Source organism: Dryobates pubescens, chromosome 4, assembly GCF_014839835.1.
Source record: "Dryobates pubescens isolate bDryPub1 chromosome 4, bDryPub1.pri, whole genome shotgun sequence".
NCBI classification, from domain to species: Eukaryota; Metazoa; Chordata; class Aves; order Piciformes; family Picidae; genus Dryobates; species Dryobates pubescens.
In genome coordinates this window covers 35,159,790-35,231,878 of record NC_071615.1, presented here as the reverse complement: position 1 = coordinate 35,231,878, position 72,089 = coordinate 35,159,790, and the positions used below count along the sequence as shown (strand labels likewise).

General features: G+C 44.8%; 1 protein-coding gene across 1 annotated transcript; it reads right to left on the bottom strand.

Moving 5' to 3' along the window:
* Positions 1-33,650: 33,650 nt before the first annotated feature.
* SDHAF3 (succinate dehydrogenase complex assembly factor 3) lies at positions 33,651-65,929 on the bottom strand. The gene is made up of 2 exons (XM_054161386.1): positions 65,721-65,929; positions 33,651-34,013 (listed from the first exon to the last, which is right to left on the bottom strand). The coding sequence occupies exons 1-2, from the start codon at positions 65,892-65,894 to the stop codon at positions 33,807-33,809; spliced, it is 381 nt and encodes a 126-aa protein (XP_054017361.1). The 5' UTR covers positions 65,895-65,929; the 3' UTR covers positions 33,651-33,806.
* Positions 65,930-72,089: the final 6,160 nt, after the last annotated feature.

Below are 72,089 nucleotides of genomic sequence, written 5' to 3'. Positions count from 1 at the left end.
CTGAGTAAGACATGGCTGTCTTGGGGTGTGCACAGGGCTGTGTGTCTGGACACCTGAAGGATACAATCCCATGGATCTGTACAAGTTAGGGGCTAACCTTCTGGACAGAAACTCTGGGAAAAAGAACCTGGAAGTTGTGGTGAACAACAGGTTGACCATGAGGCAGCAATGAGGCCAACGGCATCCTGAGATGCCAGCAGAGAGGTTCTCTTTCCCCTCTACTCTGCCCTGGTGAGGCCTCATCTGGAATATTGTGTCCAGTTTTGGGCTCCCCGGTTCAAGAAGGACAAGTAACTACTGGAGAGAGCCCAGCAGAAAGCCACTAAGGTGACAATGTCACTGGTTGTCTGGTGGACTTCTAATAGCTGAACATCACACTTTGAGCCTAGCAGTCATACCAATTTTCCACCCAATTAATCACCTGTTTATCCGGGTCTTACTTCACCAATTTGGCTTTGCTTATATTATGGGAAACTGTGTGGAAGGTGTTTTAGGAGTTAAGATATACAACATCCATGATTCTCTTCATCCAGAGCCAAGAGGGCAACCAGGTAGGTCAGGGATGATTTCTCCTTAATAAATCAATGCTTGACAGCCAAATTACCTTGTTGCCTGAGCTGCGCCTGGACTCACCTCTCAAGGACCTGAGGTTAAGCTAAGTGGCCTGCAGATCTCCTCCTGGTCTTGAAAACTGAAGAAACATTTGCCTTTTTCTCACCATCAGAACCTTTCCCTGATGATCATGACCTTTCAAAGATGACATAGAAAGGTTTCATGTCCAATTTACCAGCTCTTTCAGCATTCCTGGATGATTCCATGGGCTTATGAATATCTAATTTGTTTGAGCATTCCCTAACTTAATTTTATTCTACTGTGGATGATGTTTCCCTTCCCCAGGCCCTGCTACTTATGTAGATAATCTGATGAGGAATGAATTTTACAGTATCACAGTATCACTAAGGTTGGAAGAGACCTCAAAGATCATCGAGTCCAACCTGACACCACAGACCTCATGACTAGACCATGGCACCAAGTGCCACATCCAATCCCCTCTTGAACACCTCCAGGGACGGTGACTCCACCACCTCCCTGGGCAGCACATTCCAATGACGAATGACTCTCTCCATGAAGAACTTTCTCCTCACCTCAAGCCTAAACTTCCCCTGGCACAGCTTGAGACTGTGTCCCCTTGTTCTGCTGCTGGTTGCTAGAGAGAAGAGACCAACCCCTTCCTGGCTACAACCACCTTTCAGGCAGTTGTAGCTTCTTTTGCCACAGGTGCTCCAAATTACTGTAGTTAAAGCTTTGGCATTGCTTCCACACCCCAGCATTCTAAGGTTACTTTTGTAAATGGTTGGGGGTTACAGTCAGCCTTTGTTGAGTTTATGCTCTTTGTAGCTTTTGTCCACCCGCTGCATAAGCAGAGGATGTCATGTAGCTGTAATTATTATAATCTTTTACTTCCATTCAGTTTCTTGATCTTCAGAGAATTTGCATGAATGAATGGATAAATTCCATTGAAATGGCAGCTTCTAGACTGAAAGGGTTCTTCAACACTGGAATAGGCTGCCCAGGGAGGTGGTTGAATTCCTGTCCCTGAAGGTGTTGCAAAGAGACAGAGATGTGGTGCCGAGGGACATGGTTTAGCCCCAGACTTGGCAGAATAAGAGAATGGTTGGACTCAATGATTTTAATGGTCTTTTCCAACCAAAATATTTCTATGATTCTATGACTCTGTGATCTTGTCCAGACAGAAATCTATTTGACTTCCAAGGTACCCAGATCAAAGAGATCTGTGATCCTGCTTTTGGCAGAGAGGTTGGACTCAATGATCCCTGGAGGTCCCTTCCAAACCCCTGTGATTCTGTGTCTCCACTGAGAAGCAGCAAAACAAAACAACAACAGCCAAAAGGTATAAGAAAAATAAAGGAGTAAAAGTGGTTCTACCAGGATGCCCTGAAACTGTTGTCTAGAAAACCAAAGCATCTTAGCCCATCACATTTCATTTTAATGTGAACAAAGAAAACTGAGCTTGATGCCAAGAACGTATTTGTATATTCCTCTGTCACTTGGAAGACTGTTCCTCTGCTGTGCATATCAGGGAGGATCCATTGTGTCCAGCAAGCCTCCTTCAGGCAGCATGTCTCTAGTGCACATGAATAATGGAAAAGAAATAAACTCCAATTTATGCAGTTTTCTATGAAGTACAAAGCTTGGAGCCAACATGCCCAAATAGCCTGAAATTGCATCTCTTCTGGCCAGGGCTGTACTCAAGGTGCTCAGCACCTTGCCATTCACTAGTGGAGCATGCTGCAGGACCTAGCATCCTGCAGGACCTGCTCCAAAGGGTTTAATGACAATGGCTGAGAAATAGAATAAGAGGGAGGCATGAAAAGCAGATGCAGACAGAAGGGTGCCTTTGAAGTCCTGGAATGCCTTATCACAGAATCAGAGAATGGTAGGGGTTGTAAGAGACCTCTAGAGATCATGGAGTCCAACCCCCCTGCCAGTGCAGCTTACACTGGAACACGTCCAGGCAGGTTTTGCAGGACACCAGAAAAAGAGACTCCACAACCTCTTCAGGCACTCTGCTCCAGCACTCCAGCATCCTCATAGTAAAGAATTTTTTCCTGAAGTTCAGGTGAAACCTCCTGTGTTCTACTTTTTACCCCTTGCCCTTTGTTATATCTTCTCCTTAGTACCAAGTGACAGGATGCGAGGAAATGCTCTCAAGCTGCACAAGGTCAGGTTTGGGTTGGATACTAGGAAAAACTTCTTTTTGGAAGAGTGGTGAGGCATTGGAACAGGCAGCCCAGGGAGGTGGTGGAGTCACCATCCCTGGAGGTGTTCAAAAACATTTAGACATGGCACTTTGGACATAGTTTAGAGGGCATGGTCTTGATGAGCTTAGAGATATTTTCCAACCTTATCAGTTCTGTGAGTCTATCATAGGTTCTCTCAATACACACTCTAACTAACAGATTTATAGCCTGAGGCTGCATTTGCCACACTTTTTAAGTCAGAAGATGATGGAGATAGGGTTAAAAAAAATAAATACAAGAAATGCTGAAGACACCAGGTTTGTAAAACCTGCAATGAGAAATTTACAGATGAGACAAAATGTATTTAAGACACTTCACTAACTCTGTCCCTTAAGATCTCAGTAGCTACAGAACCAAGGAGGTCAGAAGGTAACCAGCAATCATGGAAGCAATTCTGGCTACTGAGTGTTCCTCACTTTTTATTTCCCAAAACTTTATTCTCTGCAGACAGTTTTCCCACCAATATCCCATCAAGACATCCTGCTGTGTTAAATGTGTCTCAGCCTGAGACTCACGCTTTGGTGCTAGGTAGTGAGGTAAAACCATTACTTCGCTGACTCAAAAAGTCTTTCGTCGTTCAGAAGGGTTGCCCCCCCTCCCCTTTGACAATGTCAGAATTTGCTTCACAGCAGGAGAGGTCTTGAAAATAATTGAAGTTCCTGACATTGCTTGAGTATAAGCAAGATAACAGGCACTTAAGACATGGAACTGTTAATACCTGACCCTTTTCATGAGGATTTTCACCTATAAAGCCCCAAAATTACCGTTGAGATGAGGGAACAAGTGTTCTTTAAAAAAATCTTCTTTCTTAATGGGTAATAGCCTATATTCTTTCAAATATAATAGCTCTGTTACCTAAGAGCTACCTGATTCCTGCACATTGGAACCCAGCAGGGTCTACATGACAGAGTAAAAAAAGCTGTCACAAGCAACTGCCTCTGAGCAAAGAGAGGAGCGTGTTGTGGGAACTACCATAGTAGTATCAGTCAGGGTTGGAAGGGACCACAAGGATCATCTAGCTCCAACCCCCCTGCCATGGGCAGGAACACCCCACACTAGATCAGGCTGGCCAGAGCCTCATCCAGCCTGGTCTTAAACACCTCCAGGGACGGGGCCTCAGCCACCTCCCTGGACAGTCCATTCCAGGGCTTCACCACTCTCATGGTGGAGAACTTCCTCCTCACGTCCAGCCTGAATCTCCCCACCTCCAGCTTCATTCCATACCTTCCTTTGTTTCAAGTGCCTATTTTCCCACTTGATATTAGTTAAGAAGAAAAATACTCCAAAAATTGTATGGACACAGAATAAACCTGAGCAAAATCTTAGAATCAAAGGTCATCTAGTCCAAGCCCCTGCAGTGAGCAGGAACATCCTCAACTAGATCAGGTTGTTCAGAACCCTGTGGAGCCTGACCTTGAGTATCTTCAGGGGTGGGGTCCCAACCACCTCCCTGTTCCAGTGCTCAACCAGTACTTGTTCCTAACATACAACCTAACTCTCCTCTTCTCTAATTTCAAACCATTGTCCCTTGACCTATCACTGCAGGCCTTTGGAAACAGTCCCTGTGCAGCCCTCTTGTAGCCCCCTTCAGGCACTGGCAGGCTGCTATTAGGTCTCCCTGGAGCCTTCTCTTCTCCAGGCTGAACAACCCCAGCTCCCTCAGCCTGTCCTTGTAGCAGAGGTGCTCCAGCACCCTGATCATTTTCATGGACCCTCTCCATCAGGCCCATGTCCTTCCTGTGTGAAGGGCTCCAGAGCTGGACACAGTGCTCCAGGTGAGGTCTTACCAGAGAACAGCCCATGGAAGGGGGGTTGGAACTAGTTGATCTTTAAGGTCCCATCCAACCCAAACCATTCTATCATTCCATGAAAGTACCTTTTTGGAAAAGGGATGTGTGCATAGATTCAGTGACCCAACAACCACCCCTCCACAGTCTTAAGCAAAGCACATTTTGCAAAATAAGCCAAGATTTTTGCTGTAGAAATCAGAGTCTTGCCCTTTTTTCTGATTTTTTTTTTTTTCACTTTGAGCTTATCTATGACTTTTAACTCTGATATTTTGATCATGGAAGCACATGGGGCAGATGTCAAAGAGAAAATAAGAACACATTGAACCCCTGAGGGTTGGGGGTTTTTTTTTCTGCTAGGGTAAGCAGCAGATACATTACCACGGCGTTGCTAACAGCTGGTACAATTTAAACCACTCTCCATCTTCTGTATACTCAGCCAGTGCCAACCTAAAAGGTATCTCTCCTGCCAACAGCACTGAGCAGAGTCAGCACAGGGTAACACAATCTCCTGCTAGAAAGAAACAGACTCTTTAGAGAAATACCCAGTCCAAAGGACTCTCTAGGCACCAGCAAAATTGCAATTATATTTGGATCCAGCTTTCCATTTTGCTCAAAATGTCTTTTTGTGGATTTACTCCTGCAGAAATCTGATGTTCCCTTGATAAGGACTGTTTGTGCAGAGCATGCATACTCTTATTGTTACCATGCTTTTGTTGACAGAAGAGCTTCAATCTTTTTGAAAGACAGCCCTCTGAGCGTGCTCTTGTCTTCACTTTTGTCTTAGCAGTTCCACATCCCTAGCATAAAAAATTACACAGAGAGAACATCAGCTACAGCTGCTGCAGATGACCCCAGCCTTGTGTATCTGTATGGAAAAGAGAGATAGACAAAGATATTTATAAGTGTACATGACCAGAGTTCTTTGGGGCCTCTATTTTCTATCTACCAGATTCACTTGGTACATTTCAGGCATTGGGATAAGTTGCTCAGGGAGGTGGTGGAGTCACCATCCCTGGAGGTGCTAAAAAAACAAACAAGTAGATGTGGCATTTTGGGACATGGTTTAGAGGACATGGTGGTGTTAGGTTGAGAGCTGGACTTGACCTTAGAGGTATTTTTCAACCTTAATGATTCTGTGATTTGTAGACATGGCTCTTTGGGACATGGTATATATGTCATGGTGTTAGATTGGATATTAAGGAAAACAGATTGGTGAGGCATTGGAACAGGCTGCCCAGGGAGGTGGTGCAGTCACCATCCCTGGGGGTGTTCAAGAAACCTGTGGACAGGGCACTTTGGGACATGGTTTAGTGGCCATGGTGGTGTTGGGTTGGTGGTTGGACTTGATATTAGAGGTCTTTTTCAACCTTAATGATTCTATGATTTGTAGACAAGGCACTTTAGGAGATGGTTTATGTGGCATGGTGATGTTAGATTGGATGTTAGGGAAAATTTCTTTACTGCAAGAGTGACCAGGAATTGGAAGAGGCTACCCAGGGAGGTAGTGGAGTCACCATCCCTGGGGGTGTTCAAGAAATGTGTGGACATGGCACTTTGGGACATGGTTTAGTGGTGTTGGGTTGATGGTTGGACTTGATCTTAGAGGTCTTTTCCAACCTTTATGATTCTGTGATTACCAGCACAATAAATTAAACATAAAAGCCAAGAACAATTTCCCCAAATAAAATCCTTTTTGCTTCATTTTTTTTTTGTCTTGACTGTTTGGTAATATCAGCTATTTTTGTAGGAGTTTAAAAATACTGATTCTTGTTAACAGCCATAAATAGGTAAAGAGAGCAGAACAATTGCCTGACAGCCCAGGTGACTTAAAATAAATATCAATTATGAAAACAGCTATATCCAGATATCGGTGCACGTACCACATAATAGGTATTCTATATATACACATACATGACGTGGCTTTTGCTGACACACTGACAGCATGATTGGGAGTAGCAAGAGAAAGTTCATAGAATCATTAAGATTGGAAAAGACCTCTACGATCATCTAGTCCAACCCTGTGAGCCTGGGCAGGTCCCTGTCAAAGAGCAGAGGGGCTCCTGAGGGGCAGGTGACACTCAGCAGAGGAGGACTGCACTCTGCATCACCTTTGTGCACCGTGGGGGATGTGCACCAGTGTATCCCCCTTGGTGGAACTGCTGGTAAAAGGCTGGAGCGCTTCTCCTATGAGGACAGACTGAGGGAGTTGGGGCTGTTCAGTCTGGAGAAGAGAAGACTCCAAGGAGACCTTATTGTGACCTTCCAGTATCTGAAAAGGGCCTACAAGAAAGCTGGTGAGGGACTTTTTAGGGTGTCAGGTAGTGATAAGACTAGGGGGAATGGAACAAAAATAGAAAAGGGTAGATTCAGATTGGATGTTAGGAAAAGTTCTTCACCAAGAGGGTGGTAAGGCACTGGAACAGGTTGCCCAGGGAGGTGGTAGAAGCCTCATCCCTGGAGGTTTTTAAAACCAGGCTGGATATGGCTCTGAGCAACCTGATGTAGTGTGAAGTGTCACTGCCCATGGCAGGGGGTGGGGTTGGAACTGGGTGATCCTTGAGGTCCCTTCCAACCCTAACAATTCTATGATACTATGATTCTATGTTGCTTGTAATATATTTAGATCATAGAGTGTTTTAAGTTGCAAAGGACCTTTAAAGGTCATCTAATTCCGTCACCCTTCAGTGAGTAGAAGCTCAAGCACATCAGGTTGCTCAAAGCCCCAGCCAACCTGGAGGTTTACAAGGATGGGGCTATCTCTATGAGCATCCTGGGCCAGTGCTTCCACCACCATCAGTGTAACAAAATTCCTGCTTTTCTTTAGTCTGAATCTCCCTTCTTTTAGTTTAAAATCATCACCCCTGGTCCCATCACAACAGGTCCTGCTAAAAATATGTGACCCCATCTTTCTCACAGGCTCTCTTTAAGTAGTGAAAATCTGCAACAAGGTCTCCCTGGAGCCTTCTCTTCTCCAGGCTGAACAACCCAAACTCTCTCAGCCTGTCCTCACAGCAGAGCTGTTCCAGCCCTCTGATCATTTTTGTGGCCTTCTCTGGACCTGCTCTAACAGGTTAATGTCCTTCTTGTGCTGACAACTTAAAGATGTCTTGTGGCCCTGGCCTGTTTATAGTTTCATGCCGGTCCTTCAGGTCTGGGGGCTGTAATTACAAAAAAATTAAAGAAGGGGAAAAAAACCCAAAGCCTACCATTTTCCTGGGAAAACAAGCCTCTGCTTTTCTAATGCTCATTAGGCTCATTTGTGAAGCAAAACATCCCCAGGAGGACAATTCTGCGCTCATAAAATAAACATTTTCCACGCATGTGGTTAAGGACCCTCATAAAATATGCAAGCAGGCATTGCTGTTGTGAACGTGCCCAGCTTCCTGGCATGAAAGCTCTTGCAGAGAATGGAGTGCAACCGTGGAAAGAGACGTGAGGGAGATAATAAAACCTGTAAGAATTCAAGACAGAGATTGGCAGGGAATCTGACATGCGGTTCCTCTTCTGTTGGTATCGATTTCCACTGGGAACCCAGCTCTGAGGAGAGAGGTTGTTTGCTCCAATCTCTAAGTCAGAGGAGAGCAAATCTCAGCTGATCATTATTTCACAGTTCTCTTTCTTCTGAGTCGCTGTAGAAATCAGAATATAAATAATTTATGCTTTCAATTTTGTTCCCACAAGTTCTGCAGATTTTGGGGGAGTCTTCCCTTCAAGCACATTAAATTCCTGTGTTTCAGGATGACTTGCCCTCTTGTCTTCAAGAGCTGCAGCTTGTTTTTTGCACAAGAACAGAGCTGAGGCAGTCAGGAGTCAGCCCTGCTGGCATTTGAGAGAAATCGATGGCGCTTGTCAGAATTGCCTTGCAGGAGTATCAGTGAGAGCAGCTCTTGTCTCCACAGGCTCTAAAGTGCTCCTCTCAGTCATCTCAAGGCACAATTCTCCTGATTTAAAGAATCAGGGATTTTTTTGTTGTTGTTGGAAAAGACCCCTTAAGATCAAGTCCAACTATCAACCTAAGACTACCATGGCCAATAGACTATGTCCCAAAGTGCCATGGCCACACACTTCTTGAACACCTCCAGGTGCCTCCACCACCTCCCTGGACAGCCTGGTCCAATGCCCGACCACTCTTGCAGCAAAGAAATTTATCCTGATCTGCAACCTAAACCTCCCCTGGCACAATTTCAGTCCCTTTCCTCTCATTCTATTACTTGATTCTAGGGAGAAGAGACCAACCCCCACCTCACTCCAACCTCCTTTCAGGTAGTTGTAGAGAGCAATTATACCCTTGGCACTTGGTACTCTCCTTCAGAGAGCTGTGGCACACCACTTTACTAGACAAATCTCATTTATTGTGATCTCAAAAGTGATAAAAGTGAAGAGAATCACTGTCTTTTTTTCCCCCCTTCTCTCCATGTACACTCTCTGCCTGATGTGAAACTGAAACAACAGGGTGATACTAAATAATAGATACATCATATTTAAGCTGGATGAATAATTGATTTTTATGTCTTGTAAAAGGCAGCCTCCTCCTCCCTGTCTCTACAAAGCTTATCCAGGCTGAAAAAAAACCAGTTTGTTCAACCTCAAATTGAATTTATTTTCCTTTTTTTGTGTGTGTGTCATTTTTTTCCCCTTTTCTGTCCTTTCTTTTTTTCCCTTTCTTTTTCTTTTTTTTTTTTTACATTTTTCCCCTTTTTTTCTTTTTAATTTTTTCCCCTTTTTTCTGTTTTCTTTTTACCTTTTATTTTCTTCCTTTTTTTTTTTTTTTTCTTAATTTTGAGGTGGAATTTTTTTAATTAAGTCAAACAACTTAGGTGAAAAAGAAATAATCAAGCTGCCTTATCTGAAAATGATTAAATATATTCTCTGGCTTTTAGCAGAGCATTCTTTTATCAATTTTTTTAAATCATTATTTACCTGCTGCTTGTATTTTAATGCCTGCCCTGGGGTTGTTCAGCCTGGAGAAGAGAAGGCTCCAGGGAGAGCTAATAGCAGCCTGCCAGTACCTGAAGGGGGCTCCAAGAAGGCTGTTTCCAAACGTCTGAAGTGATAGGACAAGGGGCAATGGCTTCCTTTATGAAGGATGTCCTTTTGTGCTCATCATCCAAGTGGTCTAAGACAGCAGCAAGGCTGCAGAAGGAGAATGCTGCTTGGAAGACTCTCAGCTGGGACCCCAGCCAGAAAAGCTTTTTCTTTTCCAGTGATGGCTTCCTTAAACAAAAAGCTAATATCATCATTTTTAAAATACAAAATGCTTTGTCCTTTCCTGCCTTTTCTTATTTTTTCTTTCTTTTTATTCTTTTCCCCCTCCCTGGATCACTCAAGGTCTGGAACAGCAGCAAGGTTGCAGAAGGAGAATGCCACTTCCAAGAATTTCAGCTGGGACTTCAGCCAGATAAGCTTTTTCTTTTCCAGTGTCTGCTTCCTTAAGCAGAAAGTGGAAAACTATTTCTTTAAAACATAATACAACATTATTTGCTTTTTTTCTGCCTTTTAAAAATATTTCTTTCCATTCTTTCTCTCTGATCCTTTTCCTATATTCATCTTCACTTCCTTTCCAAACCCAAATGTGCATGGCTTTTTAGCCCTATTCTCTTGTTAATTCTCATGTAGAAGGAGATGATGCAGCTGCCTCTTCAAGACCCTTGGGGCCAGGCTTTCTGCTCTGCGCTCTGAAACATCCCAGAGAGAGGCTTTGGATCAAGTGTTAAGATCAGTTCCATAAAACCTTCCCCAACAGGACTACCCTAGTCCAGTTGTACAGCAAAGCACACATCAGAGAAATCAGAGAACACCAGCTAAGGGTGCTGATGGACCACCTTAAAGCCAGATTTATTTGGACACATCATGATATGAATTTTAGTTACCTGAGCACAAGACTTTTTCTGCACTCTCTGCTGCCTCCAGCCCTGCTGCACACCACTCATGTCATCGACCATACTTTGTGGAAAAGCCATTTGTACTTTCCAGCTTGCAGCTTTCATCCTTCCCAACATAATGCTCCACTAGGCATGGAATCTGCCTTGCTGCTCAGCCCTGGAGAGGATGCTTGGGGAAGCACTCCAGCCACAATGAAGGACATTGAATTGTTGGAGTGGGTCCAGAGGAACCCACAATGATGATCAGAGGGCTGTTCCACCCCTGTGGGGTGGAGAACCTCCCCTATGGGGATAGGCTGAGGGAGTTGGGGCTGTTCAGCCTGAAGAAGAGAAGGCTCTGGGGAGGCCTTCCAGTGCCTGAAGAGGGCCTTCAGGAAAGCTAGGGAGGGACTTTTTACAAGGGCTTGCAGTGATAGGATGAGGGGGAATGGATTGAAAGTGGAAGAATGGAGATTTAGACTGGAGATTAGGGAGAAATTCTTTGCATTGAAGGTGGTGAGACACTAGAACAAGTTGCCCAAGGAAGTTGTGGATGCCAGTTTGGACAGGGCTTTGAGCAAGCTGGTCTAGTGGAACGTGTCCCTGCCATGGGCAAGGAGTTGGAACTAGATGATCTTTAAGGTCCTTTCCAGCCTAAACCACTCTATGATTCTATGAAAACTGTCAACTTGTGCATCTGTCCTTTTACAGCAGAGTCTCCATAATGTTTGAGTATATTGTGAGAAAACTTCTGGGAATTGTTAGAGTGGAAATCCCAGAGTGGGAAAATTGATCATCCTCAAAGCTCTGTTAAAATATATATTTATATATGTTGGAAGCATTGTGTGGGTTTCCAAGAGTGCTTCTAAAAACTGACACTCCTCTGTCAGTTTTTGTTTCACAAAAGCCCTTTAAAGGCCTTTCCTAAGTATTGAAAATATATTTTAATAATTATTAGATAGTTTAGAGGAGGAGTTTGCTTCTGATCAAGATGACACAAAATCCAGCACTCCCCCAAGGCAGGCACTGCACCTTCTCACTTCATTAGTGTCTTGCCCTGCATGTGTTTGTAGGTTTGAGGAGATGGAGCTCAAGATTTCACTTCACAAAATCATTGTTGCTGTATGCCTAAGAGAGAGAGAAATAAGGAGAAATCAGGACCATGGGAATAAAACACACCAACATTAGGGAAAGCAGGATGTATCCTCCACTGTGAGTATTGAAGCTGATGTTTTGCATTGGGTTGTCTCTCTTTTGTTTCCTGTGGCAGAATCCCAGTGGTACCAAGTGATGCCAGCAGCATTTGACCCTTTGCTGGAAAGAAAAGGCAAAATGGGAAATGTGCTAGTTCTCTGATAGGTACAGTGTTCTTTGTGGTAGAAATAGAGCCATGAAGATGATGATGGGACTAGAGCATCTCTCTTATGAGGAAAGGCTGAGACACCTAGGGCTGTTTAGCCTAGAAAAGAGCAGACAAAGGATCTCATCGATGCTGATCAATAGCTAAAGGATGGAGATCATGAGGATGGGGCTGGGCTCTTTTCAGTGCTGCCCAGTGATAGGACAAGGGGCAACCGGCACAAATTACAACCCAGGAGGTTTCACTTGAACGTAAGAAGAACCTTCCTTCCTTGGAAGGTGCTGGCACACTGGACCAAGCTGCCCAGAGAGGTCGTGGAGTTTTCTTTGCTGGAGCTTTTCAAAACCTGCCTGGACAAAATCCTGTGCAAACTACTCTCAGTGACCCTGCTCTGGCAGTGGGGTTAGACTAGATGATCTTCAGAGGTCCCTTCCAAACCCCACCAGTCTCTCATTCTGTGGTTTCCTGAAATGATTTCTGTTCATTTATGGCCCCAATCTTTGTTCAGTTAAGCAACTTTGATATGCAAGGTCTGAAATGGTTGGACTCAATGATCTTGAAGGTCTTTTCCAAACTAAATGATTCCATGATTCTATGAAATCAGCTGAACAGAGCAAAGGAAAGAGACAGTTCAATGCAGTATTTTGTATATAGGTGCTTATTATTCTGTACAGATGCAGCTTTGCCAACCTACCAAATAGAGTCCTTGGAAGTGCCTGTCTTCTAGATAGAAGGAATTGCTAGAATATCATGACTGCTAAAACTGCTTGAGTATGAGATTCAGACAATGCTGCCAGTGCTCTGAGAGTGTATTCAGAGAAAAGTAGACAGATGCTAATGCCCTGCCTTTCCTAAGAACATGCAAGGATGCCATCTCATTTGTGTGTGACCTGTGGAGGTCTAATCAATATTAGCTTTTAAAAGCAGTAGAGTGTTAATAGCAGGCAGGGAGCAAAACACCTACCACACAGAACCTGCCCAGGGAAGTCCTTTAATTTTGGGAGACCACATTTTGACTTCCTAAACCTAATTGCCTTCCTCACAGCCAAAGGCTAAGTGATGTGATATGGGCTATAGCTGGGGTGCCCCACAGGAGCTACAGCAATGTGTAATGAACCAACCATAACCCCCATTACTTATCCTCCTACACTGCTGGCAGGGAGGAGGCAGAGGAAACTGGGAGTGAAGTTAAGGCCAGGAAGGAGGGAGGGGTGGGGGGAAGGTGTTTTAAGGTTTGGTTTTATTTCTCATTATCCCACTCTGGTTTAGATTGGCAATAAATCAATTTAATTTCCCCCATGTTGAGTCTGATTTGCCTGTGACAGTAATCGGTGAGCAAGCTCCCTGTCCTTATCTCAACCCAAGAGTATTTTATTATGTTTTCTCTCCCCTGTCCAGCTGAAGAGGTTTCTGACAGAACAGCTTTGGTGGGTACCTGGTATCCGGCCAGGGTCAACCCACCACAGCAATCCAAGGATTTCTTCCTTCTTGTCTCACATTGTATTTGGAACACTGTCTTGACAACCTTCACCTCCCTTTTTGAGCTCTACAGTGAATAAGAAATTCAATACAAGTCCATCTAGACCTTTTAATAACAAGTGGTTTCACCCACCAGCACCATCTTTTGTTGCTGATGAATTTGGATAGATGAAGAGTATCTGGATGCAGAGCTTCTGAAGTTTCAGAAGCATCATCTCACCTCCAGCAAAGGAATGGCTGCCTGTGGCAAACAGCTGGAGGAGCTGTAGAAATCCAGCACTTTCTTCTGAATTCATAACTTTTGGAAATGTGAACTCTGAGGGGGGAAATGAGAGAAAATGTTAGGAACCAAGTATGAAGTTTGGTGCTCCCCAGTAGAAGACATTGGCATACTGGAGAGACTCCTATGGATGGTCACAAAAAAGATTGGAGGCCTGGAGCACATGATGGGTAAGGAGACACAGAGATTTGGGGGTTCTCTGCCACAAAAGGTAAGGTTAAAGAGAGATTGAACTGGTCTCTTCAGGTGGGGAATCATAGAGGAGATGAAGTTGCACTGCAATGAGCTGCGCAGTGGGAAGAAAGGAGCCAACAGCCATGAGCTGAAGAAAGGGTAAGGCCAATTGTGTGCAAGATTACACCATGAGGGTGGTCAAAATCAGGAACAGGTGTCCAGAAATTGTGGAATCTCCATCCTTATAGATATCAAAACAAAGACTGACCACAGCCTGAGCAACCTTAACCTTGTTTGGAGCAGAGGCTTGGAGAGGGTGACCTCCCTCCCAGCCTTTCTGTGACTCTAAAAAAATAATCAGCAAAAGGTTTGCTTTTTGACTAATGTATTCTGATGCCAGCAAAAGGCTTTTAAAAGCATTAAAGTAGCATTAGGTGAATCAAGCTTCCCCAGCTTCTCTGCTGCTGGAATCTGTTAAATGCTATTTTTCATGGGAAGCCCATGAATTAGTGTCCTTGAAAATAACCTCCCCATCCTGTCAACAAACCATAGTCCATCTGGTTTATGCTAGACAGGCTGATTTTATTAAATTAAGCTTTGGATATGTTGTCTATCCAGCAACAAAGCAAAGCACTGCCAAAGACAATTGGTCCAGTCTGAGGAACTTCACTGAAGTCAAATTAATTTATACTGCCATAAGAGTGGTTCCTGGGGTAGCAGATGAATCTTGGCTGCCCAGGGTTGTTTGACAATAGAGGAGATCAGCCCAGCAGAAGCTAATGGGTTTATAGTGTTTACTTCTATAATCCCCTGGAAGGCAGAAGACTTCTGCAATTTGAGATTTCATGCAGAGCTACATTGGGACAACAGCACAAAATCAACTTCTGGCAGAAGCCCTGCTCGCCAGGTGGTGATAGGGATTGCTGTCATACATGGGGAAACCATTTGGGTGTTTGGTGTAGGGTTACTGTAACAAACAAGGGCTCAAAAACTTAGAATTGTTTTGGTTGGAAAAGGCCTCTAGGATCATCAAGTCCAACCATCAACCTAAGACAACCATTAAACCATGTCCTGAACTTCATGGGCTCAAGGAGTTCATCAGTCTTTATTTTCATTTTCACTAGAGTGAGTTAGCTCCTAGAAATATCTAAGTAGAACACACACCTGAGACCACCACAGTGATCTTTGAGGAAGTCAGAAAGAACCTCAGGAGGTGTTTGAATGGCCGTGGTAGTGTTAGGTTGACTTGATGATCTTAGAGGTCTTTTCCAAACCAAACAATTCTCTGATTCCAAGGCTCTGTGGGCTTGTTCCATTTTGTGGGTAAAGTTCAGCAAAGAATCTGCTTGCAGCCTGTTGATGATTCAGTTTCCTCACTACTATCATAAGGGTTATATGTGTCTTATTTTTAGGGCACCAGGAGAGATTCAAGAGTACTAGCATGTGATATACTTCTGGATTGGTTTGAGTTTTCTACTAGTATTAAGTCTGGTAGAAGTCCATGCACTCATTATAGTCATCATAAATCTAATCAACACTCTACAGTCAATGAGAGGAAAGACAAATAAGGAGATAACTTTTTTTCTCTGGTAAATGAGAGCTGGCCCAGGATGCAAAGTTCTTCTGCAAGTCAATATAGACAAAGAAGTTTTAGCCTGCAGCATTGGAAACGTGCACCCGGCTTCAGGAAAGCAGCAGAAAGTTCCTTTTATTATAGAAAAGAAAAGAAACTTACCATTTGCTCAAATCTCACCTGAAATGGAAAAGCTTCTGTCAATTTAAGCTGAAGAAATGCACTGCTTTGAAACTTCTGTTAAGACTTCATGAGGAAGAGAAAATGGGTAATAGCTTCAGAAAGCAAGCTGAAAAATGACCGTTCTGAAGAACTGTAGAAGCTTATTTGGAGGAGGAAAGAGGGCTATAGAAGATTGCCTTCGTGAAAATTAGCCTCATATCAAACCCTGCATTTCTTAAGCTAAAATCAGCTGAAGTTTTGTGAGCCTTTAAGAAGAGAACACAAGTCTAGTCATTTTAAAAGCCGTGCTTTTTCAAGCATGTTCAGATTCATTTAAATTACAAAAGGTCCTTTCTGGTTGAACAACAGATTTCAGACTCCAATATCACCTTTGCTACAATAGACTTTTATACAGTGCAAGAGGGTGGGGGTTTTTGTGTGTGTGGTCCAGAACTAGCAGCTTGCAGAATGAATCATGGACAGTATATAGGTGGAAGTTCTGGAACCCTCTTTTTTTTTGTTTAAATCATGTTTTCTGATGTTCACTCACATCACATTCAACTGCAGTTGCACAGGCTGGTGGCTGGTGCTCTACACCTTGCAGAGAGCAGGAGCATCTCCAGCTAGATGAGGTTGCTCAGAGCCCTGTCAAGTTTGATCCTGAATGTCTCCAGGGATGATGCCTCAACCACACCTCTGGATAACCTAGCCCAGTGTTGCAGTTTGAGCTGGGTGCCCCCCTGGTGCATTCACTTCCTGTGTCCAGAAGTCCAGCCCAGAGGGATGGACACAGGAAATTGTGTATTCCCTACCATAATTCTTTGCACCACTATAAGATCCAGTGCGGAGTCTGGCACTTCCTCTTTCCTTCCCTCTCCGAGACTTGGTAACTGGGGGAGAGATCTCCCGGCCATGGGCCTGATTAGGCCCAAGGCCGCAGGGGGATGGGCAGTCTCAGGCCTGGCCAGCTGAGACTAGCCCAGCAGAGGGAGGGGGAAGAAGGAGCCCTGGGGGTTTTGCATGCACCCTCAGGTGGGGATGGGATCTTTCTTTGTCACTGCGCTTTGGGTTTTCTGTAACATTCACTGCTTTCTATTTAAACTTTCATCACTTTTGCAATCCGTTTGCCTGAGTCGTTATTTCTGCCTGTGGTGGGGAGGGGACCTGCCCCAACCCATTACACCCAGTATTTCACTATCCTCATTGTGAAGAATTTCCTTGTAACGTCCAACCTCATTCTGCCCTGCTTCAGTTTCAAACCATTGTCCCTCATCCTATGACCCTTCTAAACAGTCCCTTTTCACCCTTCCTATAGGTCCCCTTTCAGGTATTGAAATGCAGATGTTAGGTCTCCCTGGAGCCTTCTCTTCTCCAGACTGAGCAACTCCAACTCTCCCAGCCTGTCTTCATAGGAGAGGTGCTCCATCCCAGTCACCACTTTCTGTGTTGGACCTCAGGTTTATGCGTTAGAGCTCAGGCTTAGAGCTCTAACATTTCCATGATCAGCTATCCTTTAGCTTTCTAAAAAGCAAAGCTGGTCTCTGAGCTTACACTGGTCCTAAAAAAAAGTTTTGGTTTCAGAGCAGGCTTGATTCTTCCCAACTTCCACAGCCCTGGGATTTGAGAGGAGCTGCTGTTTTGTATGCAATCTTGGCCTGCTCTGTGAATGCCATTCCAGCTAGAAACAATCCTACACAACTGATAAAATAAGACACTAATTGTTGTATTTATTCCCCTGTGAAGGTACACTCTGGCACTATTAATTGTACTTAGTCACAATCTGCTCATCATTTAATTGTTCTCCACAGAGCTGAAGAGAACCAAATATTTACCCACATGAATTTATTAATATCTAGTCATGAATCACAATGGCTTTACAAGATGTTTTTTTAAAGGCAAGAAAAAACTGCAGCAAAGTAGCTGTGCAAGGCTGAACTGATTTGGAGTCTCAGGGTGCCATGCACCTTGATGGCTTCCCTGGGGACCAGGATCCATGGGGCACTCCAGAAGTTCAGGGTTCATCCCCCGCTGCCCAGGAGACAGCCCCATCCTGGGGCATCATTGTGGGTGCTGCAGCCAGGAAACAGGGGAGGGAAGTGGCTTCATGGCCCACTGTGTGGGCACAACAGGGCTATGGAGACCTCTTCAGCCTGTCAGAGCTGTGGGTCCAAGAATCCATCTGATAGAATAGAATAGAATAGCATTGACCAGGTTCGAAAAGACCTTCAAGATCATTGAGTCCAACATGATGCAAGCCTGGACTCATAGAACCACAGAATCATGGAATGGTTTGGATTGGAAAGCACCATAAAGGTCATCTAGTTCCAATCACCTTGCCATGGGCAGGGACACCTGCTAGCAGTCCAGTTTGATCAAGACCTCATACAATCTGCCCTCAAGTGGCATCTCTTGCAGACCTTGCTTTGCCCTGCCTGTTGCTCTCAGGATGACATTTCTACTGCATTTAACTTTAACACAGGTGAAGCTTTTCAGTTTCACTGCTGGAGAGGCATCTTCTTTAAGACTAGTATGAATTAAACACCTGAGCTGGCATTGCACTAATCAACCAGCAGGACTAATTGACTTGCCCAGCATGTCCTAGAAGAAATGTACCAATAATAATTTCCTGATGATATACCAGATATTTTCAAACTCTAAAGGCAGAGTCCTCAAGTCCCCCAGAGAACCACCTTTGCTGTAGAGGTCAGAGGTGTGAGGTAGGATAGAGACTCACATGAATCTTTTTTTTTTTTCCCAGATACATCTGTCCCTTTCCAAAATTAATTACTGTGAGCATAGATGTGGCAGGTTAATTGACCACAGTATCATAGAATTGTTTCAGTTGGAAAAGACCTCTAAGCTCATCCACTCCAAACTTAAACCAGAGACCACCATGGCCAGGTCGTCTTGCAGAACACTGCCTGCCTTTTCTTGTAATGAAAAGGGACATTACTGCAAAACAGGTAAAACTGTCACTTTGCTCACAAAATTACAAGAACCCAGCATCCTTTCTCCAGCTGCTACTTACCCAGCCACAGGAGACAAAGACAGAAACCAAAATCACTGCAAGACTCCTTTCCCCCTTGTTTCTCTGATCTGGGTTTTTTCTGCTTCCTGTTATATCCTGCTTGCGTGGAGGTAATGGAAGCTGGTGGCCGCATTTTGGCACTTAGGTAATGAATGATTTTTGGTCACAAAATGAGAGAACAGAAGTAAATAATCTGAATGTTTCTATGTTTTTATTCCTTAAAAGGGCAAATAAATAAAAAAAAATAAAGGAAGGACTCTGCTTTCATCTTCATCAGGGGCAAGTAAGAAAATGAGATTTGAGTCGACAAACACTGCAGAGAGGGACTGACATTTGGCAGCTACATGTATTTTATGGCAGATATGAAGTTACACTGCAGAAGATACAAGCCTCTCCACCTTTTGAAGGAAATTACATTTCCCAGGCAGTACAGAGAATTCAGAACCTTTTATTCTCTAAGCTGTGCAGAATGAGAGGCCATCCACAGAGATTTATGCTAAAGGCGGAAAACAATCAATGTTCCTTGATTAAATTTGACTAACAGGGGGGCGAGAAAACCAATAAATTGAAAAAAAAACATTTCAAAGAAGACATCTCCACTCAAGTTTTCCTTTTAAGAGCTTCATCCACAAACCTTTGAAGGCATGGAAGTCTTCATTCATTTTCATTAAGGACCACAAGAAACTTCAGATGCACCTGGAGATAAGTAATGAGTCATTGTGTGACTGAGGAGAGGCTTTTTTACTTAATATTGAGTGTTAGTGTTGGTGTGCATTATCTTCAGTCAAATCATGACATAGCACCAAACAATTCATGTTAAATTCCCAGTGTGTGGTCTTGTTAGTTTTTTTTCTCCTGACTAATACAATGGAAGGGGGGGTGGGGAAGCCTGTCATGACCTGGTTTTGTTTGTTTGCTCTTTTAACTTTGAGTGATATATGGTTGGATATTGGGGAAAATTTCTTTGCTGGAAGGGTAGGCAGACATGCTCAAGTAAACTTCATTACCAGCATAACAAGGACATCAAACTGCTGGAGCTGGCCCAGAGGAGACCACAAAAATGATCAGAGACCGAAGCACATCCCCTGTGGGAGTTGGGGATGTTCAGAACGGAGAAAAGAAGGCTCCAGGGAGACCTCAGAGCAGCCTTCCACTACCTGAAGGGGGCTACAAGAAAATTGGGAAGGGACTTTTTACAAGAGCTTGTAGTGATAGGATGAGAGGGAATGGATTGAAGTTTGAGGAGGGCAGATTTAGTCTGGAGATTAGGAAGAAATTCTTGAGAGTGAGAGTGATGAGAGACAACTGGGACAGGTTGGATGGTTGTGGATGCCCCCTCCCTGGAGGTGTTCAAGGACAGGTTGGATGAAGTCTTGAGCAAGCTGGGCTAGTGGAAGGTGTCCCTGCCCATGGCAGGAGGGTTGTAACTGGATGATTTAAGGTCCCTTCCAACCTAAACCATTCCATGAATCTACAAACCACTTGCTGATATCATCCCTGTGCCTCTCAATTAAAATGCTTCAGTGGTGATTTAAAGGTAATTGAAATACATTAATTGGGATTTTACTTGATCTGTGGTATCTTTATATGATTTTAATGCACAGCAGGAGGAAAACAAAAAACCCTCCATCATTTACTCACACAGAATGTAATGATGTTTATTAGCTGTAATCACCACTCCTTATGGATACAAATGATAGCACGTTAATGAAGACTAAAGGGAAATGCCAAAAGTCAAACAATTTGCTGTTATGGAAACTTCCTTTTTTACAATGAGGCCACAAAAATTCCTCCAACACTATTCCATGCTGCACAGTAGAAGGTGGAAGTGCTCTTCAAAGGGCATTCAAGCACAAATGAGCTCTATGGGGGTTTGTCTGGCTCTGTCTGGTACCTTCTCGTTGTCTGCTCTCAGAGTTCCAAAGTTTTATGAGAAAAATGATTTCTAGAGAGACTTAGATCCACAGATCTTAGCCTCCCATCTTTGGGAGGAGCCCTCTGAAGGTGCCTCTCTCTTCTCAAAGATCATAGTGAGAGATTCATGCTCTATGCCTTATTTACAGGACAAAGTGAGGCACCAGGAATTCCGTTCTGACATTCCTCTAGCCACCTAGCACCCACATCTTTCCTTCTCCACACTCTGGATAATCATTGTGAGGAATGCCATGAATGAGGTACAGTTGTTTCATCTGCAAATGATGCTGTATGAATTCCTGGAAAAAAAATAATTTTTTTTCCCCCTTTCTTTGAATTGCAACTAAAAGCTTGGTCCAAAAAAACATCCTTTCTTCCTCCAGGAATGAAAATTACAACCTGTTAAATGGTCTCACAAAAGGGAATTGTGTGTGAAACAACTTCACCAAAATTCCCTCTCCAGGGACCCCACAGTTTGTCCATCTGTGTATAGGGAAAGTGATTTATCACATGCCTGCACCAGAAAAACAAACCAAAGAACCTGGAAAAGAGAGGTATTGTGATTTGCAGTGGATAGCGTGATGACAATGAGCCCGCCCTTGGACTTCCTCTTCTACTGCTATTTTCTCACTCAGTGCTCACCATTTATTTTTGAGTCAATTCTTAAGAATGTATATTTATAGAATCATAGAACTCTTTCAGTTGGAAAAGACCTTCAGGATCATCAAGTCCAACCATCAAGTCATTAAACCATGTCCTGAAATGCCATGCTTGTGCATTTCTTGAACACTTCCAGATACGGTGACTCATTTTAGCATGTGCCACTGGAATGCCAGTTGCATTAGTGCCCAATGTTTCGCCATGATTATTAGGTTGTTGCTCTCACTGAACTCATCCAAACAAAGTGTGGCCATTTGACGCTGTGCCTTTAAGAAAGGGGCACACTGGCTAAATGTTTGTAAAATATTTTGGTTTTCTAAACGAATTTCATTGGTAGGATTGTGGGAGGAGAGATTGGACCCAGGGGAGTTGGGAACTTTCTCTCAGTCTTCCTTCCTTCGCTGTCCCTTTCGGCTGGATCTGCTTCTGGGATTCTGGCCAACTAAGATAAGATACTAACTCCCTGTGCAAGGCCTTTATTCTTTTCCTGCCCTGTTAACTGTCCTCGTCTCTTCTTCTACCTCTTTGGGGGAGAAGGGAGGTAGGGGGTTGAAGGGGGCACAGGGGGAAGCCCCTCTGTGGGGGGTCTGGTTTCTGGTTAAGTTCATTTGCTGTATATTCCTGTATATATTGTAAAATACCTGTATTTGTTGTGTTACACAGAATCTGTTTCCTTGTAAAATATAATCTCATTTCTCCGACTGGGTTTAGCCGTGGTCTCTTTCTCAGTGGGGGAGGGAAAGCAGAGCCTTTCCTTTCAAACCACCACACTCTTTTTTTATTGGCGCCCAACATGGGGCTGGGCAATTAAGTAATTAAGTTGATTTATTGCTTGTCTCAGCCGGAGAAACGAAATGAAGGTGCTCTGGGTTTTAGAACGTTTATTCTTCTCGGTCTGTGGCATGTGGCATGTAGAACTTATAAAATCATAGCATTATTAAGGTTGGAAAAGACCTTTAAGATCATGGAGTCCAACCATAACCCAACTACCATTATCACTAAACTATATCCTGAAGCACCATATCTAGATGCTCCTTGAACACCTCCAGGGATGGTGACTCCACCACCTCCCTGGGCAGCCTCTTCCAATGCCTGACCATTCTTGCAGGAAAGAAACTTTTGCTGATACCCAACCTAAACCTCCCTTGCTGTCATGTCATTAGTGTCACTGTTTGGCTTTTTCCCTCTGCTGCACTATTACCTTGCAGGGTAATAATTATAGATACTACTTCTGTGAGTCTACAGGAGGCTTTCCTACTGAAGTCCTGGAGCTCCTTGTGCTTCACCAGAATAAAAGCTTTCTGCCTCAGTAGAGGGGAAAAGAGTAAAGTAGTGCATGAGAATCTGCTTCAAATTTTCTTCATACCTCTAAGTTTGCAATGCAAGTACCCCCAGCCTGTAAATTAAGCCTTTTGACACATTTCTTTTACTAGTTTTAAAGGCAGTGGAATTTGCTGCTGCTCCAGGCATACCAGTCTGCATGTCTCTCTGCTAGCTGAACTTCAAAGCTGACTTTACAAGGGATAGGCAAATGATGGAAGACTAGAGGAAAGGAGAACAGGATGGGTATTTGGGAATTTTCTAAGTCCTTTCTGGTGTTTACAGCTGGTTAAGCTGTAAAAGGTCATGCAGAGCCAGAAGGTAGTGACTGGAACAGGTTGCCAGGGAAGCTGGCTGAGGCTCCTTCCCTGGAGATATTCAGGGTGAGGCTCAACAGGGCTCTAGGCAACCTAATCCAGTTGAGGATGCCCCTGTTTATGGCAGAAGAGGTTGGACTAGATGACCTTGGGAGGTCCCTTCCAACCCAGACCATTCTATGATTCTATGACATTTGCTAGCTCTTGTTCCCAAGAGTTTCCATTCCACTGTTTCCAATGTATTGTAAAGCTATGGATAAAAAGCAGTGCAAGACCTAGAGGGGCATAAGCTGATGGATATTGAAGGGCTATAGAAAGCACAAATCTGACACCTACTTAGCTAGCAATCTTAGCTAGCTCTCTTGGACCAAGCAGGAGCAAGCACAGTGCTTTCAGCCATGAAAAAACAGTACACTCAGAAGAAAATAGTTAACAAGGCATGCCCATATGCATTCATCTGTCTGAACAAACTCATCTGAATGTTGGGGAGGAAAGTGAACAATAAGTCCATGTTTTTATGTATTTCAGTATCATACCAATGCCAGGTTCCCCATGGAGCAAGCCAGCCCACCTCACCTGACAAATACTGGTACATAGCATTCTAGAGCAGCAGTGAGAGTAGTTCCCAAGAGAACTGAAGTTGCAATGAAACACTGTGATGAATAGCCTGGGGCAAAAGCTCATCCTCTGAAGGACAGTTTCAAAATGTTTTCCTTTTCCATCAACAAAATATCATCATGTCATAAAGTGCTGATGAATGATTTATGCTGGGTATGACCCATCTCTGCAGCAAGATGGATCTGCCTTTTCACAGAGAAAAAATGTGCTGCTTAGAGAGCCAGCCCATGAATCAGGGCTCCAGACAAGCATGTGAAGCAACCTCCAGCTGACATGGCTTCAGAAGAGCCAAGACACCAGCTCCCTGTGCAGTGTGCTGCAAGAGACATCAGAATAGAATCACAGAATCACAGAGTCAGAGCCACAGAATCACAGAATGCACTGGGTTGGAAGGGACGTCTAGAGGTCATCTAGTCCAATCCTCCTGCAGTAGGCAGGGACATTCCCAATTAGAGCAGGATGCTCAGAGCCCCAACAAGTGTCTACAGGGATGGGGCCTCCACCACCTCCCTGAGCACCCTGTGGCAGTCTTCCACCACCCTCATAATAAAGAATTTCTTCCTAATGTCCAATCTAAATCTACCCTTCTCTAGTTTAAAACCATTGCCCCCTGTCCTATTGCTATAAGCCCTTGTAAAAAGTCCCTCCCCAGATTTCCTGTAGGCCTCTTTCAGGTACTGGAAGGCTACTCTAAGGTCTCCTAGGAGTCTTTTCTTCTCCAAGCTGAACAAACCAAAATTGTTTCAGCCTGTCTTCACAGGAGAGATGCTCCAGCCTTCTGATATATTTGTGGCCCTTCTCTGGACACTCTCCATCAGCTCCATTTCCTTCTTGGGTTGAGCTCCCCAGAGCCAAACACAGTACTCCAGGTGAGGTCTCACCAGAGCAGGTATGAAAGGCAATCACAAACATCTTCCAATTTTGCTGATAAAAGGAGTTTTCCTCTCATGTTTTCACCAGCAGATGATGACAACATTTCTTCCCTAAGAAGACAGTCTTGAAACCCCATGCATGCTGCACCAGAGGAGCTCACCAGAGGAGCAAACACAAGCACTGGCAAGGGCAGGAATGCTCCTCATACAGCAAACCCTGACCTGCATTAATCACATTGGGAAAGGGAATTATTTTGCCTGTCATCACAATTAGGCTGTGTTAGAAGGAAACTTTCTCCATGCTCACAATTATTAATATTTGCTGAAAAACAATTACAGTATCCTGTAATTGAATTTCTTTTCATTACTTATAAGGACCTCTCTCTGGATCTTTTCACTCAGTTGTCTGTATCATGCTGATAAGGGCACTTCTGTCTCACCAGTCGTTGTGAGGTTTGAGGGCTGGGGATTTCTTTGCTAGTTATAGACTTTTCAGTGGGTTTTTTTGGGGGGTGAGTGAAACTCAATTCTGAGCCTTTCCATTCTCTGAATTGATTCACTTTGCCATACAAACAGGAGGCAACCACAGCATGCAAGGGATTTTTCACAGCATCTGTGCTTCCCCTGTTCTCTTGAAGGGAGCTCATAGCTGGACAGTACACAAGAATAATCTTCCAAAGAAAACCAAACAAAAGCAACAAAAAAATAAACAAACAAAACCACCAAGCAAACAAAAAACTCACACACACCAAAAAAAACTGCCACAAAACTACAAAAAGGACAAGTGTAGAGCCCTGCACTTAGGCAAGTAGAGATTAGGGGCTGACCTGCTGGAAAGCAGCTACATGGAGAAGGACACTGGAGTCCTGGTGGGCAGTAAGTTGACCGTAAGAGAGCAATGTGCTGTTGTGGCCAAGCAGGCTGATGGTCTCCTGGAGTGCATTGAGAAGAGTGTGGCCAGCAGGTCAAGGAAGGTTCTCCTCCCACACTACTCTGCCCTAGTGAGACTTCACCTGGAGTATTGTGTCCAGTTCTGGGCTCCCCAGTCCAAAAGAGACGATGAACTACTGGAGAGAGTCCAACAGAGGCTACAAGGATGATGAAGGGATTGGAACATCTGTCTCGTGAGGAAAGGCTGAGAGACCTGGGGTTGCCTAGTCTGAAGAACAGAAGGCTGAGAGGGGATCTGATTGATGTTTACAAATACCCAAATACATTGGGGTGGGTGTCAGGAAAATGGGGATCAGCCTCTTTTCACTGGTGGCCCTGTGATCGGAGGAGGGGCAATGGATACAAACTGGAACACAGGGAGTTCTACATAAACATGAAGAAAAACTTCTTTACTTTGAGGGTGGCAGAACACTGGAACAGGCTGCCCAGGGAGGCTGTGGAGTCTCCTTCTCTGAAGACTTTCAAAAACAACCTGGGCATGTTCCTGTGTGATTTACTCTGGATGATCCTGCTCTGTCAGGCAGATTAGACTAGAATCACAGAATCACAGATTTAACCAGGTTGGAAAAGACCTTCAAGATCATCAAGTCCAACCTATCACCCAACACCATCTAATCAACTAAACCATGACACTAATTGCCTCATCCAGTCTTATTTCAAACACCTCCAGTGATGGTGACTCCACCACCTCCCTGGGCAGCACATTCCAATGGCCAATCACTCTTTCTGTGAAGAATTTCTTCCTAACATCCAGCCTAAACTGCAAAATTGTTTTAGAATCATAAAATTGTTGGGGTTGGAAGAGACCTCAAGGATCACCCAGTTCCAACCCCCCTGCCATGGGCAGGGACACCTCACACTACATCAGGTTGCTCAGAGCCACATCCAGCCTGGCCTTAAAATCTCCCAGGGATGAGGCTTCTACCACCTCCCTGGGCAACCTGTTCCAGTGTCTCACCACCCCCATGGTGAAGAATTTCTTCCTAACATCCAAACTGAATCTACCCATTTCTTTTTTTTTTTTTGGTCATTCCCCCTAGTCCTATCCTTACCTGACATCCTCAAAGTCCCTCACCTGCCTCATTTTCCCCTCAAACCCAGAGCACCTGGGCTCTGTTGGAGTCTCCTCCCACCCCAGGTGTGGCCACTTTGCCCTCCCCACCCACTCCCCTTTTTAATCCCCCCCAGGAAGGGCAGCAGCCCTAAGCTGAGCCCTTCTGGGCTGGAGGATCCTCCTCTCATCACTGGTGAGTCCCCATGGTGCACACTAGGTGATGGTGGTGGTGACAACAAAGGCCGGGGGGCCTGGTGGCCCCCCGGTCAGCTAGGAAGACAATTGATGACCACTCCAATATCCTCCACGGGTGCTGGCTGGGTCTCCTTACTGGAGCTGAGCTCCTCTGTGTGGTATCTTGGCTGGTTGAGGGTCTTGCTCCTGGCTCTGGTACGGGTACAAAAATGGTGGTGGTGGAGCAGGAGCTGTTTAGTCATATGATATTATGCTAATTACACTATTGTTACCTGGAGGCCCCTTGAGTTTGCTCTCTTCATTCAATAAATACAGAACACAGAATTAATACAGACTAGATGATCTCCAGAGGTCCCTTCCCTGCCAATCTGTGATTCAGTGAACACACACACGAATCACACATCACCTGGTTCCACACAGAAATGACAAAGAGATTTTTCTGGAGGAGGGGGAAGACATATCAGGGAGAGCTTAGATAATCCAGTGAAGATTAAGATCCACCATATCAACATCAGCGAGAGCTTGAATCTGGGTCTGCTGCATTTCAGTGCTCAGCTCCTTCCCTCCCTTCCTCTCTCTCTCTGCCCTCACCAAAATGAAAGCAAAAGATTTCATCTCAAGGGATGCCCTTCATTTTCAGCCAATTTACATTGGGAGATGGAAAAATCTTTCATCCAGCAACCCTGCAGTTAATTGCAACCTTTCCAGGAAACAGGGGGCTTTAAATCCAAAACTGTTCTGAGTCAATCTGGGGACTTTGCTTCCAAAGAAGATTTGCTTTAATTATTTTATTTTTTTTCTCAGAATTTCGGCACTGATCCATTAACTTATCAGAGATAATGGAGAGCACCCTGCTTCTTGTGCTACAGTGCTAATGTATAGCATTTGTCAGGTCTGATCATTTTCTGTTTACAGGAAGCCAACATTTACCAGTCATTAGTCTTTATCCTTTTCATCCTGCTGCAGCAAGGAGTGATCTGTATTTTCTCCAGTGGAGCCATCGAGATTTGTGAGCTGCAGAGCTTTGAATCTGATACTATTCACAATGGGAACACTCTCTCAAATTAACTTATTGGAGAAAAATGTAAATCAATTATGTTTACAGCTCTCCACAAACAGAATGAAAATGTTCCACCAGTCTGCTCCCAGCTCCTAATCACTTGTGTGATTAATCCAGTGGCTGGGATTTGCAAGAGAGCATGATCTTAATTGGTTGCTCTTCATTATCTGACATTCAGTTCAGTTATTCCTGAGGTGTCCTGAAAGAAAAAGCAAGACAGCAAGCAAACAACCCTCCCCCTTCAAATCATTATCCACTGAGTAACAGGGAACACCCACTGCCAGCCTTCAGCACCATATATAAGGTCATGCTCTTCAGACAGTCAATGAAGCAAAATCAATCACAGCCCAAGAAGAAATATTCAACTAGCCTGGCACAGGTCAATATGAACTCATGAAAGAGTGTGAGTGAAGGCAAGAGACTCTGGTCTATGATGGAAATGCAACTCCTGAAAATAATGAGCAACAGCCAAAAAAGTGAAGCTCAAAGAGCCACTCATCTCCACTACAACATTTTAATGCTGTCCTCTGCAGTATCCATCTCCCATCTATCCCACTTATCATAGAATCATTGACTCATAGAATCATAAATCACAGAATCATAGAGTCAACAAGTCATAGAATGGTTTGGGTTGGAAGGGACCTTAAAGATCATCCAATTCAACAGATCAGAACAGAATTCCAACAGATCCTTCACATCCATATGGAAATTTCTGCTCTGTCTGGAGTTTGCCACAATCCACCCCTTACCCCCAGCCTGCTCCCTTATCTCTAAATTCAGCACTTACTGCCTTGACATGCTGATAAAACATCATATTATTTATTCCAACCTTATAATCAGAAAATCAGCATTACAGTAAATGGAATCCTTTCTATCCTCAGTTTTTAAAGGTCTAATTATTTTATTATTCAATGTATGTACGTGCAGATAAGCAATAATTATTCTGAGTATTATCCTGCATAACAGAGCCTGTTAATGCTCAGAGATAATAGCACTGAGACAGATCATTATACCAATTTGGCCAAAAATAACAGAATTATTTTCTTCTTGGGAACAAACTTGGTCTGCTTTGATAATAGCAAGTTTCAATCATGTCTTTATTTTGCTGAAAGATGAATCTATTGTGCAGCCCGTGCAGTGATGATTATTTTAAAGATGAATCACTGTGTGCATTGATAGGGGATTCAAAGAGGAATTAACCATCCAAAGGACTCGAAGGCAAATTCATGTAGGACAACCCTAAAATAAGGATGATCCTGAAATTGTTTTACTTCTGTTTATAAACAGACTTTTTACAGGGTGGGGGGGGAAGAAAAAGAAACAAACAGACTTAAGAATTCATGCTGATACCAACTGAGAAAACCCAAGTGAGTGAGGAGAGGAGGAAACTGTGAGGTTTTCCAGCATCTCAGAGCCAGGTAAGTTCAAAGTGGAGAAAACCAGTTCAGCCATGGAGCTTGTTTGGTTTTGCCAAGGCTAAATTTAGACCCCAAAGCAGGAAAATGACAAAAAGAAGACAGCTTTATTCCCTGATAACCCAGCTGCCCAGATTACCCTGTGCTCACCGTGAGGTGGATCTAGCACTGTGCTGCCCGCAACATGGAATCATAGAATCGCCTGATTGGAAAAGACCTAAAGATCATCAAATCCAACCATAACCTGACATCTCCCTGTATACAACTCCCAGACCACGTCCCTGAGCTTCTCATCCAAATGCCTTTTGAACATCTGTAGGGATGGTAACTCCCATCACCTTGTCAGGCAGCCTCTTCCAATGCCTGACCACCCTTTCAGTAAAGCCATTTTCTCTCATATCCAAGCTAAACATCACCTGTTGCAATGTGAGGCTGTTTCCTCTTGTTCTATCACTTGTTACCTGAGAGAAGAGGCTTGCCCCCACCTCACTCCAACCTCCTTTCAGGTTGTTGTAGAGAGCTATGAAGTCTCTCCTCAGCCTCCTCTTCTCCAGACTAGACAACTCCACCTCCCTCTGCTGCTCCTCATAGGACTTGTGTTCAAGACCCCTCACCAGCCTTGTTGCCCTCATTACCTCATTGACATGTATATGGAAGCCCCATGATAATGCATGAGGTTTTGTTTTCCAGTCCTTTTTTCTTTCATCTCCCCTGCTGCAAGCTTGCTTTATCCCAGGTTCATTCTTGGGCCAAGATACTGACACACCTCCATCTATGACACAAGCTTCTTCTACAAGGACTGGCTGTGGGAACTGAGGTTGTTCAGTCTGGAGAAGACTTGGGAGACCTGAGAATGGCCTTCCAGTACCTGAAGTGGGTCTACAAGAAGGCTGAAGAGAGACTGGTTTGCACAGGCCTGCAGTGATAGGATGAGGGAGGGGCAATGGTTTGAAATGAGAGAAGATTTAGATTGGAGGTTAGAAACAATTTCTGCACCGTGAGGGTTCTGGAACACTACAACCATTTGCCCAGGGAGTTAGTTGAGGTCTCATCCCTGGAGATACTCAATGTCAGGCTGGACAAGGTTCTGAGCAGCTCTGGTGGAGGATGTCCCTGCTCACTGCAGTGGGGTTGGATGTTAGGAAAAATTACTGAAGGAGTGGTGAAGTCACCATCCCTGGAAGTGTTCAAAAACCCTGTAGAAATGACACTTTGAAACATGATTTAAGAGGCATGGTGATGTTCGGTCAATGCTTGGACTCGCTGATCTTTGATGTCTTTTCCAACCAAAGCACTTAAATGAGAATACACTTAAAACCTTGCTTGGACAAAGCATTCACCAGCACACCAGCCCAGGGCTCTGTGACAGCTCAGAATTTTCATGGTACCCAATCTGGGTAGAGTGTCATGGAAAGAGTAGAAGAAACCCTTCATATTTACACCAGAGACCATGAGTCTAGTGACGAGCCACATTCCTGGGGTTCAGGAAGCCTTCTCCTCTGTGCTGAAGGAAGCTGAGCAGTGTGTGCTACAAGGTCTCCAGAGAGCAGCTGTACCAAGTGCCTCTCAACACTCTCTGCAACCTCTTCCATCTGTTATCCCCACCCCCTCCCATGGGGTGATCTCTGTGCCTCCCTCCTCTCTTCCTGCTGAGCAGATGTTCTTCTTACACAGCAGATGTTGGTTCTTGCTCTGAGAGTCATAATAGATATTTCCATTGGCACAAGGAGTGAGAATTGTTTCTAACAAAATAAAAGAACCAGGCTGGTTTGGGGCTTATTGCCAATGTTCATTAAAAAGTTCTTTTTTTTTTGTTTACAGAGGTGGCATTTTAAGGCCATTCCTTTGAAAAAGTTGCTGTTGCAGACCTTATCCAATGACGTCCAGTCTGAATCTGCCCTTCTCAAGCTTCAATCCATTCCCTCTCATCCTATCACTACAAGCCCTTGTAAACAGTCCCTCCCTGGCTTTCTTGTAGCCCCCTAACAGGCAGCTCTAAGGTCTCCCTGGAGCCTTCTCTTCTCCAGACCAACTGGAGCCTTCTCTTCTCCACACCAACTCCTTCAATCAGTCCCCATATGAGAGGTGCTCCAGCCCTCTGATCATCTTTGTGGCCCTCCTCTGGACCTACTCCACCAGTTTGATGTTCTTCAGGTTGGGGGCAACAGAACTAGATGCAGATTCATAGAATTATGGAATGGTTTATGTTGGAAGGGACTTTAAAGATCATCCAGTTCCAACTTCCCTGCCACAGGCAGGGACACGTCCCACCAGCCCTGCTTACTAGAGGTCTCATCGAACCTGGCCTTGAACACCTCCAGGGAGAGGGCATCCACAACCTCCCTGTGCAACCTGTACCGAGTCTCACCACCCTCACTGTCAAGAATTTCTTCCTAATCTCCAGTCCAAACCTGCCTTCCTCAAGATTCAATCCATTCCTTCTCATCCTATCACTACAAGCCCTTGTAAAAAGGCCCTCCCCAGCTTTCTTGTACTAGAAGGTAGCTCAAAGGTCCCCCTGGAGTCTTGTCTTCTCCAAGCTGAACAGCTCCAGGCCTTGAAGCCTGTCCCTGTGAGGGAGGTTCTCCAGCCCTCTGATCATCTTCATGGTCCCCTCTGTCCTTCTTATGCTGAAGGCACCAGAACTGGACACAGTACTCCAGGTGGGGTCTCATGAGAGCAGAGTAGTTACTTAAAGGAACTTTTTTACAGTGGTCTTAGGAACCCTTGCCATCAGTTTTCACAATTTCTCTCAAATTCATTTATTTTTTCACCTCCTCAAGTAGCGCTTGCAGTAACAAAAAGCTGAATTAAGCAGAGGGAAGTAAGAACAGCAGCAGAAGTTGGTTGCGTGGGCTTCCCATACCCATGGACAATTTCACCTTCAAAGAATTAAAACAACAGCAAAAAAAAAAAAAAAAAAAAAAAAAAAAAAAACCAAGAAAAAAAAAATCAAAACAACCCTAGCCCCCCAACCTGATAAGAATGACCAAGGAAACAAGCTGGGCCAAGATGATGATAAACTTACCTTGAAATTCACGCCACAGCTTAACCAGCACCATGCAAAGCAAGTTAGAAAAGCAGGGTTCGTCCTGCAAAGCTGGAGATGTGCTCTCAGAAACCCTTTTGACTCTTTGGTCACCTGTGAGCAGAACAGGTGTCACCTTCTGTCCACGTGCGACCTGCTCTGCCTGGATGGCACCACAACTTCATGGCAAGAGGCCAGAACCTCCAGGAAGCATCAGGTTTTTAACTTGCACTTGGCATTTGGAGGTTTGAATGACCTCCTGGACACCTCCCCAGATCCTCCCTCCGGTTTGCTAGATGTTTTCTCAAGAACTATTTCACACTCTCTTCCTTTGAAATTGACTTTCACACAGACCTCTAGAGCTCATCCAGTTTTTCAGATGGGCAGAATCCTCTTTTGAGCTATAAATTGCTGAATATTGATTTCAAAAGAACAATCTACATTGTAGGATGTCAGTAACATCTAAACAGCTTTTAAAGGATTGCCTCTAACTCCAAGAACCCCCTTGGCATTCCACATCAATATTCCTTGCTTGCTGTGTCTCACTGGACAGCTTTTAATGAGCTTCTGCTGTGCTATCTAGTCCCTACCACATTTCAGCATTAGGGGTCAAACTGGTGAATTCCTGTAACACATCCCCTAGAATCTCACTTCCCTTTGGCCTTTTTGATTCTGAAAGTCAGCACAAAAGTCTGCATGCTTTCATCCTGGCTGCTCTTAGTGCATGGAAGCTATGGGAGATGTTTACTATCATAGAATCACAGAATTGTTTTGGTTGGAAAAGGCCTTTAAGGTCATCAAGTCCAACCATTCTCTAACTCTGCTAAGTCTGGGGCTGAACCATGTCCTTCAGCATCACATCTCTGCCTCTTTGAAACACCTCCAAGGACAGGGATTAAAACACCTCTCTGGGGAGCCTGTTCCATTGTCGGACAGCCCTTCCAGTGAAGAAGTTTCTTCTAATATCCAATTTAAACCTGTTGCCTTGGGGCAACTGCAAGCTATCTCCTCTTCTCATATCACTTGTTGCTAAGAGGAACCAAGACCCACTTGGCTCCAACTTCCTTTCAGGTAGTTGTAGAAGGCATAAAGGTCTTCCCTCAGCCTCCTCTTTTCCAGACAGAACAACCCCAGCTCCCTCAGCTGGCCTGTTCTCCAGAAACTCCACCAGCTTTGTTGCCCTTCTCTGGACCTGTTCCAGCCACTCAACATCCTTCTTGCAGTGAAGGCCCCAAAACTGAACCAAATACTCAAGGTATGGCCTCACCAGTGCTGAGTGCAGGGGGACAATAATAATCTGAGTTTAGCTTTGAAACAAATGTAGTACTCTCCTCATAAGCCAGTAGCTCCTTCAAAGGTAATAATGAACTACATCTTCTGTTTCACAATGAAGCTCAAGAAGAAAACCAACTTCCCATTTCAACACCACTACATTTTCCTAATGTTCCTCATTTCTTTCCACCCAAACCAATCCACTCTAGGGCTTTGTCCACTGAATCCAAAAGGGCACCAAATGCTAAATGTATCCCTTCCATTAAGGCAGAGGGTGATATGGTAATAGAAAGATCTTTTGCCCTAGGGGTGCCAACATAAAAACAAACAACCCAAACCTTTCTATGTTACAGTTGTTAATTTACTTTTACTCAGTTCTTTAAACCACTTCCCATTAGGAGAAAATCATAATTCTAATAAATAAACTGTTATGTTTATTCCATTTTAACATTTATTCTTGCACAGACAGCCACATAGCCAGAGAGAAGTGTTTCAGGCAAGTTATGGCATCATTTTTCCCTATTATTCCACACAAAACACATTCAAGTCCAACTGGGAAAAGGAAGTTTCAAAATGGTTTTAGTGCCTACAAGTAGCATTCTTAAAACCTTTTAGGCTTTGTGTCTTTAGAGGTGGTGATTTTCCTCTTAGGTTTGGTAGTCTCATCCATCAGCTCTTTCAGCTGCCCGATCTGTTCATCACGGAAGTCATTCAGCTTTTCTTCTGTGAGCTGGACTCCATACACAGTCTTTTCTCTCAAGTGTTCTTTGTCTTCATTAATTTGTTGCTGGATCAGTGCTGCATAGTTCTAACAAAGAAGAAATACAAAGGTCACCAAAATGACAAAGGCAGGATTCAGGTGGACTCTTAATCCCATTTTACCACAACATGTGACAGGATCACAGGATGTTAGGGGCTGGAAAGGACCTCTGGAGGTCTTCGGGTCCAACCCCCCTGCCACAGCAGGACCATAGACTCTAGCACAGGTTGCAGAGGAATGCATCCAGACAGGGCTTGAAAGTCTCCAGAGAAGGAGACTCCAAAACCTCTCTGGGGAGCCTGTGTCCAGTGCTCTGTGACCCTTACAGTAAAGAAGTTCTTCCTCATGTTGAGGTGGAACTTCCTGTGCTGCAGTTTACATCCATTGCCCCTTGTCCTATCACAGGGCACAAGTGAGCAGAGGCTGTCCCTTCCCTCCTGACACCTAGCTCTCAGGTATTTGTAGACATTGATTAGATCCACTCTCTCTTCTCCCCTCCACACTAAACACCCCCAGGGCTCTCAGCCTTTCCTCCTAAAGCAGTGCTCCAGTCCCTTAATCATCCTGGTAGCCCTCTGTTGGACTCTCTCACGTAGATGCCTGTCCCTCTTGAACTGGACAGCCTAGAACTGGATGCAATAATATTCTTAAATCTCCCACAACAGTCTGTTAAACAACACCAAGTGACCAAAAACAATACACTTGTTATAAGAATTAAAAGATATGAAGCCATTTCTGGCATCTCTGGTCAATTTTATGTAGCTAAGGTATGTATCATTCACAGATTCATTCTGTCATATCAAATTACTGCTGAAAACAACCCAAAATTTAAGTAGAGCTCAAATACATGCAGATATAATTCTTCAAACACATGGATATCAATAGGGATCACTTTGGAAACTGATACAGCTAGAAACTATTATTCCTGAAGAAATGTATTAGAAAAAGCATCATTGGACCAACACCCTCTGCATTTCTGGGAACTGGTAAAGGAATCTGTAATCCAGTCCTGCAATGCTCCAAAGCTAGGAGGAATTCAGCATCTCTGTGACTTCTGCCAGTCTGGGAAGAAATGAGTTAGTAAAATGAAAAGCAAGGGGAGAATGAGAAGGGGCTTCAAGGACAGATATCTGCATATCACAAAACTGTAGGAACATTCAGATTGGAAAAGACCCTTGGGATCATCAACTCCAACCACTAACCCTACTCTACAAAGTTCACCCCTAAACCATATCCACAAGCACCACATCTAAATGCCCTTTAAACACATATTGTGTACTGATGCCCAAGAGGAAGAGAAGAAAAGGATGACCCCCTCCCTTTCCCTACTGTTCTGAACATCAACAGTCTGTTCAGTCTCGCTTTTCATCCTGTGGTAACAGAAAGCATTTGACCCCCAGTTACTTAAATACCAGCATTTTATGTCCATGGACAGGCAGAACAGTCAGCATGCATCACATCAATACCAGGCTGATGAGCATCACAAAAGCAAAACTTCCTGAAGGGCAATGGAAGTGGCCAACAGGTCACACCAAGTACTGTAGGTATAGTTGGAAAATGGCTCTCTCACCACTTTGGAGCAATCTTGGACCATTATTTTTCTCCACTAAAACACTCAGGGCTTTTGCAAGAGCAGCAGTTCTGCAGATTTAATCCAGCAAGTGCTGTGTTCAATGTCTATCAGCATGGATCCTCTTTGCTCCTCAGCTCTCTTTGCCCACCGCCAGCAGCTCTCTGAGAAGCTGTGGCTAGTGCATTTGTCAAAATCCTGATGGCATCTCTACTTGCTGAAGTCAGCAAACCTACTTAAAGACACATTTAAACAATGTGTTGGAAGGGAGCCTAAACTTTCTGGTTTTCTCAAGAGGAGCTTAAAAACAACCCTCTACAATTAAGAAATTAATTTAAAAAGTTGATTTATTTTTTTTACTGGAAAAAAAAAACATACAGGATTCTTTCTGACTTTAGTAAGGTGCCCCCCTGAAGGGGGCCTACAAGAAAGCCAGGAAGAGACTTTTTGCAAGGGCTTGTAGTGATAGGATGAGACGGAAGGGATTGAAGCTTGAGGAGGACAGATTTAGACTGGAGATTAGGAAAAAAATCTTTACAGTGAAGGCAGTGAAACACTGGAACAGGTTGCCCAGGGAGGCTGTGGATGCCCCCTCCCTGGAGGTGCTCAAGCCCAGCTTGGATGAAGCCTTGAGCAACCTGGGCTAGTGGAAGGTGTCCCTGCCCATGGCAGGGGGCTTGGAACTAAGTGATTTTTTAAGGTCCCTTCCACCCCAAACCAGGTTAGCAGGACCTAACCAATACCACTGCAAAGCTTAATTCATGGCTATTAAAAAAAAAAATACAGATAAACAAACCAGGGTAAACAAAATGAATTTTTTATCAATGTAGGCTCTGAACTAAACTGATTCCTTATTTCCTTTCATAACGGAGAGATCAGAAACGGTAGAACATTGTGATCAAGTTACCTAATTTCAAAACAAGAAAAATCACAATGGTTTCATAATCTTTCCACACAGCACCTCTCCCCTTTTTACACTAAACACATGTTCAAGAACAGTGACAGTGTAATAATCCCACATTATGAACAATTTCTTTACCACGTGCCCAACTGCCAGGTCCACACACGTATTGAAAACCTCTAGGGACAGCGATTCCACCACCTCCCTGGGCAGCCTGTTTCAATGCCTGAACACTCTGTCAGGAAAGAATTTTTTCCTAATCTCCAACCTAAACCTCCCCTGGAACAATTTCAGGCCATTTCCTCTTATTCCATCACCTGATAATAAGGAGAAGAGATCAACATTCACCTGGCTCCAACCTCCTTTAAGGGAGTTGTAGAGAGCAATGAGATCTCCCCTCAGATTCTTCTTCTCCAGACTAAACAACCTCAGTTCCCTCAGCTGCTCCACACCAGACCTGTTCTCCAGGTGCTTCACCAGCTTCACTGTCCTTCTCTGGATCCATTCCAGCACCTCAATGCTTTTCTTCTAGTGAAGAGCCCAAAACTGCACACAGTACTCAAGGTGTGGCCTCACCAGAGGTGCGTACAGGGGGACAATCACTTCCCTGGTCCTGCTGGCCACACCAGCAACGATTAACCACCTGGGAGGGGGCCAGGTGCAGGAATGAGCTATGGAACCTAGAAACAACCAACTCCATTGCATGATTGGCTACAATTTTACAAACCTTGTGATCAGAAGATCACCTTTTCCAAAACCACCTCATTAATTATTGCTCAAGAGTCTCCAATTTATTGATTTTTTTCATATAACCTCAAAGCTTCAAATTTGACAAAGCATCAAAGAATCCAGATCATGGAAGTGGTCCTCACAAAACCCTGCTGTCCACTTTCATGGGTGCCCTGCATCCAGTCACACAGCAACAGACTGAATTTCCTCATTCCTTGAGGCCAGTTGTTGTGCTCTGCAGCATTTCCAACCTGCTCTCATCTGGCCCTGTTACCCTTGGCTTTTTCCTCATTCATGTTCTAGCTGAACAAATCTTTTGTACGTGCCAGAAAGCCTCTGGAGTTGTGGTTTCACATCGATTTCTGCTGTGAGCAAAAATTCAAACCTGGACCCTGGAAACCTGCTGGGTATTGGCTGGCCCCTGGCAGAAAATGGAACTGTCTCACCCTGCTTTATCAAAAGGCAGCGATGCACCAAAGAAAATGTTTCAGCCTTTACAAAAGAGCTGGAAAAAGATCAACCACGTGGCATACCTCCTTTTCTCTGCCTGTGGTGGCAGAAGAATGAAGTGTCCAGCCCTGGAGCCCTTAACACAGGAAGGATGTGGACCTGATGGAGCTGGTCCAGAGGAGGGTCAGAGACAGGAGACACAACATAGAAGACAGGCCTGCACCCTCGTACAGCCAAGGATGGCAGAGGTGCACAGATGGGCAGGTGTGGCAGACAGCCAAGGGCAAGCTCTCCACCTCTATGGGCTTTTTAGGTTGGTTGGTTAAGTAGCTCCTACTCTAGTGATTTCCCTGCTGCACCCAGGGAAAACAAAAAACAAACCACTGGCTGAGTGCTAAAAGCCTTTGCACCTTGGATATGACAGCCACCAGAAATAATGAGAAGCAGAAGTCATCCAAGTCAAGGTAACCTTTCCTGATCATTTGCCACCAAAAGATGAAGGTGTTGGGTAGAAGGTTGGACTTGATGATCTTAGAGGTCTTTTCCAACCTTAATCATTCTATGATCCTATGAAAAGATGGCTGATGGCCACCCACATCACAGAAGTCTGGGTTGGAAGTGACCTCCAAAGGTCATCTAGTCCAACTCCCTCTGCAGTAAGCAGGGGCACCCTCAACTAGATCAGGTTGCCCAGAGCCCTGTTGAGCCTCACCTTGAATACCTCCAGGGATGGGGCAACCCCAGAGCTCCACTCCTCCAGGTACCCATCCCAGTATTAAAGGAGGATAACAGAATGAGATCCCTGCACTACCAACAGTATGTGCAACCACAGGGACACCCCAAAACTCTCTGTATCACCAGCACAGAGAGGCAGATGCCTCCCTTGAATGCAGTCCTTAGAGATGCTGGTGCTGCCCACAGATCCTGTTGTTGTCTCCAGCATGTAAGCTGAAGCCAGGCATTAGGCTCTCCTGAAATCCTCTGACATATTCAACACTTGAGCCTCCAAGAGATTTTTGCAGAAACACAGAAGGTATTTGTTGTAATCAGTAACCACAGAGGGGGGGTATTTAAATTCACTAACTGAAGCAGATACATCTTTGTCCTCTGCTCTCTGCGTCATCAGCATTCACAGAATGCACAAACTGATCAAAAGGGCAAAGGGATGGGTGACATTTGAGGTTTTCAAGATACCAGGCACTGCAGAAAGGGCGTCAGCTGTGTTGTTTGCCAAGTTGAGAAAGGATTAAAGACCAAAAACCACACACCCAAAAGCCCAGCTCCCTGGCATGATTTGCCAGAGACCAAATTGGTTCCTCAAACACCATTCAAGACCACAAGCCTGGAGAACTCATAAAATGGCTTGAGTTGGAAGGGACCTTAAAGACCATCTAGTTCCAAACCCCTTGCATGGGTAGGGATACTTCTCACTAAACTAGGTTACTCAAAGCTTCATCCAGCCTGGTCTTAAACACTTCCAAGGAGGCGGCATCCACAACTTCACTGGGCAACCTGTTCCAGTGCCCCACCATTCTCATGTCTAATCCAAATCCATCTTCTTCCAGTTTGAAGCCATTACCCTCACCCTGATACTACATGCCTTTGTCAGAAGTCCTTCTTCAGCTACTCCAGAGGTACTGTTCAAATACTGGAAAACTGCTCTAAGGTCTCCCTGGAGCCTTCTCTTCTCCAGGCTGAACAAACCCAACTCTCTTAGCCTATCCCCATAGGAGATGTGTTCCAGCCTTCTGATGATCTTCACAGCCCCCCTCCAGACCCTCTCCAATAGATCCATGTCCTTCTTGCATTGGGGGATCCAGGGCTGGACACAGTACTCCAGGTGATGTTTCACAAGAGCAGAGCAGAGGGGCAGAATCACCTCCTTGACCTGCTGGCCACACTGCCTTTGATGCAGCCCAGGACACAGCTGGCTTTTTGGGCTGCCAGCATGAAACAAAAAAATCTCATCTTACTATGGGATACATCTCCTATCCACAATGACAAAGACAGAGAAAACCCTCCCTTTTTACCAAATAGGAATTGAGAAGGAGCTCCAAAACCAAGTTGTGTGAAGAGCAGCTTGGATGAGCTATTTTGTATTTCAGTCCATTATTTGATGGAAAGATCTGCAGAGGCCATGTCAAACCATGAGGACAGTTCGGCACTTGTGATTGTCTACATCTAAATGTTACAGGTCTAAGGAAGCTAGAGATGTAGGCTGTCTTCGTGCTGAGTGTCAGGGAGACAAACTTCTGTCTTAAACGTGATCTGATGATTTCATGACTTGATGACTGGATACAGTGCCCTCCAGAGATGCAGGGCTCATGGCTGCTGAAGCAACTGTGTCTCTCTCTTGCTGGCTGTAGATGACAGGCTTCACTCAACTTCCTCCCTTTCTTATGGGAAAAGGAAGAGTTTAGCATTTGGTTTTGTGGGGTTTTAATTACAAAAGGCAACCAAAACAACATTTCTCCTTGAATGAACCTATAATCCCTCCCCTGGAGTTTGCTTTATCTTTGGGTAACTGCTGGAATCAGACTCAGCAACATCCTGAAGCACACGGTGGCAAAGAAATTGCAATTCCTTTCTATCCCGAGAAAATTGTAGCTTGGGCATAGTTTCATTTCTGGGGATGAAAAGCTACGTCACCACTTCTGATTACAAGGCACAGAGGTAAATGATTTCCAATTTGAGAGAGACAGGGATCTGCTGGAGAGAGTCCAACAGGGAGCTAGGAGGATCACTGAGGGACTTGAACATCTCAGCTATGAAGAAAGCCTGTGAGACCTGGGGCTGTTTGGTCTTGAGAAGGCTAAGAGAGGATCTTATCAACATCTATAAATACCTGAGGGGTGGGTGCCAAGGTGAAGGTGCCAGGCTCTTTTTGGTGGTGCCCAGTGATGGGGCAAGGCAAAATACGTACAAGCTGAACACAGGAGGTTCCACTACAACATGAGGAGACACTGCCTTATGGTAAAGGAGACAGAGCACTGGAGCAGGCTGCCCAGAGAGGTTGTGGAGTCTCCTTCTCTGGAGACTTTCAAAACCCAGCTGGATGTGCTCCTGTGTGACCTGCCCTAGGTGACCCTGTTTTGGCAGGGGGGTTGGACTGGATGATCTCTGGAGGTCCCTTCCAACCCTGAAAATTCTGTGAGTCTGTGTGTGAAAGGTAAAGCCACGAGAAATACACCAACATCCTGTTCTCCCAGAAGATGCAGGAAAGATGCTAAACTCTGTGATTATTGATCACATTGCAGGGTAGTGGCCAAAGCAACACAAGGATGAACAAACTCTAACTCTACACAACTGTTACTGTATAAGGGCTGGAGGCTTTTCTGGTTGCTTTATTTGGAGTTTGAGAAAAGAGAATGAAAAATTGTTCAGCTAAAATGGACCAGGGAATATAATTGCATCATACTTAGTAATCAGCATGGAGAATTATTATTTGATCAGGAAGGTATAAAATGAGCTACTCTTTTTTTTTTTTAACACAGTTTACTAACATGGTTAAACTAGAAGAAATTACATTTATTTAGAGGAATATGGGGGGGGAAACCTCAAGGACTAACTCAGCTTTCTTTATGGCTTAGATAACATGTTATTTAATGTCCTTTTCCCATCTAAGACTTATGGGATTGTAATTTGAGGTGAAAGTGGGACCTTTGTGGCCCACCCATCAAGGTAAACCTATCTATAATCTGTTAATTCCGTAATGGAATACAACAGCATCACAGTACATCATAGATTCATAGAACGGTTTAGGTTGGAAGGGACCTTGAAGATTATCCAGTTCCTACCCCCACTGCCATGGGGCAGGGATCCCTTCCATTGGAGCAGATTGCTCAAGGTCTTGTCCAACCTGGCCCTGAACATCTCCAAGAAGGGGACATCCATGACCTCCCTGGGCAACCTGTTCCAGTGTCTGCCCACCCTCACTGTCAAGAATTTCCTCCTCATCTCCAGTTTAAATCTCTTCTTCTCAAGCTCCAATCCGTTCCCTCTTGCCCTATCACTACAAGCCTCTGAGAAAAGTCCCTTCCTGGCTTTCTTGTAGTCCACTTTCTGGTACTGCAAGGCCCCTCTAAAGTCTCCCCAGAGCCTTCTTTTCTCCAGGCTGAACAGCCCCAGCTCTCATCAGAGCGACTTTACTGTCATCTGTGGAAAAACAAGCTGTAATTAATTAATTCTTCCAGGATGCACAAGACTTGCATCAGTACTGCACGTTAGGGCCAAAATCTAGGTCACTAAAAGCTTTTTGCATCATCTGATAACAACCATAGTCTTTAAGATCCTCTTCACTTATGTTAATAACCTTCATCTCAGCCCTTAAATAGAAAGCTTGAGCTCATTCTGGGGAAGAAGAAAGGAAAAAAAAATAAATAAATCAGAACATACTTGAAGGAAAAACAACATTTGAAAAATAAAATGGCCAAATATGTTCTGAAAAGAGAGTTCTGAAATGTAGATGCAGCACAAGAAATGGGGCAGGAGGAAGAGATGGGAGGTAGAACAAAAGAGGTAGCATAGAATAGAATTAAGCAGATCGGAAAAGATGTTCAAGATCATCAAGTCCAACACAAGGGCTTTGTTGCCCTTCTCTGGGCATGTTCCAGCAACTCAACATCTTTCCTAAACTGAGGGGCCCAGAACTGGACACAGGACTCAAGGTGTGGCCTAACCAGTGCTGAGTACAGGGGCACAATCACTTCCCTGCTCCTGCTGGCCACACTATTCCTGATGCAGGCCAGGATGCCATTGGCCTTCTTGGCCACCTGGACACACTGCTGGCTCATGTTCAGCCTGCTAGCAACCAGTACCCCCAGGTCCCTTTCTGCCTGGCTGCTCTCCAGCCACTCAGACCCCAGCCTGTAGCACTTCATGGGGTTGTTGTGGCCAATGTGTAGAACCTGGCACTTGGATGTGTTAAATCTCATGCCGTTGGACTCTGCCCATCTGTCCAGCCTGGCAAGATCCCTCTGCAGAGCTCTCCTGCCCTCTAACAGGTCAACTCATGCCCCCAGCTGTGTGTCATCTGCAAATTTACTGCTGATGGACTCAATGCCCTCAACCAGATCATCAATGAAGATATTGAACAGGATGGGGCCCAGCACTGATCCCTGGGGGACACCACTAGTGACTGGCTGCCAGCTGGATGTGGCACCATTCACCACCACTCTCTGGACTCGGCCCTCCAGCCAGTTGCTAACCCAGCACAGAGTGCTGCTGTCCAAGCCATGAGCTGACAGCTTGGCCAGGAGTTTGCTGTGGAGGACGGTGTCAAAGGCCTTGCTGAAGTCCAGGTAGACTACATCCACAGCCCTCCCCAGGTGGTCACCTGATCATAGAAGGAGATCAGGTTGGTCACGCAGGACCTGCCCTTCCTAAATCCATGCTGGCTGGGCCTGATCCCTTGGCCATCCTGTAAGTGCTGTGTGATTGCACTCAGGATGACCTGTTCCATAATCTTCCCTGGCACTGAGGTCAGGCTGACAGGTCTGGAATTCCCTGGTTCCTCCTTCCAGCATGTCTTGTGGATGGGCATCACATTGGCCACCTTCCAGTCTTCTGGGACCTCTCCAGTGAGCCAGGACTGCTGAAAAATGATGGAGAGCGGCTTGGCCAGCTCATCTGCCAGCTCTCTCAGCAGCCTAGGATGGATCCCATTTGGTCCCATGGACTTGTGGGGATCCAAGATGGTCATGCAGATGGCTTCCAGTGGCTCAACAAGATCTTCTCATGGTTCTCTTCCCTTGGGCAGGTTGCATCATTTAAAGTAACACCACCCCCACTCCCCCCCAAAAAACCCACAATAAAATCATAAAGAAAAATATTCTTCTCTGCAGCCCATAGCAGTATTTGAGAGTAATTTTAATTGACACTGGAGGCACAAATACATTAAAAAGCCCATTAGAACTTCACAGAGTTAACAATTTCCAAACAGAAGATGGGGAATTGTTCAGTTTGCACCCTCATCTGGCATTACACTGGTTCTGATACCAGCCTCATGGCTGTGACTGGGCAAATAAGCTACAGACCTAAAACGCTCAACTCTTCCCAAGAAAGTCATTTTGTGTTTTCATACAAACCCTGATCATTTCTCAGCAATTGGCTAGATGGTTATTTCCTGACTTGTTTTGAAGCTCTGTGCTCTGCCTGGCAGCATCTGGCTAATAAAAACGCTGTCCTGAGCACTTTTATCTACTGATGGCAAATATTATGCCACAATCTCACAGATGAATCAAGGCTTTATCGCACGCTGTTAATTCAAAGCAGGGCAAGGGAAAAGACTGCAAGTGGTATCAGTTTGTTTTTAGGAAGTTGACTTCCTCAACTTGTCAGTTACACTGGGATATTTCTACTGAAACATCAAACTAGCAAATCTTGGCAAAAGTGCTCCAATGCAGACAATTCCCTGACAAATATCAACACCAAGTACAGGAATTTCACCTAAAAGATCCAAACCCTGTTGTTAGGAGCACACACAACCCTGATTAAAGCACATCACTTACAGACTCCCATATTGATCCTTTAAATAGAGGAAAAGCATCTTCAAATTGCAGGTTTTTCTTTCAGAAGTATTACTTCCAGATTTTGATGGAAGGCAGTAATTTCTCATCTACAGATTTGCCACAGGAAAATAAAGCCAGTTTCCAAGACAACCACATTAGTTTCTCAACTGCTAGATACTAAGAACATGCAAAAGATTACATATCCCAGATGATGACACTTGAAAGACTTCCCATGCAAGTTCTTCTACTCAATTTATGCCAAATTAAGCTTTCCAAGTCTATACATATGTCCAAAAAGAACCTTGGGATTCTTATTTTCCCATTAAATTCCTATATGCTCATTAGAGCCAAAAACCTCAAACAAATATAGTAATGAAGAAAAACTTAAATATAAACAAAAATGCAAACACAGAATCACAGTGGTTTGGGTTGGAAGGGATTCCACAGGTAATCTAGTCCAAGCCTCCTGCAGTAAGCAACTAGATCAGGTTGCTCAGACCCTTGTCAAGCCCAACCTTGAGTATCTCCAGGGATGGGGCCTCAACTACCTCCTTGGGCAAGGTGCTGCAATGTTCCACCGCCCTCATGGTGCAGAACATGTTCCTAACATCCAATCTAAATCTGCTTTTCTTTAATTTCAAACCATTGCCCCCTGTTCTGTCATTCCAGGCCTTGGCAAACAGAACCCTCTCCAGTCCCCTTCAGGTACTGGAAGGCCCCTACTAGATCCCCCTGGAGCCTTCTCTTCTCCAGGCTGAACCCCAGCTCCCTCAGCCTGTTGGCATAGGACAGTAGCAGCCATCTTGCATTGATTTCCTTGACACCAAAAATAACCTTTCTGCTGAGGGTACACTGATTTTTTTTACTTCAGTGGACCTGTAGAAGAGAAAGGTGCTTGCATGAATTAGGTAAAAAGCCACAAGCAATATTTAATAAGCAGATCAGAAGGTCATTAGTGTAAAAGTCAGATCCAAAACTGGTAGAAACTTCCCCAGTTTCAAGTGAACACATTCATAAAGATCATCTAGTTCCAAGCCCCTGCCATGAGCAGGGACACCTTCCCCTAGCCCAGATTGCTCAAGGTTTCATCCAACCTGACACTGAACATGTCCAGGGAGGGGGCATCCACAACCTCCCTGGGCAACCTGTTCCAGTGCCTGCGCACCCTGTCAAGAATTACTTCTTAATCACCAGTGTAAATCTGCCCTCCTCAAGCTTCTATCCATTCCCTCTCCTCCTATCGCTACAAGGCCTTGCAAAAAGTCCCTTCCTGGCTATTTTGTAGCCCCCCTTCAGGTACTGCAAGTCTGCTCACATGTCTCCCCATTGCCTTCTCTTTTCCAGGATGAACAGCCCCAAACTCTCCCAGCCTGTCCCCATATGAGAGGTTCTCCAGTCCTCTGATCATCTTCACGGCCTCCTCTGGACCCACTCCAGCAGCTCCATGTCCCTCTTATGCTGGGGGCACCAGAACTGGATGCAGTACTCCAGGTGGGGTCTCACAAGAGCAGAGTAGAGGGGGAGAATCACCTCCCTCATCCTGCTGGTCACACTGCTTTTGATGCATCCCAGGATACAGTTGGCCTTCTGGGCTCCATGTTGTGCATTACCTGTTCCAGTATGATATATGGGAGGCTAATCTAGCACGGAAAATTTGGCAACAGAAAATACTGAGTCAAAGGCTGATATTCTTGGCCAGTCTTACCATGGTGCCTCTAGTAACAAGGGAGAGACAGAAACCCTACCTGTGTGCACGTGGAGGCATTTCAAATAGACAAACAAGGAGTCGTTGAAGTTTATCAACCTGCCTCTTCAACATGGCACAAACATTGAGCTACACAGGGAAATGGCCATCAGTAAAAGAAAGACTATGTACAGGTGGACCAGTGTGACTTCAATAGAATAGAATAGAATAGAATAGAATAGAATAGACCAGACCAGGTTGGAAGAGACCTTCAAGATCATCGCGTCCAACCCATCAACCAATCCAACACCACCTAAACAACTAAATAGAATAGAATAGAATAGAATAAACCAGGTTGGAAGAGACCTTCAAGATCATCGAGTCCAACCTATCATCCAACACCACCTAATCAACTAAACCATGGCACCAAGCACCCTACCAAGTCTCTTCCTAAACACCTCCAGGGATGGTGAAATACTGCCACTGGGAAACATAGACAAGTTCTCATATAAGGGTGCTACATGGGTATGACGTTCATAGAATCATAGAATAGTTTGGGATGGAAAAGACCTTAAAGATTGTCCAGTTCCAAGCCCTTGCCATGGGTCAGGACAGCTCCTACCAGGCCAGCTTGCTCAAGGCCCCATCCAACCTGCCTTTGAACATTTCCAGGGTTGCCACCTCCACAACTTCTCTGGGCAACCCATTCCAGTGCCTTACCACCCTTGTGGTGAAGATTCTCTTTCTAATATCTAATCTCAATCAACCTTCTTCCAGTTTGAAGCCATCGCCCTTCATCCTATCGCTACCTATCTCTCCAGCTCTCCTGCAGTCAATCTACTCAGCATGGTACTCTTCAAAGTTCTGTTCTACAGAAATGATTCAATTTATATGACCACAATCATTTGGTTACAGTGTCTTCCATCTAGCCTTGAAAGAGCAGCAAGAGGGCATCTCTGTGCTAATAAATGTCTACTAGTATCATTGACATTTTCCTGAGGACAACTAACAACATACTGGTTTATGTTTGTAAAATCACTCTGTGGACAGAAGGCTTATGTCTGCAGTTAACATCTACTTCATGGTACTTCATAAAAGGCAAAGAAAATGAACTCATTATTCTCTGTACTAAACCCAGTGCAAATTGTTAAAGTTCTTGCTGCTGCAGCAGCAGAACCTACTACAGCACAGGAAGTTCCACCTCGACATGAGGAAAAACTTCTTTACTGTAAGGGTCACAGAGCACTGGAACAGGCTCCCCAGACAGGTTGTGGAGTCTCCTTCTCTGGAGACCTTCAAGACCCATCTGGATGCATTCCTGTGTGACCTGCACTGGATTCTGTGGTCCTGCTCTGGCAGGGGGGTTGGACTCAAATATCTCCAGAGGTGCCTTCCAACCCCTAACATCCTGTGATCCTGCAACAGTCAAATTTTAGACCAGACACACACTTTGTAAAGACACAAACATTACCTCTGACAAATGAATCACACAAATTGTTTTAAAAGCCTTCGTGTTTTCTAAGCACTGGAACAAATCTGAATGTTTCCTTCCTCTTTAGTTCTACTACTCTCAAAATCACAACAGAAGCTTGTTTGTTCTGTTTTAGTTTCCAAAAAAATTATGATATGTGGTAGAAAATACCATAGCCAGAAAATCCTGCAGACAAAAACAGTCAGAGAAATTCAAAGTTCCCATTCCAAACACAGTTCTAAAACTCTGCTAATTTTGTTAAAGCAGTTTCTTAAGGTCACAAAAACCTAAAGCTTAGAAATCTATAGATCTTGCCAAGGGTTTTTACCTTGCAGATTTTTTTACAGTAACTGAACTATTTCAGAAGTAGAATAGCATAGAATAGCATAGCATAGCATAGAATAGAATAGAGTAGACTAGACTAGACTAGACTAGACTAGAATAGACCAAGTTGGAAGAGACCTTCAAGATCATCACATCCAACCCATCATCCAACACCACCTAATCAACTAAACCATGCAACCAAGCACCCTATCAAGTCTCCTCCTAAACACCTCCAATGATGGTGACTCCACCACCTCCCCAGGCAGCACATTCCAATGGGCAATCACTCTCTCTGTGTAGAATGTCTTCCTAACATCCAGTCTGAACCTCCCCTGGTGCAGCTTGAGACTGTGTCCTCTTGTTCTGGTGGTGGTTGCCTGGGAAAAAGACCAGTTTAGCTTTAGAAAACAAATGTCATCAGTATGGAATCAGAATGGCCTGGGTTGGAAGGGACCTCCAAAGGTCATCTAGTCCAACCCCCTCTGCAGTAAGCAGGGACATCCTCAACTAGATCAGTTTGCCCAGAGCCCTGTTGAGCCTCACCTTGAATATCTCTAGGGATGGGGCCCCGACCACCTCCCTGGGCAGCCTGTATGTTCAAGAGCTGCTACAGAGGAGCCTTGCATCTCTAGTGACTACATCAGAGCCCCCAAATCTGGGAGGGAAAAAAAAAAATCTGTAATCATCTGCAAGTCACTATGTATTTATCCCTTTATCCAGGGGCTCTGACATTTAAAGGGATTTTTTATAGCAGCTGTCACAATACAGCAAGTATGGGCTGGGCTGTCACAGAAGACTGGGGAGGATTAAGTACAAAAGGAAAATTGACTGATTCACAGTTTCAAAATTCAGTAAAGTACTGTAGAGACAGCTAATTTGAAAGCACTTCTGAGAAACTCCATTATTCTGTACTCTTCATGGGGAGATCAAATACATATCAAATTCAAGCCTGAACACATTCTCCTCTGATCTCTATACAACAAATACTTCCAAATGGATTCACCTAAATCTTGTTCTACTTCTTTTCTGGTTTTGGTTGGTTGGTTTGGTTTGGTTTTGAGGGTTTTTTGGGGAGGTTAGGTTTTTTGGGGGGGGGAGAAGGCGGGATGAGGGAGGTTGTGTTTTATTGGGGGGGAGGGTTGCTATTGCAGGACCTTTTGCAGCTTGCTTTCAACTAGCAAACAACAGGGAAATCAGGGTAAGGGAGTAATAAGGGGATGGAAATCAAGTCAGTCAAATAGCTTAGCTGTACATACATTGCTTGGAAATCAACACTCAGTCAACAAAACCTTAATCCTGACTGCCCCCTTATTCCTAAAAGCTCTCACCCACCTAGAAGCTCTCCCTTTTCTTCTGTGCAACCACAAACTGTCCAGTTCCAAGTAAAATACATGCCGAGCTGAAATAGACATTCATTTCCTTCACTGATCTAAAAGAAAGCATCTTAAAAGAGAATAGGAAAGCACCAGAGCCAGGAAAATATCAAAGCAACCCAAGATGTGCCATGTTAAGATTGGTCATTTTGGCTTAGCTCTGTGCTCTGGCTGCCAGCCTACAGGTGCTTTCACAGCTGAGTACCACAGTGTTTAGCCACAGTGGAAGCAGCCTGCCTGGAGAGGAGATAACAAGAATGGAAAGTGTAGCACCTTAGTTTGTAGTTCCACTTGTGTATCAAACCCCCTTGAGATAAACCACCTCTGCTCTGAGTTAAGTGGTACCACTTAATGATGTTGGAATGGTGCATGCACTTGGATGCTCTCTCCACACCAATACAAAGATGCTTTTATCATTAGTGCAAATGTCAGACTGCTGCGTTGTCTACACTGTGCTAAGCAACAAGTCCTTGTTCTACTGTACGTGATGAGGGAAAGAAGGGGTTTCAAACTGGCTACATAAACAGTTATCACAGAATCATTTGGGTTGGAAAGGAGCTTAAAGATCATTCAGCTCCAACCCCACTGCCATGGACAGGGACACCTCCTACTAGACCAGCTTGCTCGAGGCCCTGTTCAACCTGCCTTTGGACACTGCCAGGCCTGAGCCTCCACTCCTTCTCGGGCAACTGGTTCCAGTGCCTCACCACCCTCACAGGGAAGAATTTCTTTCTCATGCCTAATACAAAACATGCTTGTCCTAGGTGATCCTGCTTTGGCAAGGGGGCTTGACTCAATGGTCTCCAGAAGTCCCTTCCAACCCCTACCACTCCATGATTATATGATTCTTCCAGTTTGAAGCCCTCATCCTGTCACTGCATGCCTTTGTCAAGTGTCCCTCTCCAGCTCTGCTGTAGCCCCGCTTCAAATACTACCCCACTGACCATGCTATTTCTGAAACGGATACTTTGCTGTCCTGCAGAATATTTCATGTGCCTCCAAAAACTAAAAAATCAACAACAAAACACATGCTTGCTATATGGGGGAAAATAATAATAATAATCCTCCAAGTAACACCAATTTCATTGCATTTGTGAAGCTGCCAGTCCAGGGGAGTGCTTGGACTAATCAAATCTGTTTAGTGATGCAGGAGAAACTCCTGCTCACCAGCGTCATGAAGATGAAGCAAGTGAGCAGAACACACAGACCCAGTGGGTCACGGCTCTGAGCACTGGTCCTGTGGAGGAAGCCGCTGGGTAGTAAGGGTTCTTCAATCATCCCAGCACATTTCTATCACAGAAATGATGGAAAGACTAAAATAACAGTTGTTTACCTCAAAATCCACATGGAAGCTGCTTGCTGAACTCTCCTTATGGGACAGACATTGAAGGCATCCCCATGGTCTGGTCCCAGGGCCATGGGCAGGCATTGCTTTGGTATCTTGACCATACTACACTTCCCAGGTCAGGCCAGCTCCTTGTGGATCACAGAACCATTTTGGTTGGAAAAGACCTCCAAGATCATTAAGTCAAACCATTCCCTAACTCTACCAAGGCTGGTGCAAAACCACGTCCCTCAGCATCACACCTTTGCGTCTTTCAAACACCTCCAGAGATGGGGATTCAACCACCTCCCTGGGCAGCCTGTTCCAGCACTTGAGAACCCTTTCAGTGAGGAAGCTTCTTTTCATATCCAACCTAAACCTCCCCTGGTGCAACTCAGTGCCTGCAGAGCTCTGACCTGCAGGCACATATGCCCCAGTAAACTTAGCCTTGAAGTCCACCAGCTGTTGCAGTGCAAGACTAACCCTTACTACTGCCTGCTGCCCCACAAAGTCAGAACACAACCAACCTAATGGCTTAACATTAATTTTTTACTGCTTCAAAAACACCAAAAATAAGACTTTACAGCAACGGTGGGGATGGAAACAATACAATCATTGCTATTCTGCTGTATTTATTTATGAGAAAAATACAACAGATCTCCTCATCCTCATTGAGCTGCCTGCTCTGCCCACTAGAGCATTGATTTTACAAATAACAGCTTTGCAAAACATCCTTCTTTGCAGAACACAGCTCAGTAATGTTTGATTTCATCAGGCAGGTGGAGAATTTCCCTGGGAAAGTTCTGCCACAATCGTTGTCAGAGAATCACTGAATGTTAGGGGTTGGAAGAGGCCTCCAAGAGTCATCCAGTCCAACCCCCCTGCCAAAGCAGGATCACCTAGAGTAGATCACACAGGAACACATCCAGGAGGGGTTTGAATATCTCCAGAGAGGGAGACTCCACAATCCCCCTGGGCAGCCTGTTCCAGTGTTCTGTCACCCTCAGAGGGGAAAAAAAAATTTCCACATGTTTACATGGAACTTCCTATGCCTGAACTTCCATCCATTGCCCCTTGTGCTGTCATCACCAAGAGCCTGGCTCCATCCTACTGTCAAAAACTATCATACCTGTTTGAAGTATCTTTAAGATGCTATCTTCCTTCAAAAATGCTGCCTACAAGCAATCTAATCTCAAATGAAAACAAATCCCATTTCTCAAATGAAAACAAATCCCATTTCTTGGGGAAAAAAAGGAGGAAATCTTTGGGAAGAAACTTGGCTAACTCGCCAGTGGTAGATGCATCACTGTACCCAAAGCTTCACTCAACAAACGTGGTATGTTAAATAGGGTCATGAGAACTTCATCTCACACAACAGAACTGAGCATCTGAAGGTGACCCCCTCCCAAAAAAAAAGGCAAAGCCAAATGAAACCAAATTCAAAGTGCTCATTCACACTGCAATTAACTTCTTTACACACCGCTGCACGCTTTCTGCTGGACTACAAAAACAAATTCAAGCGGAGCACTGTTAGGCATCAGTCTGGCTAATGGATCTGAAATTCGTGATGCCATGAGAAGCTGGAATGAAGGCTTTAGGGTACCATGGAACTCATTTGCAAAGAAAATTCATATGCTTAATTTATTTCTAGCAATACTTGGTGCTGTGCATTGGAAGTGTGTATTTGCAAGTAAGTGCACAAACAACCCATTAAAAACAACACACCACCAATAATGTTGTAAACAGCACAATACTGGTTTCCAAGCCTTGTTAATTGCCATAATAGTCACAGAAGCACAGAATGGTAGAGATTGGAAGGGACCTCTGAAAATCATCAGTCCAACCCCCCTGCCAAAGCAGGATCACCTAAAGCAGACCAAGGCCCAACGAGGGCCTTCAGTGTCTCCAGAGATGGAGACTCCACCACCTCTCCAGACAGCCTGCTCTAGTGCTCTGCCACCATCAAAGTAAAGTTCTTCTCATGTTTAAGTGGAACTTCCTATGTTCAAGTTTATGCCCATTACTTCTTGTCCTGTCACTGGGGACCACTGAGATGAGTTTGGCTCCATCTTCCTGACACCCACTAGCAAGATCTCCCTTCAGCCTCCTCATGTCCAAGCTAAACAGACCCAGCTCTCTCAGCCTTTCCTCATATGACAGATGTTCCAGTCCCCTCACCATTATAGTGTCCCTGCACTGGACTCTCTCCAGTAGTTCTTTTTCCTTTGTGAGCTGAAGCGCCCAGAACTGGGCACAGTACTCCAGGTGAGGCCTCACCAGAGGCAGGAGAACCTTCCTCACTAAGGAGAACCTTCCTCACTCCTCTAAGATGATTGAGTCCAACTGTTAACCTAAGACCACCACGGCCATTTAACCCCTTGTCTCTGTACAGCTTCTTAGTTGTTCTTTCTTGTCAGAGGCACCTACAACTTGGCCAGCTGTTTTTCTCAATATGCCTAAAGGTTCCACAAGAACTTGTCCAGCTGCAAGTCATTGAGACTTGGGCTTCTAAGTCATCGTCCATGCAGTGGAAAAGGTCTCCATTATGATTTTTAGGCAATCCTGAAACAGTCATACTTCCTCCATCCAAAACGTTCCCATCATGAAGCTTCTTGAGTGCTACAAGGTTTCTGGGTTATCCTCTATTTGACTAAAATACTGCTCTATACAAAACTTTGAAGAACAAAGGAATCTTTATGTACTGCTCTTTTTCCACTCCTGGGATTTAATGCACCAGCTGGAAACAAAACTTTAACCAGCTCTATCATAAAAGATAAATATTTAATTGCTTATAGCATAGGTTATGCTTATCAAGGAAAACAAACACAGTCCCAGGCAAACTGCCATCCACATTTCTAAAAACAAAGGTCTACCACAACTGTCTGGTCAATTTTAGGAGACCATTCTGCTGCTGAGGAGTGGCACCTGCTGGCAGACAGGTACTCTGCAAAAAAAGAGATTTATCCATCAAATCTAAAAGGAAAGACTGGAAAGGCAGGCAAGGAAGGATAGGAAGGCAGAAAGGAGAGGAAGGAAGGGAAGGGAAGGAAGGAAAGAAAGTGAAGGAAGGAGAGGAAGGAAGGAAGGAAGGAGAGGAAGGAAGGAGAGGGAGGAAGGAAGAAAGGAGAGGAAGGAAGGAAGGAAGGAGAGGAAGGAAGGAAGGAGAGGAAGGAAGGAGAGGAAAGGGAGGGAAGGTAAAAAACAAAACAAGGAAAAACAGAGCACATTTATTCACAAAGTAAGTCTTTCACTTGCTTGTTGGCTGATGATTTTTGTCTTAACAATGTAACTCCTTTCATTTATAGTGATGGCACTGAATTGCCCATGAACCAGCACAACATTGCTAGCGCTGTCTCTGAAATTTCCTTTGCCCTCTTCTGTTAGCAGCAGAACAAAGTGGGGAAAAAACCCACAGCCATACAAGATCTCAGCTCTCTAAACCACTAAGGACATCATATGGGTTTGTTATTTAATTAAAATTCTTCACATCATGGATCTCTTCAATAAATTCTTCCAATGAGTCAGTGTAATGGATGTTTAAAAGCTCGCTAGCGTGCTTCGCTGCAATCAACGCAGTTTAAAAATTCAAGAGGCCCAGAAACCAGCTGAACATCGTGATTTGCTGTACACCTTAAAATTAATTCTAAGCATTACATCAGATTTAAGCTACTGTAAATGAAGTACACACACAGAACAAGTCATTTCTGGCTGGAGGGCCGAGCCCAGAGAGTGGTGGTGAATGGTGCCACATCCAGCTGGCAGCCAGTCACTTAGTGGTGTGCCCCAGGGATCAGTGCTGGGCCCCAGGCTCTTTAACATCTTCATTGATGATCTGGATGAGGGGATTGAGACAGTCATCAGCAAATTTGCAGATGACACCAAAGTGGGAGCAGATATTGATCTGTTAGAGGGTAGAAGGGCTCTGCAGAGGGACCTCGACCGACTGGACAGATGGGCAGAGTCCAACAGGATGAGATTCAACAAATCCAAGAGCTGGGTGCTGCACTTTGGCCACGGCAACCCCATGCAGAGCTACAGGCTGGGGTTGGAGTGGCTGGAGAGCTGCCAAACAGAAAGGGACCTGGGGGTGCTGATTGATAGCTGCCTAAACATGAGCCAGCAGTGTGCCCAGGTGGCCAAGAAGGCCAATGGCATCCTGGCCTGCATCAGGAATAGTGTGGCCAGCAGAAGCAGGGAAGTCATTGTGCCCCTGTACTCTGCATTGGTTAGGCCACACCTTGAGTACTGTGTCCAGTTCTGGGCCCCACAGTTTAAGAAGGACATTGAGACACTTGAATGTGTCCAGAGAAGGGCAACAAGGCTGGGGAGAGGCCTTGAGCAGAAGCCCTATGAGGAGAGGCTGAGGGAGCTGGGATTGTTTAGCCTGGAGAAGAGGAGGCTCAGGGAAGACCTCATTGCTCTCTACAACTACCTAAAGTGGGGTTGTAGACAGGAGGGAGCTGGTCTCTTCTCTCAAGCAACCAGCACCAGAACAAGAGGACACAGTCTCAAGCTGTGCCAGGGGAAGTTTAGGCTCGAGGTGAGGAGAAAGTTCTTCCCCGAGAGAGTCATTCGTCATTGGAATGTGCTGCCCAGGGAGGTGGTGGAGTCACCATCCCTGGAGGTGTTCAAGAGGAGGTTGGACGTGGCACTTGGTGCCATGGTCTAGTCATGAGGTCTGTGGAGACAGGTTGGACTCGATGATCTTTGAGGTCTCTTCCAACCTTGGTAGTGAACTACCCCAATGCAAGTCAAACCCAGCAAGCACATTGTGACTAGATTACAGCTGAACCAGGTGGACACCAGAGTCAAGTTTTTTAATTCAAAAACTTCTCAAAAGTATGTTAACAAATCTCAGTATGCATTTTAATAAATCATAGAATCACAGAATTGTTTTGGTTGAAAAAGACCTTTAAGATCATAGTGTCCAACCGTCAGCCTAAGCTCACCACGGCCATGAATGACTGAGAAGAACGGAACCTGTGAAAACTCTACTTTCTATTAGAAAATTCAGTATCCTACTTGCTTCTAGCGGAGGAACAAGCCTTCTCAGTTTAAATATTTGCTGCCATCATGTGTACACTTCAAAAGCTGCAATCTTAGGAAGGATGCTTTTCATTTACTGAGTCAAGAATCAGCTACCAGGCTACAAGTGAGGGCATTACAGATTTTGGTTAGGAGGAAAAGAGAGGAGAGAGGTGAAAAGGAGAGAAGGAGAGGAGGCAAGAAGGAGAGAAGGAGGAGAGGAGGAGGAGAATCATACAATCATAGAATTATTTTGGTTGCAAAAGACCTCTAAGACCACTGACTCTAACCATTGATCTAAGCCCAGCATGCCCACTAAACCATGTGTGCCTTGCCCACACATTTCTTGAATCCCTCCAGGGATGGTGACTCCAGCACCTCCCTGGGCAGCCTGTTCCAACGCCCAACCACTCTGTCAGCAAAGAAATTTTTCCTCGTATCCAACCTAAACCTCCCCTGGAACAATTTCAGGCTATTTCCTCTCATTCTGTCACCTGATACTAGGGAAAGGAGATGAACACCCACCTCACTGCAACCTCCTTTCAAGGAGTTGTAGAGAGCAATGAGGTTTCCCCTCAGCCTCCTCCTCTCCAGACTAAACAATCCCAGTTCCCTCAGCTGCTCCTCACCAGACCTGTTCTCCAGACCCTTCACCAATTTCACTGCCCTTCTCTGGACCCACTTCAGCACCTCAATGTTTTTCCTGTAGTGAGGGGCCCAAAACTGAACCCAGTACTCAAGGTGTGGCCTCACTAGTGCTCACTCACTTCTTGGCCACCTGGGCACACCCTGGCTCATACTCAGCCAGCTGTCAACCAACAACCCTAGGCAGCTTTCCATCCACTCTGCCCCAAGCCTGAAGCATTCATGGGGTCATTGTGATCCAGCTGCAGGACCCAACACTTGGCCTTATGAACCTCATACAATTAACCTAGGCCCATTTACCAAGCCTGACCAGGTCCCTCTGTAGAGCCTTCCTACCTTCAAGCAGATCAGCACTCCTGCACAATTTGGTGTCACCTGCAAACTTACTGAGGATGCCCTCAACTCCCTCATCCAGATCACTGGCAAAGATATTAAAGAGAACTGGCACCAAAACTGAGCCCTGAGGAGCACCACTTGTAACTGGCTGCCAGCTGGCTTTAACTCCATTCACCATCAGTGCGTCCTAATGGCAGCTCTACACTCAGATGTGACACACACACATGGGGTTTTAAATGTCATCCAATTTATATTATGCTACTTGAGTGGACACCTCCCATCATTCTGAAAGAGGGAAAAAAAAAACCCTAAACGGAATTCTGGCACAATTATTCAGATTCCATTTTAACATGCAGAAAATATCCATTTTAAGTCACAGAAAAAAAGATCAATTTTGTCTCTACACAGGCTAGAAAAGCACATCTATTAGAGAATGTGCAATTACAGCACTCAGAATATTATTGCAGTAATTACAAAATATGGTACTTGACAGCACTTGTGGAAAGTTGGCAGTGTTTGTAGTGTTGATAGTGGAAATGCGGTGACAACACAGTAAAAAAAACTTCCCATGCTTACAAAACACTACCAGCTGACAATATTCACACAAGTACCAAACAAATGCTAGAGGGAAGGTGTTGAGAAAACACAGACAAGCAGAAGTCCTCGGAAATCTGCAGTTCCAAGTTGTGTTCAGTTTGCTGGATTGACCCGCTGCACTGCCTTAAAACACAACAGGGGTCAAAGGATTTGTGGACTGGTTCATAGAATGGGTTGGGTTGGAAGGGCCTGTAAAGATCTAGTTCCAGCCTCCCTGCCATGGACAGAGGCACCTCCTACTAGAGCAGCTTGCTCAAGGCCCTGTCCAGCCTGGCTTTCCACACTTCCAGGGAGGGGACATCCACAGCTTCTCCAGGCAATGTGTTCCGGTGCCCCACCACCCTCATGGGGAAAAATGTCTTCCTAATGTCTAATCTAGATCTACCCCTTTTTCAGTCTGAAGCCATTGCCCCTCATCCTGTCACTACAAGCCCTTGTAAAAAGCCCCTCCCCAGCTTTCTTGTAGCTCCCATCAGATACTGGAAGGCTGCTCTAAGGTTTCCCTGGAGCCTTCTCTTCTCCAGGTTGAACAACCCCAACTCTCTCAGCCTGTCTTCACAGCAGGGATGCTTCAGCCCTCTGATCATCTTTGTGGCCTCCTTGTGTTGAGGGCTCCAAAGCTGGACACAGTATTCCAGGTGGGGTCTCACGAGATTGGAGCAGAGTTGGGGAATCACCTCCTTCAACCTGCTGGCCACAGTTCTTTTCCTGTGGGCCAGGATTTGGTTCATTTCCTAATTACGTGTCTATTATCTTCATCTAAAAACCTAAGCTGGTATAGTTCTACAAAATCTGCAAAATACTTCATGTTCTCTAAAATCTCCTGTAAATTACTTCCAAAACTAAAAATTCACAGTGCTTGAACATCAAGATGAGGACAAAGCAACCAGAATCCCCACCTTCCCCTCTTTCCTTTTTAAGTGGAAACAAGAAATCTAACATGACTCAAACCTGCACACATAAAATGTTTAAGACACCAGTTTCCCTTCTGTACCCTGTCCTGAGTATGCTTGGAAATGGCTGTCAAGGAACTCTGAAAAAGGAGAATCAGGCTAATTTGCAGCAAAGATAAAACTCAGGGATCTGAATGCACACTGCCAAAATAAAGGGTTCCTGATCACTACAGTTCTGACTTGAGAAAACTTGGAAGCCCTAAGAGTCATCTGCTATCATGTATAGAATTTGTACATAATAAAGGCTTTCCAACACACACACAAGCACTACAGGGTATGTGATCCAGCACGGTTATGCATATGCTGTGTCTCATATGGCTTGGACAGAATTCGATACTACCACTAGATGGAAACCTGAATTACCTTTTAAACTGACAATCCTGTACAAAGACTCCACTGCTGCTTCCATTTCAGCTGTCTCTGAGCATTCCTACTTTCCTATTTAGAGATCTAATCACACACTGGCTATCACAAGCCCTGGGCAGCCTGTTCCAATGCCTGACCACTTTTTCAGTGAAGAAGTTTTCCTAATATCCAACCTAAACCTCCCTGGGAACACTTTCAGGTCATTTCCTTTTATCCTATCACCTGATACTAGGGAGAAGACACTGGCCCCTACCTCACTCCAACCTCCTGTCAGGGATTTCTAGAGAGCAATGAAGTCTTCCCTCAGCCTCCTTTATGCCAGATCAAATAATCCCAGTTCCTTCAGCAGCTCTTTGATGTATTAAAATGCCCCTTCTAGTGTAGGGTGTGCACCATGCACAAGCCAGTGGGTACCCACCTTCTTACCCCAAGTCTCTCCACTCAAGAGAGATTCCCATGGAAGAGGAGCACACACCAGCTTCTGCTTCTAAAACCTAAATTTGAAGGAGGACCTGAAAGGGGCCCATAAGAAGGCTTAGAAAGGGACTCTTTTCATAGGCCTGGAGTAATAGGACATGGGGCAATGGTTTGAAATTAGAGAAGACAAGATCTAGGTTGGACATTAGGAACAAGTTCTTTACCATGGGGATGGTGGAACACTGCAACAAGTCACCCAGGGAGATAGTTGAGGACCCATTCTTGGAGATATCCAAGGTGAAGCTCAACAAGGCTCTGGGCAACCTGATCTAATGGAGGGTATCCCTTCTCACTGCTGCATGGTTGGGCCAGATGACCTTTGGAGGAACCTTCCAACCCAAACCATTTTATGATTTCTATGATGCTATAACATGAAAAGGATGCTGTCACTGTGAAACTCTGCTACAAGTATCCATGTGGTCAACCTTTATTTTTTTGGTCAAAGGGATGATTGCACAGGAATACTGGTTCAGGAAACTCAATTAGTCATGGCAAACTAAGGCAAAATTGCCATCTTACACACGTAGACTTCAAATCTTAGAGGAAAGCAGGCCACCAGAAAGGCCAGGTCAGAGCAGCAGGCTGATTTCCTGTGGTTGGTCATACCCAAATCCCACATGCTCTTCTCTTCAGTTGATCAGCCACAAATCCAAAACTCTCAGAAAAGTGAGACATTCTGTTCTACCTTTTGAGAAAGAGCAAAGAAAATAGAGGAAATTGTCTCCAATTTGGTTCTTAGAAATTAATACCCAGTGAACACCCTAAGTGGGAGCTAATAATATTAGGTCTCAGTAGGAATTTACTTTTAACAAGAAGTTTTTCATCCAGATAGCCATAAAATCACTGAAAGCAAATTCCACTGTATCCGGTAATGTTAAAATGAAATACTGCTCTTAAATCCTATTTCACCACTTTTATTAAAGTCATTCAATGGCAAAAACCTTCCAGTCATATTTCACTCCCTCAAAAATGTATTTCTTTGTCAGACAAAGAAAAGATGGCTAATACAATGTCCTCCTCTGAAACTGAGAGCAGAGTACAAGAGGTTAGCAGCAGGTTTAGGCTTATGCAACCTATATATTTGCTGGGAGACAGTACAAAGGGCAACCCATACCTCCCATTTCCATCCCAGTCTGACCGGGGCACAGCTTCCTCTTCCAGCAACCCACCTTTCCATGGCTGTTTGCACTTCAAATTCTACTTTTTATATCTCCATGTGTTTCTGAGTGTGAGAAGCTTAAAAATAAAAAGGGAAGAAGAGGGAAGAAGATGGAAGAAGAGGGACGAAGATGGAAGAAGAGGGACGAAGAAGGACGAGGCAAGAGGAAGCAAGAGGAAGGTCAAAGGCCCAAAGAATTAAGAAGTAAAAACTTCTGTAAGTGTATCCACTCCTGAGCAGAATAAGATGTATCAGGACAACTATGTCCTGGGAAACACCATGAGATCATCTCACAATCACCTCAGCAAACTGAATACCGCAAGTGCCACAGGCAACTGAAGATAAATTTGATGAACGACAGTTGTTTGTATCATATCAAATACCACACCAATTCAAAAGATGAGCCATTCTTAGGAGCCTTATGTGACCAGGTTCCCCCAACAGTGATACAGTCTCACCTTAATTTTACCTACTTGTTTTAGCCAGGAATGAAAAACAAACAAACAAAGAAGGTCTCTTCCAACCTGGTTTATTCTATTCTATTCTATTCTAAACAAACAAATAAATCACTTCTCTGAGCATATGAAAGGAGATGCCAGCTCCCTAATCAGTCTCAGCTCGTTTGGAAGCTTGTAAAAAGGGTTTCAGGGTCCAAAGTGGCCAAAGCATTTCAAAGGCAAATTATTCAATCTGTTAGATGTGAGTAAATGTCACTCAATTCTGCAGAAGGATTCTGTTCACCTCATCTAAAGGGTCATGATTTTTTAACAAAATTAAAGAAGAATTAAATGATGTAAACCAAGTGGTTACTTAGTTGAATGTTCTACATTATCTCATCTGTAACCTGGAACAAAGTAATTAATAACACCTACTCTTAACTGAACATTTTCATCAGCTACAACATGATTTAGAACCACAGAATCATTTTGTCCGGAAAAGACTTTTAAGACCACTGAGTCAAATCATTCTCTAACTCAAGCAAGTCTGGGGCTAAACCATGACCCTCAGCACCACATCTCTGTATCTGTGAAACACCTCCAGAGATGGGGATTCAACCACCTCCTTTGAAAGTCTGCTCCAGGATTTGAGAACCCTTTCAATCAAGAAGTTTCTTCTAATACCAAACCTAATCCTTCCCTGGTGCAACTTGAGGCCACTCTCTCTTGTCCTGTCACTTGTTACTATGGAGAAGAGACCAACTGCAATCTGGCTCCAACCTCCTTTCAGGGAACTGTGGAGAGCCAGAAGGTCTCCCCTCAGCCCCCTTTTCTCCATATTAAACAACCTTCAGTTCTCCCTCCTAAGACCTGCTCTTCAGACCCTTCACCAGCTTTAGGTGTTGAACTAATTCACTTGCCATATCTGTCAACATTAACTCAAGAATATTCCAAGGTAATAATCACTATCAATCTAATTATATCAGCCATCTCCTGTAAATGAGTACCAATTATTTTAATTAATATATTAAATATTTAGAAAATAGAAAAGAACATATATTAATAATTTATATACTTCACTTGAATCCACCTGAACAACTGTAACTCCTGAACAACAAGCTTGCTTTCTTTGTATCTCTCTTTGATGCTTTCCAGCAGGTTTTGGGGCACAAACCATCGCTCCAACACCAAAGACAGGAAAAACACAACAAATACTTAAATATAAGTAGGACAATGCAGTAGAACAATGTACTTGCAGAGTGCTTCTATCAGTCTTACACACTTGAGAACTCTTCCAGGGACACATTTTCCTGATTTTCTAAATGAAAACAGGTCAGTTTAGTTTTCCCATAAAAAGACATTAATGATCTTTGTAATTGGGTTCCAACACTAAACCCCTCAATTCCTGGACAAGGCAAACAAAGGGATCCCTAAATCTTTCCATTCCTGTGTATGGCAAACAAGGAGATCCCTTCTCATCTCCCTTACATGAAAACAATGTGAATCATTCACGTACTAAACAGCATCATCTGGGAGCCTTTTAACCTCTTTTTTTACCTCCATTTCTTTTTGAAGTTAATCTTAGAAATCTCCCTTTAATCTTCTACCTGTGCTTTTGTGAACTGCAAAATGCCTGTACCCCTGTTTGAGAATTAGGCTGAATATTCTGGGATCTTCCCAAAAGCCACAGAAGAGAATCTAACATTAAAGAACTGCAGCAATATTAGAAGTTATGGATACCTGAATGCCCTGTAAAATTAGGATTCCTTCAACAGCTCTTTTTAAAGCTTTTAACAGCAAAACCCTACAGGTTTTTCATCATGTTTCACAAGAAATAAAGTGAATTTGCTCAGGTTGTTTCCTTTGCTACATAATCAATCTGCCCAGTTCCCTTGAATCACCATGATTTAAAAGCAGGGGGAGGGAGGAATGGTTTGGTGTAACCATAATGTGACTAAAATGTTATGCCTGTCAACCAATCAGTTAGAAAATACAGATCATATTGGAGGATGTGAAAGCACACCACAAACACAGACTGTGAGCTACTGTGTTCAAGCACATACAGAAGGCCTGACTATCCAAAAAACCAAAGAACACTTGAAGAGTTCTAACAATAGTCAACCAGTTTCATGTCAAAATAAGTCACCCTTGGTCATTTTGATTAAAAAAAAACAAGGGGGAGGGCAGGGGAGGGAGAGGGAGGGTTATTAAGACTACACTTCAAATTGAAGTCCGTATTCAAAGTCAAGAAACATGACAGAACCATAGAATCGTAGGATCAATAAGGTTGGAAGAGACCTCAAAGATCATGGAGTCCAACCTGTCACCCAAGACCTCATGACTACTAAACCATGGCACCAAGTGCCATGTCCACTCCCCTGTTGAACACCTCCAGTGATGGTGACTCCACCACCTCCCTGGCAGCACATTCCAACAGCTAACAACTCTCTCTCTGATGAACTTTCTCCTCATCTCAAGCCTAAACTTCCCCTGGTGCAGCTTGAGACTGTCCTCTTGTTCTGGTGCTGGTTGCCTGGGAGAAGAGACCAACCCCCTCCTGGCTACAACCACTCTTCAGGTAGTTGTAGACAGCAATAAGGTCTCCCCTGAGCCTCCTTTCCTCCAGGCTAAGCAACCCCAACTCCCTCAGCCTCACCTGGACACACTGCTGGCTCATGTTCAGCCTGCTATCAACCAGGTCCCTCTCTGCCTGGCCACTCTCCAGCCACTCTGACCCCAGCCTGTAGCACTGCATGGGGTTGTTGTGGCCAGTGTGTAGAACCCAGCACTTGGATGTGTTACATCTCATGCCACTGGACTCTGTCCATCTGTCCAGCCTGTCAAGGTCCCTGTGCAGAGCTCTCCTACCCTCCAACAGATCAAATCTGCTCCCAACTTGGTGTCAGCTGCAAATTTACTGATGATGGACTCAATCCCCTCATCCAGAACATCAATAAAGATACCGAACAGGATGAGGACCAACACTGATCCCTGGGGCACAACACTAGTGACTGGCTGCCAGCTGGATGTGGCACCATTCACCACCACTCTCTGGGCTCGGCCCTCTAGCCAGTTCCTAACCCAGCACAGAGTGCTGCTGTCCAAGCCACGGGCTGACAGCTTGGCCAGGAGTTTGCTGTGGGGGATGGTGTCAAAGGCCTTGCTGAAGTCCAAGCAGACTACATCCACAGCCTTCCCCACATCCACCAGGCAGGTTACCTGATCATTGAAGGAGATCAGGTTGGTGAGGCAACCTAAATCCATGCCTTCCTAAATCCATGTTGGCTGGACCTGATCCCTTGGCCATCCTTCAGGTATGCAGTGATTGCCCCCAAGATGATCTGCTCCATTATTTTCCCTGGCACTGAGGTCAGGCTGACAGGCCTGTAGTTTCCAGGTTCCTCCATCAGGCCCGTCTTGTGGATGGGTGTCACATTGGCCAGTTTCCAGTCATCTGGGACCTCTCCAGTGAGCCAGGACTGGTGAATGCAATCATCACTGCATCAATGTAATCATCATTGACACAATCATCAGATCCATAATCTTTACCTGCAGGTGAATATATATTAAGATATACCATTTTAACATAAAATTATTAATACTGTTTTGCTGTAGCAGGAGACATAGAATCATACATAGAATGGTTTTGGTTGGAAAAGACCTTTCAGATCTTCAAGGCCAACCAATCAAGGCCAACTCTACCAACTCTAGGGCTAAACCATGTTGTAGCATCCTCCAGCCTATTTCTGGTGAAAACAGCATCCTGCTGCCCAGAAAGGGTGCAGAGAGGACTGCAGCATGAAGCATCATTCTAGATCTTAGGAAGAAGTTCTTCAGTACAAGGGTGGCAAGACTCTGGAATAGGCTGCCCAGAATGGTTGTGGATGCCTCTTGCCTGGGGGTTTTCAAGGCCAGGTTGGATGAGGCTTTGAGCCACCAAGTCCAGTTGAGAGGCATCCCTGTCCATGGTAGGGAGATTGGAGTAGATGATCTCTAAGGTCCTTTCCAAACTAATCCAAGTCATCTACGGGCCACCATCCTCAGTTATCTAGCTCAAGTTTTCAAGAGGCTGGCTAAGATGCAGTTAATCCCACCGGTAAAAACCACGGAAATCTGATCTAAATGCCAACCTTGAAACAGATTATTATTTGGGGGAGGAAAGAAAAAAAAACTCCCATCACAAACCAAGAATTAGAGATGAAAGAAGCCACCATTAACTACGTGCTAGTATCTCCCAGCATCTTGTTAGAAGACAGACATATTTGCAAAGTTCTTCAAACACACACACTCAAAACAGTTATTACATTAGTTTCCTTTCCTTGAACATATCATAGCTAATAGCACTAAATGTCAGGTTTCAAAATGCAACTTCTGCTCCTTGTAGTCTGTTTTTCCCCCCAGTTTTCCCTATAACCTACTTTTAAAACACTTCAAACCTGAGAAACACTTTCACCATTTGCTTACTTCGCAGAAATGGCTACAAATATTTCCACATAAACGTTTTCTTCCTTTCCTAAAACTATTTTAAGGAAGATTTCAGCACTGCAAATAGTAACCTGTAACTTATCTTTTTTTAGCTGATGTTAAAATTGGAAGCAGTGAGGCAGAAACATTTTGGCATTTGAGAATTACAACAGCATCAAGTGCTTAAGAGAGAGATACAAATTTCCCTGATTTCAGGGTATTTCAGCTGGCAAGAGGCAATTAAAATACACTTATTCCTTTCCTCTCAAGGGAATACCAGGTAGTGTTCTCCCTGGTGGTTCCTGATGCCACAGGACAAGGGTAACAGAGCTACTTTATCCCAAAGATTTCAGCTACAGTGGGTAGAAGGGATAGGTCAGATCTGCGCTGATAAACCTGGACACTGTCTACACTAAGGATCTTTGAAGGCAGAGCAGAACACAAGGATCCTCCACAGAAAATAAAGGGTTTTTGAGACTTAAAAATACTGCTAAAGCAGGAATTGAAGGAGCATGGGAAGCCTGACCATAGATCTGCCTCCTGCAGTTCCTTGTCCTTCAACTGGGGAAGCCAGAACCGGACACAGTATTGCAGATGAGGCATCAGCAAGGCAGAGCACAGGGGGAAGCGAACCTCCCTCGACCTGCTGAAGACACTTAGAACCAGCGACTCGATCTCGGTGACAACAGGCAGGGAAAGAGCTGATGAGCATTTTCTGTGTCGCTTTCTACGGCATAGATCCTTACACAACGCTGAGCTCAGCGAGCTGCTGCCGCTACGGCTGAACAGCAGGGCTGGCACGGACAGCAAGCGAGGGTCCAGCGGCCGACTGAACGGCAGCCTGCGAGGGGCCGCTCTCCCTCGCCGGACCGGGCGCCTGGGCTTTGCCTCGGCCGAGCCCGCGGCTCGGGAGGCAGCCCCCACCCCCCCGTCAGACCCCCGCGGGGCGGCGGGCACTTGCCTCCCATTCCCGCAGGAAGCGCTGGGCCTCGGCGGGCCCGGCCGCTTTGTGCTTCCTGAACTCCTCCTTCACGTAGCGGTCCCCCAGCGCCCGCAGGGCGGCCGGCAGCGCCCGGTGCAGCAAAAGGATCCGCCGGTACAGGCCCCGTGCACTGGCACCGGCACCAGCCGGCATGGCAGCGGCGGAGAAGCGGGACCCGGCGGAGCCCTGAGGCGGCTGCACCGGGGGCGGAGCGATGGGGCGAGCTCCGGCCCGCGGTGCGGGGTGCGGGGGACCGCCGAAACACCCTCCCGGCACAGGCGAATGTGTGCCCTGCCCGCCTCAGTGACGGCTGAACCGAAGGCTTTGGCAGAAAACCGTGCTGCTTTTTGCAGACACTTCATCTGTACCGTGTTCGTTTACACAGTCTTTAAAACCCTAGAGTTACACAATACGCAGGGTCAGAAGTGACCTCTGAAGGTCATCTAGTCCAAAACCTGCAGTCAGCAGGGACACCCCCAACTAAGAAGGTTGCTCAGCGTCCTATGAAGCCTGGCCTTGACTGTCTTCAGCAACAGGGCCTCTATCACCTTCCTGGACAACCTGTTGCAGTGTTCCAACACCCTCATAGTAAAGAACTTCCTAATGTCCACTCTAAATCTATTATGCCCTAGTTTAAAGCCATTGTGCCTTGTCCCAGTGCTATATGCCCTTGTAAACACTTCCTCCCCAGCCTTCTTGTAGGCTCCCTTCAAACCCTGGAGTGCTGCTCTAAGGTATGTCCAGAGTCTTCTCCAGACTGAACAACCCCAGCTTTCTCAGCCAGACTTCCTCAAGGCTGCTCCAGCTTCTTGATCATTTTTGTGGCCCTCCTCTGGAACCTTTCCACCAGGTTCATGTCCTTCTTGCACTGAGGATTCCAGAGCTGGACACAGTACTCCGGGTGAGGTCTTACCAGAGCAGGGCAAAGTGGCAGAATCTGCTGGCCTTGTGACTTTTGATGCAGCCCAAGATGTCACCAGTTTGCCTTCTGGGCTGCAAGTGTGCATTGTTGGCTCATAGAATAGTAGAATTATTTTGCTTGGAAGGGACCTCTAAGATCATTGGGTCCAACCATCAACCTAACACCACCACTATGTCCACTAGTACTCCCAAGTCCTCTTCCACAGTGCTGCTTTCTATCACATCATCCCCCAGCCTGCATTGATAATGAGGATTGTCCTGACCTGTGTACAGAACCTTGCACTTGGCCTTGTTAAATCTCATGAAGTTCACCTAGGCTCACTTCTCCAGCTTGTCCAGAATGTTGCCAAGAAATTAAGTTGCAAACATTAGTTTTTAAATACGTAGAGGATGAATTAAATGATTCACAGTTGTACAAAGATGTGTGTGGAAGGCAGGGATAATGATAAAATTTAAACAGTTGGTTTATAGCTTTGTTTTTACCACCAGCAGAATAAACTGTGCACTTTACGCCTGGGTTAGAATTTGGCCCAAGTTAATTCATCAACTAAAATCAAGCTTCGGGTGCTTAAATTTTATATATCTGCATTTTAAAGCAGACTGAGGGATAAGGAGATGTAGTAAGAAATCGTCCTGCCTCCGTGGACTTTGTGCCACCATGCTGGTGTACCACCAAGCTCCTGTTTTCTGTTCCTTCCCACCTACAGGGGAAGCATTCGTTTACAGATTTCATTTTAATCCTTTTAATATAATGACCACCAGACTTTATTAACTCTGCAGGTTGACATCTTTCTCCTTGCTACAGCCATCCTTGCCATTAGTGGCCTGCTTAAGCCCTCTACTGGGCACTTGCTTTGTGGCTCACAGACTCACAGGCTAGTAAGGGTTGGAAGAGAGCTCTGAAGATCATCTAGTCCAAACCCCCTGCTGTGGGTAGGATAACCTCCAGTAAACCACACAGGAACACATTCTGGTGGCTTTTGACTGTCACCAGAGAAGAAGACTCTACAACCTCTCTGAGCAGCCTGCTCCAGTGCTCTGACCCCCTCAAATTGAAGTATTTTTTTCCTTATGTTTACATGGAATCTTGTGTGTTCCAGTTTGTATTCATCGTCCCTTGTCCTGTCACCAGACACCTCCAACAAATGTGCAACCTTCAACATCTTTCACTCATTCTGATTTTCAAAACCTGCCTGGAGTCCTTCCTGTGTGACCTGTCCTAGGTGATCCTGCTTTAGCAGGGGGGAGTTGGACTCTGTGATCTCTGGAGGTCCCTTCCAACCCCTAACATTCTGTGATTCTGTTACTCTGTCCACAGAGACCAAAATCCATTTTGCCCATCCACTGTGGTAGGTAGTTGCCTGGCAGGAGAGAAGGATTCCTGCAGCATCTTTGCACCTCTGGGCTGCTTCAATTGCATGCCTTTTCCCAAGAATACACAAGAAATCAGTGGTAAAGCCAGAGATACAAAGTGTTTTGTTTGCTTACCCATGCTTCTGAGCTATCAGCAAATCAATAACAAGTTAAAGACAGAATTTTGAGCCTGTGAATCTGCCAGAGTGGCCACTTTGTTTGCTACAGCTCTAACTCTAAATACAGAAAGACTAGAAAAACATTGCCACATTTATTTTTTTCTTTCATCAGTAAATGTGTTGACTGAAAATGAAGCTGAAGTATTTATTGAGCTGTTCTAATTGCTGTAATTTTTTAAATGATTAAGAGCATCCTGAGAGGAGTTCTTTTTTGTGAATCAAGAGAAATTATTAAACATAGAATGCAGTGAAAACACAAAGAACATCTACTCCTGTCCCATGTTTCCTATTTTTGCACAACACAGATCACAACAAAATTGCATCTCTTCCTTCAGAACCATGAAGTTTTTTATCAACGCTCTAAATATTCAAATAGATTCAAGTCAGTTCCTTTCTGCATGCTGTTCCAAACCAAGGCAGGCTTTTCTGATTCAGAAGCCAAGCCAAAGATCTGTTAGGACAGCACAAATTGCCTGCTACATATTCTGTGGCATCTTCCAGTGTGCCTTGTAAACGAAAAAGACTCAGAATTGTCCCTGATTTGTGGGGGCAAACTGCAAAATGAAGAGTTTCAGGAATTACTTAGGAAAAGCTATGGGTAGCTGGAGATTCACAGGATGCTTCTGCCTCTGTCAAAGCAAGGTAGAGTTTTGTTCTTGATTCAACAGGGGCAAAATTAGTCCTAGCATAGAATCATAGGATGCTTTGGGTTGGAAGGGACCTCCAAAGGTCTTCCGGTGCACTCCACTGGCATTCTTCACTAGATCGGGTTGCCCAGAGACTGCTTGTCCAGCTTGACCTTGAAGGGATGGGGCCTCATGGGACAGTGTGTTTCAAAATCACCAAGAAGTTTGATGTGCCCACTGTAATACATGGATGCTGGTAAAAAATGGACCAGTTCTTTCTGCAGGCCTTGGAAAAATCCAGGCTGATGAAGATACCAGCCATGTCAAGTGATAGGAGAAGGAGTAGTGGCTTCAAACTGGAAGAAGCTGGATTGATATTAGACATTAGGAAATCATTCTTCCCCAGGAGGGTGTTGAGGCACTGAAACAGGTTTACCAGAGGAGTTATGGAGGCTGCAACCCTAGAAGTTTTCAAAGGCAGGTTAGGTGTGACCTTGAGCAAGCTGGTCTAGTAGGAGGTGTCCCTGCCCATGGCAGGGGGCTGGAACTAGATGATCTTTAAAGTCCCTTCCAACCCAAACCATTTTATGAATCTCTAATTCTGTGTTTGCTGGTGGCTGCAGAGGCAACTGCCTGCCCATGGTTGGCCTGGGTAAAACTGGCATTCTTCATACAGGCTGTCCTTGATGTGCTCCAGGCTTGTCAGCAGAGTACAGTAGTGAGATGAGGACAGATGGTTTTCATTCAAAAGCTCCATTTCAGTGAGAAGGGGGGAGGAGACTGAGAAAAAGAAAAAAAAAAAAAAAAGATGCCATAATAAATGTTGTTTGGTGTAACACATCTTGGTGGCCTCAGGTACTCATGGAAGCATCTCGTAGTAAGATGAAACCCAAATAACAGAAAGTGTAGGAAATAAAGCACATGATGACTTCAGAAGCAAGAGACAGCCAGCTTGTTTTGGGGCTTGAGCCAACTGCATGCTTGGCATGTTTCTAGCTTTTGGACATTAAAAGGAAGTTCTGCTTTAGTTCAGCTTATGCTTGAGCTGCTCATTCATTGCAGGATTTCTTGTTCTTTTCATCTGAAGCATATGATCTGTATCATCCAAACCACATTTTTCTGACAGTCAGAAGAAGCAATTCCTGAGGAAGCTCTGCTCGCCTCCTGCAGACTTGAAAGATGCCAAGTGGATTGGAAATCTTCAGAGAGTTTAGCTGCCAAACTCTATCAAGTCTCTGCTTGAACATGTCTGAGCAGACCTTTGCAGCAAGCCAGATGTAGGCAGCTTCATGCTGGAGGAGTGCCATGCTTGTGTGTGGACCCTCCTGCTCACCATCTCACCACGTTTCTCTCCACAACTTACCTCTCCTTACTCCAATGCCAGATTCCAAAGCACGGAGGCACCAGCACTTCACAGCTAAGTGCTCATGAAAGAAAGAGGGAAGGATTGCAAAGAACTTCTGAGGGTTTTCCCTGGTTTCATGTTCAGAAACATCTACTGTTCTGCTGAAATTATCTAACAGAGTTCAGCTCAGTGAACTGATCCCAAATTAAAAATTTGAGTAGAATGAGTAAAGAGCAACAAAACTCACAGGGAAGATCCTACGCCTTCATTTACAGGCAGTGGTGCCAAATCAGACCATGAGCTGCTCCTTAATTTTTCTGACATTCAAAGAAAACACCCCAAACTTTGCCTGTATTGCATCATCCCTTTTTTTCAAGTTTTGAAAGTTCAGTGAGAAACTGAAAATGTCAATATTTAGAAACACTGTGTGACTTCTGTTATGAACAATCTTTGGGGCAAAAACTGATCTACTTGGTTACTCTGCTACATGTTCAGCCACATTAAAGTTCTATAAAGGATGCAATAGTCTCCTGTAAATATGGTATGAAAGAGCATATTTTATAATGTAAAGTGGGCACTATTCATGAGTAAAGCTTTGCTTTCCTGGTCTCCTTACGTAAGTCATCAGAAACTGAAAGCCATGCAAAGATGCTTCTACAGATCCATTGAAATTCCTTCCAGAAGAACATTAAAAGAGCACAGAAATTATGTTGATGATTGTAACAGAGGGGGTGGAAACAGAACATCCTGGCCTGCATCAGGAACAGTGTGGCCAGCAGGAGCAGGGAGGTCATTCTGCCCCTGTACACTGCACTGGTTAGGCCGCACCTCGAGTACTGTGTCCAGTTCTGGGCCCCTCAGTTTAGGAAGGATGTTGACTTGCTGGAACGAGTCCAGAGAAGAGCAACAAAGTTGGTGAGGGGTTTGGAACATAAGCCCTACGAGGAGAGACTGAGGGAGCTGGGGTTGCTTAGCCTGGAGAAGAGGAGACTCAGGGGTGACCTTATTACTCTCTACAACTACCTGAAGGGAGGTTGTAGACAGACAGATGTTGGTCTCTTCTCCCAGGCAAGCAGTACCAGAACAAGAGGACACAGTCTCAGGCTGCACCAGGGGAGGTTCAGGCTGGATGTTAGAAAAAAGTTCTATACAGAAAGAGTGATTGCCCATTGGAATGGGCTGCCTGGGGAGGTGGTGGAGTCGCCATCACTGGAGGTTTTCAGGAGAAGACTTGATGGGGTGCTTGGTGCCGTGGGTTAGTTGTTTGGGCAGTGTTGGATTGGTTGATGGGTTGGATGCGATGATCTTGAAGGTCTCTTCCAACCTGGTTTATTCTATGTATTCTATGTATTCTATTCTATGTATATTCTAAGGGAGAAGATGGCTAAATCTTCACCACAGGAGATGTCCAGAGGAGAGTAATGAGACTGGTGAAAGGACTGGAGGGAAAGTCTGATGAGGAAAGGCTGAGTGAGCTGGGGTGTTTAGCCTGGAGAAAAGGACACTCAGGGGGGACATTATCACATTTCAGAACTACCCAAAAGGAAGTTGTAGTAAAGTGGGAGTTGGGCTCTTCTCCCAGGCCAGGACAAGAGGGCATGGCCTGAAGCTGCACCAGGGGAGGTTTAGGTTGGATGTTAGGAAGCACTTCCTCATGGAAAGGGTAATTAGACACTAGAATGGACTGCCCAGAAGGTGGTGGAGTCACAGTCCTTGGAGGTGTTTAAGGAAACATTTTATATGGTACTTGGTGACATGGCCTAGTCGATGTGGTGGTGTTCAGTCGTAGCCTGGACTTGATGATCTCAGAGGTCTATTTCAACCTCAGTCATCCTGTGATTCTGTAATTCTGTGAAATTAAAGAAATTAATATTTTGAAGAGCTGCTGAAAAGGCCACATGTGTGTAAATGCAAAACCATAGCT

Excerpts from the sequence above, each read along its gene's own strand:
- SDHAF3 (XM_054161386.1), bottom strand. The coding sequence starts at position 65,894 with ATGCCGGCTGGTGCCGGTGCCAGTGCACGGGGCCTGTACCGGCGGATC. Across the intron at positions 34,014-65,720 it reads GCTTCCTGCGGGAATGGGAG|AACTATGCAGCACTGATCCA; the intron begins GCAAGTGCCCGC and ends CTTCTTTGTTAG.